Source organism: Scyliorhinus torazame, chromosome 10, assembly GCF_047496885.1.
Source record: "Scyliorhinus torazame isolate Kashiwa2021f chromosome 10, sScyTor2.1, whole genome shotgun sequence".
In the NCBI taxonomy this organism is placed as follows: domain Eukaryota; kingdom Metazoa; phylum Chordata; class Chondrichthyes; order Carcharhiniformes; family Scyliorhinidae; genus Scyliorhinus; species Scyliorhinus torazame.
The window spans coordinates 103,633,728-103,705,816 of record NC_092716.1 but is presented as its reverse complement, the minus strand read 5'-3'; the positions used below and the strand labels follow the sequence as shown (position 1 = coordinate 103,705,816).

General features: G+C 49.0%; 1 protein-coding gene across 2 annotated transcripts; it reads right to left on the bottom strand.

Moving 5' to 3' along the window:
• Positions 1–33,408: 33,408 nt before the first annotated feature.
• Positions 33,409–66,956, bottom strand: LOC140430823 (programmed cell death 1 ligand 1-like). Of its 2 annotated transcripts, none has more exons than XM_072518546.1 (5): positions 66,454–66,956; positions 65,896–66,204; positions 51,511–51,807; positions 47,438–47,554; positions 33,409–35,217 (listed from the first exon to the last, which is right to left on the bottom strand). In XM_072518546.1, exons 1-5 carry the CDS (start codon positions 66,506–66,508, stop codon positions 35,015–35,017), a joined length of 981 nt encoding a protein of 326 aa, XP_072374647.1. In that variant the 5' UTR covers positions 66,509–66,956; the 3' UTR covers positions 33,409–35,014. The 2 variants fall into 2 exon arrangements, with proteins under 2 accessions (XP_072374647.1, XP_072374646.1); XM_072518545.1 differs by having other exon boundaries at positions 65,896–66,207; positions 66,454–66,953.
• Positions 66,957–72,089: the final 5,133 nt, after the last annotated feature.

Below are 72,089 nucleotides of genomic sequence, written 5' to 3'. Positions count from 1 at the left end.
GAAGGTGACCTGACCCCACTCCTATCCATCCTTGTTAGCATTGGGACACCACCCCCCACCTTTCAGCCATACCCCCCTTTCAGATTGCCATGTGCCCACTTCAGGCGCTACCCTTTATAACCCCCTTAAACCCACCCACCCTTCATGTCCCCACCCTCCACACCCTACAACTTCAGGCCTCCCAGCTTCAGGCCCCCACTTTATGCAAGCCCTTCATGCCCCCCCTTCAAGCCCCATCCCTTGGTAGTGCTCCTTGGCACCCTGGCACTGCCCTGGCACCCAGGAAGTGCCAGCCTGGCACCACTGTAGTGCCAACATGGCACTGCCAGGTTGGAACTGACCAAGTGCCATGCTCAGTGGCAGCACGGTAGCATTGTTATTGTGGATAGCACAATTGCTTCACAGCTCCAGGGTTCCAGGTTCGATTCCGGCTTGGGTCACTGTCTGTGCGGAGTCTGCACACCCTCCCCGTGTGTGCGTGGGTTTCCTCCGGGTGCTCCGGTTTCCTCCCACAGTCCAAAGATGTGCAGGTTAGGTGGATTGGCCATGCTAAATTGCCCTTAGTGTCCAAAATTGCCCTTAGTGTTGGGTGGGGTTACTGGGTTATGGGGATAGGGTGGAGGTATTGACCTTGGGGTAGGGTGCTCTTTCCGAGAGCCGGTGCAGACTCGATAGGCCGAATGGCCTCCTTCTGCACTGTAACTTCTATGAAAAAAGGACACTGCCCTGCCCTGTACCCAATCACCTGGGGCCTCCAATGGCCTCCGTGCCTCCCAGTGTGGTCACCGCGTCTGATCCCCATTATTGGAGACCCGTACTGAGTCGTGCTAACCTCACGCTGCGCCGATAGGACTGGTGAATCCCAGGAGCCGGGAGACTCCAGCCTCGAACGGGCTGCGCCTCCTTAAATGAGTTTTGAGATTCACTTAAATATGCAAATCCGGTTCATGCCCAGCAAGAACCGATCGTGATGTTTCTGGCCCGACGCACCCGACGTGAAACCCGTTTAGCAGCTCTCCCACTTATCAGAGGGAATAGTGGGATCAATGCCGAGCGCAATAGAGCCAGGGAATCTGACCCAGACTGTCTAAAATTCAGTTTGCAGACTCAAGAATTGAATGATTCTTATTGTTGCTGCAGAAAATTGTCTTGAATATGGCTGAAAGTTCAATATTATTGCTATTTATTTGATTTTACACGTGTTTAAACTTTGATCTCAAAACAAGCATTATTTGTACCTGAAGGAATCTAGCTTCTACAGTACCTCAGCCTGAAATATATAAATTGATATGCTCCTTCTAATATATATGCCAAAGATTGAAATTAGGTCGCTAATCTTGAAGCACACAATGCTCTTCACTTTACCATAAGTCAACCTGGGATATAATCACCAAAATATTGTTGTATACCTTCTATGTTAGAAACATACTTCATTCAATTTCCATCTCTTCGTCTATGGTTCTGAGCAACAGGAAACAGCAACCTCATTTCCTGACCTACAATTGTTCAGTTACACAATCTCTTATGTCTTATTGATTTCAGTTGCATAACCCCTCATGCTACCATGTTCAGACAATGACCCAAGCCAGGATCAGGTGGTTTACTTTAGTTGCAGAACAATCATGTTTCAACCTGTGCAACACTGCAATACCTTTTCCACTCAGCCAAAATATTTAGGTGCAAATCAGAATTGGCCAAGATGCCACCCACGATGGAGATGCAATTTAGAAACATAGGAACAGGAGTGGGCCCTTCAGCCCCTTGAGCCTGTCTCGCCATTTAATGAGGTCATGGCTGATCTGTGGCCTAATCTGTCTTTGGCCCATATCCCTTAATATCTTTACTTAATCTATCTCAGATTTAAAATTACCAACTGTTCGAGCTTCAACTACTGTTTATGGGAGAGAGTTCCAAACCTCTACTGCCGTTTGAGTGAAGATGGGTTCCTAACATCTCTCATGAGCAGTCTGGCACTAATATTTAGATTCTCCAACAAGTGGAAATAGTTTATCTTTTATCTACCTTGGCCGGGATTCTACAATATGACGGCTAAGTGTTGACGCCGGCGTAAACACCGGAGTGTTTCATGCCGACGTCAACGGGCCTCCTGTCCCAGCAGTTCCATGGCCCACAGGGGGCCAGCACAGCTCCACGCAGCACGGTGTCAATACGGGCCCTGCACTGCCGGCCGCGGGTCCCCACATGCGGGCGTCGGCCACCTCCGCGCTGAAGAAGGTAGGCTTCCCCCGGACAGCGTGCGCCCGGCGATCGGTGGCCCCCAATCGTGGGCCTGGCCAGCAGCCCCCATGGGAGTCTGATCCCCCGTAACCCATCCCCCCAACCAGGACGGCCACCGCGGCTTCGGGTACGAGCTCCCACCGGTTGGAACCATGTTTGAAACACGCCGGCGGGAACTTGGCTGGTCGACCACGGAGAATCGCCACAGGGGCCTATTTCAACGACCCCCGACCGGCGCCGCCTCAATTGCGCCCGCGGCTGGCTGCAATTCTCCAGTCACCGGAGAATCGCGTCCCGGCGTCGGACATGCGTCGTGGGCCGTCTCGGCGTCAACTCCGATTCTCCGAGTCGGCGTCGGCTCGGAAAATCACGGCCCCTGTCTTTCCCTGTTAATATTTTTTTTTTATGTAGAGTACCTTTTCAATTGAGGGGCAATTTAGCATGGACAATTAACCTACCCTGCACATATTTTTGGGTTGTGTGGTGAGACCCACGCAGACACGGGGAGAATGTGCAAACTCCACACGGACAGTGACCCTGGGCCGACCGAACACGGGACCTCAGCGCCATGATGAAGCAGTGCTAACCGCTGCGTCACCGTGCCACTCTTGTTAATATCTTAAATACTTTGGTCAGATCACCGCTTAACCTTCTAAATCTGAGTCAAAACAGTCCCAATTTAAGTAATCTCTCCTCGTAACTTAACCCCTGTAGTCTAGGTAACATTTTTGTAAACCTACGTTGCACTCCCTCCAAGGCCAAAATATCCTTCTGTAGCCATCTGGGACGGCCACTTCCAACTTGATACAGAGAAACTCGCAAAGACTGGCGGGTAAAATGGACAAGCCAAGACTCAGGCAGGCTCAGAGTCTGAAATGCATATTCGAAAGCAAGAAGTCCAGATGGTATCGAAACTCCATCCAATTAGCATTTTAATGGGGCCGATTAGCATTTGATGGCCCATCGTCACCAAAACAAAGGACTCGTACTCAAGCAACCGGGACAGTCCCAGACATTTCGGCGCCAGTCCCAGTTCAAGGGAAACGCAAACAATGGGGTCAGTGACCTCTTGGGACACGCCCAGCCATCCAGATCCCCGCCCAATTACTGGTTAAGGAATCGAACGGAGTCATCAGGGATCACCCAATTAGTAAGGCCCAAATTGAAGGACCGCCCAAAAGAGCACGAAAACCCCCTGAGTATAAGAAGAAGAGTTCACCATATGTTCGCTCTCTCTTGGCCTTGGTACCCCGGTCACGGCCATCGGCAATTGCAGCAACACCAGGAGCGAGTCCAAGTTCAACGCCTACTACCAGACGGATGAGCCCAGCTGAGCAGCAGTTACTCCTTGGAACCCGAGAGATCCAGAATTGAACAGCTGCCACTGTTTTCTGACCTAAGCCGGGTGCCTGAAGTTAACTACAGGTTGTCTTAGTTGATAGGTGTAGTTAACTAGTAGTGTTTATGTTGCATGACTAATTGTGTGTAAATAAAGTACCCTTGACCTTGAACTAACTAACTGGCGCTTGGCTCTTTGATCGATAGCCAGTTGAAACTTGTGGTGGTATCATTTGATACCTGGCAACTCTGAGCATTCGGACATAGATAACATAGAAAGAAGGCAAATTCACTCATTGCCATAATTGGAACAGAGCCACAGAAAAGACAAAGTAGAAAAGAATCGGCAACAGTTATTGGCGACATCTGATGGGACTCGACCCAGAAGTAACCGTGTCACTCCGAGAGAACCCATAAAAGCATTTGAATTAGAATCCAAATTGGCAAAGTAAAAAAAAACACAAGCGAAACCTGTATCGATCAAACCCCCAGAATCCGGAAGTGTGTAATTTGCATGCGTACTAACAAAGGGATATAAGAGCCCGTGCCGCTCCAGCAGCCTTCATTCTGTACCTGAGCTGCTGGGGGAAACATCTAGCTTATTAAAGCCTTCAGTTGGACTACAACCTCGCTTTAGTGGTCATTGATGGTGCATCAATTTAATAAGCTAGATTTAAAAGGGTGGAGCTCCAAATCAAGCCGGAGTGTCTGCAACTCAGCCCCCACGCGGTGAACTCAGCGGCAATCTTCAAGCACTGGCTGGCGTGTTTTACAGGATATTTCGGGACGGCCGAAAGCACACCCACGGGAGAACAGAAACTGCAAGTCCTGCACTCGAGGGTGAGCCCGGAGATTTACACCCTCATCGAGGAAGCGGAAGACTTTGATGCGGCTATAGAGCTGCTAAAAGTACATTATATTCGCCCAGTAAACCAGGTCTATGCCCGACATCTGCTAGTGACGAGGCGACAAATCCCTGGGGAATCGCTGGAAGAATTCTACTGTGCACTCCTGGTGTTGGGGAGAAACTGCAGCTGCCCGCACGTTTCGTCGAGCGAACACACTGAACTCTTGGTCCGGGACGCTTTCGTGGCAGGTATGCTGTCCTCCCAAATCCGCCAGCGATTGCTGGAAAAAGACACTCTAGGTCTCAAGGAGGCACGGGCCCTTGCAGGCTCCCTGGATGTGGCCTCCAGAAACGCCCGCGCTTACATTCCCGACCGCGCGGCAGCCCCCTGGGCAGCATGGAACCCCTCCTCAGCCAACCCCGAGACATCCCCCATTCCCCCACAAGCTTGGCCTGCAAGGTGGCCTGACAACCCCGGGGGGCCCCGCTGCTGCTTTTGCGGGCAGGCCAAGCACCCCCGCCAGCGCTGCCCGGCCCGCGCATCCACCTGCAAGGGATGCGGTAAAAAGCGCCATTTTGTGGTGGTATGTCAGGCCCGTGCGGTTGCCGCGGTCTCCAGCGGCGAATGCAGACCGCCACCCCAAACCTCGCCACGGTCCCCATGCGGCCAGCGGGCGCCGCCATCTTCCTACTCCAGGGCCACGTGCGGCCCCCGGGCCACGTCCCCCGGGCCGCGTCCTGTCCCGTGGCGTCCTGTCCCGCGGACGCTATGTCAGATGAATGGGCGCCGCCATTTTTGTGCACCCCCAGCCATGTGCGACCAATGGGAGCCACCATCTTGGATGGACTCCCAGGACCCCAGCTCGACTGACCACACACTGCCCGAAGAGAATACTCAACTGCTGCGATTAGCCTCGGTGTCTCTGGATCAGTCCCGGCCTCGAACACTCTCAACTGCTACAACGACTGTATTTATCAATGGGCACGAGACATCCTGCCAAATCGACTCTGGGAGCACGGAGAGCTTCATACACCCCGATACGGTAAGGCGCTGTCCGCCCCGCTGTTAACGGGGTGTACCCGTTAACCAAAAAATCTGCCTGGCCTCCGGTTCCCACTCAGTGGAGATAAAGGAGTTTTGTGTAGCTAACCTCACAGTCCAGGGAAGGGAGTTTAGAAATTACCGGTTCTACGTCCTTCACCACCTCTGCGCGGCCACACTCCTAGGTTTAGACTTCCAGTGTGATCTCCAAAGTCTAACTTTCAAATTCGGCAGCCCTATACCCCCCCTCTCTGTCTGCGGCCTCGCGACCCTTAAGGTCGACCCGCCTTCCCTGTTTACGAACCTCACCCCGGATTGCAAACCCGTCGCCACCAGAAGCAGACGGTACAGTGGCCAGAACCGGATCTTTATTAGGTCAGAGGTCCAAAGGCTACTGAGGGAAGGAGTCATTGAAGCCAGCAACAGTCCCTGGAGAGCTCAAGTAGTGGTGGTAAAGACCGGGGAGAAACATAGGATGGTCATCGACTACAGTCAGACCATCAACAGGTTTATGCAGCTGGACGAGTACCCTCTCCCCCGCATATCTGACCTGGTAAACAGGATCGTGCATTACAAGGTCTTCTCCACGGTGGATCTCAAGTCCGCCTACCACCAGCTCCCCATCCGCACTAGTGACTGCAAATACACTGCCTTCGAGGCAGATGGGCAGCTCTATCACTTCTTAAGGGTTCCCTTTGGTGTCACCAACGGGGTCTCGGTCTTCCAGCGCGAGATGGACCGAATGGTTGACCGGTACGGTTTACGGGCAACATTCCCGTATCTCGATAATGTCACCATCTGCGCCCACGACCAGCAGGACCACAACACCTGCAGAAACAACACATCTGAAGATTCTGCCGTCAGACTCCTCAGATGTGTGAACACATGCGACTGTTTAACTGGCCCACTCAACCCTCGCACATTTCACGTGACCAATCTGGTTGGGGGGCTCCCCACCCCCTTTCCTTGCCGATCAATCGTACCCCTTCCTGTCCAGCCTCCGGCCCGCGTCACACGTCCCTCCAGGCCCACCCTCGATGTCCACCACCATCTATCCCTTCACAACTGTGCCACACCAACCACACCCATGTCAGCAACCCTCCCCTCCCCCACTCCACTCCCAAACAAAGAACCAATCCGATTACCCCCCCGATATTCAATTCTGTTAACTAGCCCGCCCAGCTAGCATAGTGGCACTCGTCCAAAGCATGTAATCTACCCATTTCCTTCTAATCCACCTCCCCCACAACCACCAACAAACAAAGAAGCACAAAACACACACTCGGAAAGCATAAATGTATCTCACTGTGGCATGAATTTGGTCCCTTGATCTCCTGATATCCAATTGTTCAACTGTAAGTAAATTCTTTTACCTCTTTTTTTTCCACGGGGGTCATTATTTGTGACCTGCTCGCACCAGTTCCACTGGAGTTAGGCATCTCCTCATCACCATGATTGTAACATGGGGATGAGTGGGTTTATCCATTCTGCCAGCTGCCTGTGCACTCAGCTGGACAGTTTTGCATTGCGGTCATGTGATTTCAGGCAGCACTCTGCTCCTAAAGGCAAGATGTTCCTCTGAAAGAGAAGCAGTATTGAATAATATTGCTGGAACTTAACAACAGGAAATGGAATACCAGAGCAGCGCTAGATTTCAAAGTCAATGGATGTAGTGCTGGAAGCATTAGTGGTGGGAGTGGACAGGACGAGAGCCATTATGGTTTCATTGCGGACCAGTAGGCCCTCAGGGACCACCTAACAAGGGAGTGAGAGCCAATGACTAAGAAGGTCAATTCCCAATGACTGGATTTGAGGACGTGACAACAGTGCCACAAGATCTCATGCGGATGATCAAGGCCAATGAATGCATCTTCAATTGACATTTCCTACCCACCACAGCACCAATCTTTCAAGCACCAGTGCCACCCCAGTACCCAAGACCTACCAACCTACCCATCCACATACACAGCCCGGGAAGGAAGAGAGAGAGAGCAACCACGCGGTCCTAATAGAGAGGCCCCATCTCTTCATCAGACACTTGAGAACACTAGCTCAGATATCAACACTGCACAAGACAAGTGTAGAGTTCGGATCACCTTGTGGTGAACCGTCTGACCATGAATGGGTTGCTGCCATGCCAGGGGAAAGAATAGTTCATTTGCCAGTTCAAGAGAGGACAAGGTCAGAGATGAGTTCTGCTGCAAAGGACTTAGGCAATGACTTTTTCAAAATTAATTTAAGGGTTGTGGGCGTCGTTGGTTAGGCCAGCATTTGTTGCCTATCCCTAGGTAGCCTTCAGAAGGTGGTGATGAGTTATCTTCTTGAACTGCTGCAGTCCCTGGGGTATAGGTACACCCACTGTGCTGTTAGGGAGGGAATTCCAGGATATTGCCCCAGCTAGCAGTGAAGGAGCGGCGATATAGTCAAGGTGGTGAGTGACTTGGAGGGAAACCTCCAGTCGGTGCGGTTCCCAGGTATCTGCTGCCCTTGCCCTTCTAGGTGGTAGTGGTCGTGGGTTTGGAAGGTGTTGTCTAAGAACCTTGATGAGTTACTGCAGTGCATCTTGTAGATGGTACACACGGCTGCCACTGTTTGTCGGTGGTGGAGGGTTTGAATGTTTGTGGAAGGGGAAGCAATCAAGTGGGCTGCTTTGTCCTGGATGGTGTCAAGCATCTTGCGTATTGTTGGAGCTGCACTCATCCAGGCAAGTGGAGAGCATTCCATTACACTCCTGACTTGTGCCTTGTAGATGGTGGACAGCCTTTGGGGGGTCAAGAGGTGAGTTACCCGCTGTAGGATTTCTAGCCTTTGACCTGCCCTGGTAGCCACAGTATTAATGTGGCTAGCAATCAGAGTACTTATGGGCAGCCACACAATGTTCCTAACCACATTGTCTGTCCTGCCAGACAGCTTCCAGTCACTGTCAAGGAGCATGGCAGATTCTGGCACCAACTTGACAGAGGGCATCATGTAAAACCTGTCCCCTACATAACCTCAGTTCCATTCTCCCTATCATGCTGCAGATCCAGTGGTACTGCCACATAATTGGTGCAGCCTTCATGTGGTGGGTTACCTACTCTTCCTCCATGTCTGTGAGGATGCAGCAACACACTATGGTATTCCAGAAACTCACCAAAATATCTCTAAAATAACTTCAGAGTACTACAGACACTTTGCAATAGCAGAAATTCCTCAAAATCATGTTACCTGCAACATGGCTACCTGGCCATTTAAGGCACGCTAGTGCAGGGCCCACCTTGCAGCTTAATGTTTACTGCTTAGAGAGTAATGTACGGCTTCACTTCCTGGACCTGCATGGGTTAAGTTAGCAGTTGTGCTGTATAACATCAGTATAGCATTCCTCTTGAAGGCGGACGTGGCCATGCTGCAGGAGACGCACTTAAAACTCGCTGACCAGACAATGTTAAGGAGGGCCAGGTGTTCCACTCGGGGCTAGACTCAAAGACCAGAGGGGTGGCAATTCTGGTTAGTAAACGGGTGGCGTTTGAGGCAGGGAGCATCGTGGCAGACAAGGGGGGTAGGTACATAATGGTGAGTGGCAAGCTACAGGGGGCCCGGGTGGTGTTGGTGAACGTGTATGCCCCGAACTGGGATGATGCGGAATTCATGAGGCGCATGTTGGGTAAAATCCCAGACTTGGAGTCAAGTAACTTGATTATGGGGGGAGACTTTAATACTGTCTTTGATCCGGCATTGGACCGGTCTAAGTCCAGGTCGGGAAAGAGACCGGTGGTGGCCAGGGCTCTGTGGGAGTTCATGGATCAGATGGGGGGCGTGGACCTGTGGAGATTCGCGCGGCCTAAGGCGAAGGAGTTCTCCTTTTTCTCCCACGTCCATAAAGTCTACTCGCGGATTGACTTTTTTGTGGTGAGCAGGTTGTTAATCCTGAGGGTGGAGGGGGTTGAGTATTCGGCCATTGAGGTCTTGGACCATGCTCCGCATTGGGTGGACCTGCGACTGGGGTCGGAGCGGGGGCAGCACCCTCTCTGGAGACTGGATGTGGGGCTGCTGGCGGATGAAGAGGTGTGTGGGCGGATAAGGAGGAGCATTCAGAACTATGTGCTAACGAATGACACAGGGGAGGTAACAGCAACAACGGGTTGGGAGGCTATGAAGGCGGTCATCAGAGGGGAGTTAATCTCTATTAGGTCCCACAGAGAGAAGAGGGAGAGGGCGGAGAAGGAGAGGCTGGTGGGAGAGATGCTTAGGGTGGACAGGAAGTACGCGGAGGCCCCTGAGGGGGGGCTGCTAAAGGAGCGCCGGAGATTACAGGCGGAGTTTGATTTGCTGACCACGGGGAAGGCGGAGGCTCAGTTGAGGAAAGTGAAAGGGGCAGTCTACGAGTATGGGGAGAAAGCAAGTAGGATGCTGGCCCACAACTTCGCAGGAGAGAGGCGGCCAGGGAGATCGGGGGGGGCGAGGGATAAGGAAGGTAATACGGTGTTGAGCCTAGAGAGGGTCAATGACGTCTTCAAGGAGTTTTATGGGAAGCTGTACGAGTCAGAACCCCCGAGGGGAGGAGAAGGGATGAAGCAATCTATGGATCGATTGAGGTGCCCAAGGGTGGACGAGGATCGGGTGGAGGGACTGGGGGCCCCGATTGAGTTGGAGGAGGTAGTTAAGGGACTGGCAAGTATGCAGTCGGGCAAGGCCCCGGGTCCGGGTGGCTTCCCTGTAGAATTTTATAAGAAGTTCACGGAGCTACTGAGCCCACTCCTACTAAGAACCTTTAACGAGGCAAAGGAACGAGGAACCCTCCCCCCGACGATGTCGCAGGCATTGATCGCGCTCATTTTGAAGAGGGAGAAGGATCCATTTCAGTGTGGGTCCTACAGGCCGATATCGCTCCTGAATGTAGATGCCAAAATGCTGGCAAAAATTCTGGCCACCAGAATAGAGGACTGTGTCCCGGGAGTGTTTCGAGGAGGACCAGACGGGTTTTGTCAAGGGCAGGCAACTGAACACAAACGTGAGGAGGCTCCTGAATATCATTATGATGCCCTCGGAGGGAGGGGACGCAGAAGTAGTGGCTGCAATGGATGCAGAGAAGGCCTTTGACAGGATGGAGTGGGAAGTGTTAGGTAGGTTTGGATTCGGGGAGGGATTCATAGGGTGGGTCAAGCTACTGTATCAGGCTCCCGTCGCGAGTGTGTCCACGAACTGGCTGAGGTTGGAGTATTTCAGGCTGCACCGAGGGACGAGGCAGGGGTGCCCCCTATCCCCGTTACTATTTGCCCTGGCAATTGAGCCATTGGCCATAGCGCTGAGGACTTCAAGGAACTGGAGGGGGCTGGTCCGGGGGTGGGTGGGGGGAGGAGCACCAGGTTTCCCTCTACGCGGATGACCTGCTGTTGTATATTTCGGACCCGCTAGAGGGGATGGGGGAGGTCATGCGGATCCTGGGGGACTTTGGGAGCTTCTCGGGGTACAAGTTGGACGTGGGGAAAAGTGAGCTGTTTGTAATCCACGCTAGGGGTCAGGAGGAGAGACTGGGGGAGCTCCCGCTCAATATAGTGGAGAGGAGCTTTCGTTATTTAGGTGTACAGGTGGCTAGGAACTGGGATGCCCGGCACAGGCTCAACTTATCTCGGCTTGTAGAGCAGATGGAGGGAGTCTTTAAAAGGTGGGACATGCTCCCGCTTTCCCTGGAGGGAAGAGTGCAGACTGTGAAGATGACGGTTCTTCCCAGATTCCTGTTCGTTTTTCAGTGCCTCCCCATTTTCATCCCCAAATCCTTTTTCAAGCGGGTGAACAGGATTATCACGGGATTTGTGTGGGCAAATAAATCCCCGCGAGTCAAAAGGCTATTCTTGGAGCGTAGCCGGGGTGGGGGGGGGGGGGAGGGTTGGCACTGCCGAACTTCTGTAGCTACTATTGGGCGGCTAATGTGGCCATGATTAGGAAATGGGTAATGGAGGAGGGGTCAGCGTGGGGGTGGCTAGTGGTGGCGTCATGCAAAGGCACCAGCCTAGGGGCACTAGTAACGGCACCGCTGCCGTTCTCGCTGGCATACTCCACAAGCCCGGTGGTGACTGTGGCACTGAGGCTCTGGGGTCAGTGGAGGAGGCTCAGGAAGGAAGAGGGGGCCTCAGTTTGGTCTCCGATACGGAACAACCACAGATTTGCTCCGGGCAAGATAGACGGGGGTTTTCAAGGCTGGTATAGGGCAGGCATTAGAAGGATGGGAGACCTGTTTATAAATGGGACCTTCCCTAGCTTGGAGGCACTGGAGGAGAAGTTCGGCCTGCCCTCGGGAAATGCTTTCAGATACCTCCAGGTGCGGGACTTTCTCAAAAAACAGGTGAGGACTTTTTCGCTGCTACCCCCTTGAAGGATGCAGGACAGGGTAGGGTCTGGCATCTCGGGAGGAGAGGGGAAGGTGTCGGACATATACCAGGAGCTGCAGGAGGCGGAGGAAGCCTCAGTGGAGGAGCTGAAGGGCAAGTGGGAGGAGGAGCTGGGCGAAGTGCTAGATGGGGGCCTGTGGGCTGATGCCCTGGGCAGGTGAATTCGTCCGCATCATGTGCCAAGCTCAGTTTAATTCAGTTTAAGGTGGTACATCGGGTTCACATGACGACGGCGAGAATGAGCTTTTTTGGGGTAGAGGACAGGTGCGCGAGATGTGCAGGGAGTCCAACGAACCACGTCCATGTTTTGGGCATGCCCAGCGCTTAAAGAATTCTGGCAGGACTTCGGGAGGACTATGTCCAGGATTTTGGACACGCGGGTGAAGTCGAGTCCAACAATAGCGATCTTTGGGGTGTCAGAGGATCCGGGAGTGCAGGAAGCGAAAGAGGCCGAAATGGTGGCCTTTGCCTCCCTGGTAGCTCGGAGACGGATCTTGTTAATGTGGAGGGACTCGAAACCCCCGAGTGTGGAGGCCTGGGTTAGCGATATGGTGGGGTTCCTCAGCCTGGAGCGAATAAGGTTTGCGCCTTGAGAGGGTCCTTGATGGGGTTCTCCCGGCGGTGGCAACATTTCCTTGACTTTCTAGGGGAGCAGTAAAGTGTCAGCAGCAGCAGCAGCAGCAGGGGGGGAGGGGGGGGGGTCTCGGGGGGGGGGGGGGGGGGGGCGGGGGGGTGCTCAGGTGGGGGGGAATTGTTGATATAATGTGTACCTTCGTTTTGTATAACGATAACAGCCACCTAGTTTTGTTAAATATTTTTTGTTTATTTTTCTGTTATGTAAAAATTCTGTTTGAAATCCGTAAGTGGGTAATGGAGGGAGAGGGGGCGGCGTGGAAAAGGCTAGAGATGGCGTCCTGTGTGGGCACGAGCCTCAGGGCGCTGGTGACGGCACCGCTGCTGCTCTCGCCGACAAGGTACACCACGAGTCCGGTGGTGGCGGCGACACTGAAGATCTGGGGGCAGTGGAGGCGACACAGGGGCGAGGAGGGAGCCTCGATTTGGGCCCCGATTCGGGAGAATCATCGGTTCGTCCCGGGAAGGATGGTTGGGGGGTTTCAGACCTGGCATCGGGCAGGGATTAGAAGAATGGGGGACCTGTTCATCGATGGGATGTTTGCGAGCCTAGGGGCGCTGGAGGAGACGTTTGGGCTACCCCCGGGAAACGCTTTCAGGTACATGCAAGTGAGGGCGTTTGCGAGGCGGCAGGTGAGGGAATTCCCGCTGCTTCCGGCACGTGGGATTCAGGACAGGGTGATTTTGGGTGTATGGGTTGGAGAAGGCAAGGTTTCGGCGATTTACCAGGAGCTGCAGGAAGAGGAGGAGGCCTCGGTGGAGGAGTTAAAGGGCAAGTGGGAGGAGGAGCTTGGGGAGGCGATAGATGAGAGTCTGTGGGCTGATGCCCTGAGTAGGGTTAATTCTTCCTCCTCTTGCGCCAGGTTCAGCCTAATACAGTTCAAAGTTACTCACAGAGCGCATATGACAGGGGCGAGGTTGAGTATGTTCTTTGGGGTGGAGGACAGATGTGGGAGGTGCTCGGGGAGCCCGGCAAATCATGTCCATATGTTCTGGTCGTGCCCGGTGCTGGGTGGGTTTTGGAGGGGTTTTGCGAGGACTATGTACAAGGTGGTGAACGCCCGGGTCAAGCCGAGCTGGGGATTGGCATTATTTCGGGTATCGGACGAGCCGGGAGTGCAGGAGGCGAAAGAGGCCGGTATTCTGGCCTTTGCGTCCCTGGTAGCCCGGCGGAGGATTTTGCTACTATGGAAAGATGCGAAGCCCCCCTAGTGTGGAAGCTTGGATCAATGACATGGCAGGGTTCATCAAGCTGGAGAGGATAAAGTTTGCCTTGCGAGGGTCTGTGCAAGGGTTCCTCAGGCGGTGGCAACCGTTCCTAGACTATCTCGCGGAGCGTTAGAAGGAGGTCAGCAACAGCAGCAGCCCAAGTGCGGGGGGGGGGGGGGAGTTCTTTTGGGGTGACGTTTGGGTGAAGGTGGGGTTTTTCCCCGATTTGTGTTTTTAAATGTTATATGGGGGGTTATTGTATATGGGGGAAATCCAATGTATAATTTCTGATTGTTGTGTTCTTGTTTCTTTCTTTTTATTGGGGGGGGGGGGGGGTTTCGTTGAAAATTTGTTGAAATATTTGAATAAATATATATTTTTTTTAATTTAAAAAAATTCTGGTTGAAGAAAGCTTTAATAAAAACAACTTTTAAAAAAAGAATAGCATTCCTCCACAGTCTTCGAATGCATTCTGAGATCAACAAATTGGATGTCCTTCTCAAGAGGGTGCATTGTTAAAAGCGCCTAGCAGGGCAGGTCACCTCAGCAAACTGACACTAGGTTCCCATGGTTTACTGGCTCTCACAACAGCAACTTCAGCCAATTGCTGAATGCACAGGTTAGTTCCCATGCATGCTTTCAAGTGTACATTTCATTAAGCTGATGGTCTACACCACTCAAAATGCTCAAGGAACGCCTTGGATACCTGAGATCGGGTAAACTTCAATTTAATCTGCAACAATTTGTGATTGGGGAAATCGAATATCGGATTGGTAATAGTAAATAGAAAATGGAACACTACCAAAATCAGCAGTCATTGGCAGGCAGATGAAGTATACCCATGTGACAAGAAGCCACTAGAAATGCAATGGGGGCAATCTTCATTTCCATTCAAAACAGGGACAATAATCTTTAAACCAAGACCTCATTGAGATGCCAGTGGAGAGCTGCAGGTGCCAAAGCGTAATCTTGTTGCAGTTCGGCAGTTACAAAATAGTAGGAAATTGGCCGACACTTGCATTAAGGATGTGGGGCTTGGGAAGATGGGGCGAAAGGCCAGGGAGCCTGTACACATTGCCTGTCAACGGATGGAATATTTTGGGTACAGAAAGTGCAAATCTACTCTTCTTGGGGTCACAAAAATAAAGATTAGAAATTGTTTACACTACTTTTTCAATAGATGGTTAAAGTCAGTATTTCGGAAAGATAGACTGAAAGGAAATGGAGGTGGCGTAGCTTTGCTGGTAAAGAAAGGGATCAGTGCTGTAATGAAAAAATGATATAAGCACTGGAGATCAAGATGTGAAATCAGTATGGATAGAAATACAAAATAGCAAAGGACAAAAGTCCTGAGTAGGAGTAATCTATTGGTCCCAAACAGTAGTTCCACAGTGGGGCACAATATAAACCAAGAAATATTGAGGACTTGTAAGAAAGATACCACAAAAATCATGGGTGATTTTAATATGCACATAATCTGGATTAATCAAATCGGCAGGGTAGCCTCGAGGGAGAGTTCATTAAATGTATTAGAGATTGTTTCTTGGAACAATATGTTCTGGAATCAACCAGGGAACAGCCTCCTCTGGATTTGGTATTGTGTAATGAGGAGGGATTAATTGATGGCCTCATAGTTAAAGATCCTCTAGGGAATAGTGACCATAATATGATAGAATTCAAAATTCAGGTTGGGGGTGAGAAAGTGGAGTCCCACACCATCGTTCTGGAATTAAACAAAGGTAATTACATAGGCATGAGGACAGATTTGGCCCAAGTAGAGTGGGCAGGAAGGATAAAAGGTAGGGCAGCTGATATGCAATGGTAATTCTTTAAGGAAATACTCAATTCCTCACAACTAAAATATATTCCAGAAAGGAAAACAGATGGGAAATGGGGGGGAAAAAAACATCCATGGCTAAGCAAGAAGGTTAAGGGCAATATAATGACAAAAACTAAGGTATACCATTTTGCAAAGACCAGTGACAGGCTGGAAGATTGGGAAACTTTCAACATAAACAAAGGGTTACTAAAAAGTAACAAAAAGAGCTAAGGTAAATTATGAAAGAAAGCTTGCGCAAAATATCCAAAAGGATAACAAAAGCTTCTGTAAGTACATAAAAGGGAAGAGAGTCACGAAAGTGATTGTTGGTCCCTTGGAAGATGAAACTAGAGAGTTAAAAGTGGGGAACGCAGAAATGGCGGAGATGCTAAATCAATATTTTGCCTCAGTTTTCACAGTGGAGGACACTAGTTCCATCCCTATAGGAACGGGTAATTCAGAGATAATAGAAAAGGTGGAACTTAGAACAATCAGCAACAATAGGGAAACAGTACTCAATAAACTATTGGGATTAAAGGCAGCTAAATGCCCAGTGCCTGATGGCCTACATTTTGGCTTTTAAAGGAAGTGGCAGTGGGTGGAGATAGTGGTTCCATTTGTTCTAATATCCCAAAATTCCCTGGATTTGAAAAGTGTTAATATAACACCCTTATTCAAAAAGGGAGGGAGGCAGGATGTAAGAAATTACAGACCAGTTTGTTTAACATCTGTTATTCGGAAATTGGTAGAATTCTTCCTTAAGGAAGTAATATCATTCGGAAAGTCAAAACGCATTCCATTAGAGTCAGCATGGTTTTATGAAGGGTAAATCAGGTTTGACAAATTTGGGAGAGTTCTTCAAAGATGTAACAAGCCAAGTAAATAATGGGGATCCTGTAGGTGTAGTAGTAGTATATCTGGACTTCCGGAAGGCGTTTGATAAGGCATCGCACAGAAGGTTATAACGCAAGCTTAGATCAAACAGGGTTAGGAATAATTTATTAGCCTGGATAGATGACTGGCTGCCGGACAGAAGACAGAGAGTCGGAATCAATGGGTCTTTTTCTCGATGGCAAGATGTAACTAGTGGGTGCCACAGCGTTCATTCCTTTGGCCCCAACTATTTACAATCTATATTAAGGACTTGGATACAGGTATAGAAGGTTCTACCAATAAATTTGCAGATTAAAGTAAAAAAGGTGGGAAAGTACGTTGCAGTGAGAAAATACAAATGGATATAGATAGGTTAGGCGAGTGGGTCAAAATGTACCAGATGGAGTTTAATATGGATGACTGTGAGGTCATCCATTTTGGTCGGAAAATTCGAAAAGCAACTTATTATCTAAATGGGGAGAGAATTCGGGGTGCTCCAGTACAGAGGGATTTGGGTGTCCTCGTGCATGAGTCACAGGAAACTAGCATGCAGCTACAGCAGGTAATAAAGAAAGTGAATGGAATGTTAGCATTTATAACTAAAGAAATAGAGTACAAAGGTAAGGAAGTGTTGCAACTGAATAAGGCATTGGTACAAACAACACCTGGAGTATTGTGCACAGTTTTGGTTCCCTTATTTGAGGAAAGATGGAGTGGCAATGGAGGCAGTTCAGAATAGGTTCACTAGATTGACTCCAGAGATGAGTGACAGAATACTCCATTCCTGGTGACACCTAGCAGGATTTGTGGACTTCTGCAACAGCAAAACTGGCGCCGCACCTGGGTCAATTCAGCGGCAGTCGAGGGGCTACCACCAGCATCACTTGGAACACATTTGATTCCAAAGAGAAACAGTGCGGGAGTCGCAATTGACATTCAGGAGGCTGACAAGCTGCAGCCGCATATATACACTTCACTCCCCACACACACCATCCCAGCAAACAAGATGGCAGAGGGGAGAATGGCATCCCATTTTACAGATGCTGAGCTTGAAGCCCTGCTGGACACCGTGAAGGAGAGGTGGGCGACACTGTACTCCGGCACGGGAAGAGGTTGCCTGCCTCCGCCATTCGCTGTGCCTGGGCGCAGATGGCAGAGGCTGTAAGCACAAGCAATATCATCTGGACTAGCCAGCAGTGCCCAAAGAAACTGCACGACCTCCTCAAGGTGGCCAGGTTGAGTAGGCAGCACTGTGCTCCTGGCACCAACCCCTGTCCCACACATCTGTAACTCTACCCCTCCCACCAGGAGGGCGGTCGAACGCCCACCCTGCACGACATGCCAGCACCCATATCGGTCGCCATAGCCAGGTGTCCTGGCTATTGAAACCACCAGCTACCGACCCCATGAGCTGCATGCGTAGGACTGTTCCCCCCTCCCACCCACCAGGAGCAGGAGACGACTGGAGGGGGACCGCCAGACCTGCAGCTCCTCACCGCGGCAGAGTATCGGGCACTGGACATGGTCAGTGTACCCGAGGGAAGGGCAGTCGCCGGGGTGGAGATTGGCCTCAGGCGAGGAAGTGAGACCCCACTGAGTGGCGGTTCCCTGTGACACGTCTGTCACCGCCCCCCACATTACCCTTACCCCACACAACCCTCACCCCCACACCACCTGCACACCCACATCATCCATACACCATCCCCCAAACGCACACCACCCTCACACCCACACCACTATCAAGCCCACACCACCCTCACACCACCCTCACACCCACCCCCACACCCACACCACCCTCACCCCCACACTACCCTCACACCCACCATCACACCCACACCACCCTCACCCCCACACCACCCTCACATCCACCCTCACACCCACACCACCCTCACCTGCACATCACCATCACACCACCCTCACACCCACACCACCCTCACCCGCACACCACCATCACACCACCCTCACACCCACACCACCCACACACCATCCCCCAAACGCACATCACCTTCACCCCCACACCACCATCACAACACCCACACACCACCTTCACACCGCCCTCACACCCACACCACCCACTCACCCCCGCTCCACACACCCTCACCACTCTACTGTCCCCCGGGCTGTCTTGTTTTGTGTCTTGCAGGACCTGCTGGTAATGGGGTGGGCCCTTCTGGTGTCCTCCGCTCCAGCCACACCCAGAACCAGAGCCCTAGATGCCGAGCAGTGACGAGGGCACCCACAAGGACGGGAGCCATGAACCTGAGACCCAGGATACCCCGAGGCTCAAGTGCGGGGGTGGCACAGATTTCCCGTCACAGCTGTCTCCAACATTCTCCACCAACCCAGAGACACTCACCTTGGTTGGGCACTTTGATAAAGAGGTCCCTGGGACACTATCTGATGCTCACCACACAATTGCTCTTGTACATCAGGTGATGGAAAGGAACTCCTGAGGGGAAGGATGGTTGGAGAGCAGGTCGACCCCAGGGACTAGATGCCTCCCAGGTGGGTTTTGGGCTTCTGGAAGGGACAGTCCCATTGATCATGGAAATGCAGTTGCAGAGCCAGGGAAGAGATGAGGGGTTGACGACTGGCGTCCAGCACCTGCAGGCACAGGTCAAGGAGTCCAACAACATGCAGGAGAAGAAGGTGGTGCCAGCATACGTGCCACCCAAGCTTAGAGCACACAGGTGGCATCTGCAGTGGAGGCCTTGGGGGTGAGGGTTTCAACAATGGATCAGCTTGTCCAAGACCTGGGGCAATCTGTGCAGGCAGTAGCCAAGGCCCAGGCCAAGGCTGCCCTCTCACAGGCAGCCATGTACCAGATCCACCTGGATATTGCAGCAGCACTCCTGAGTGTGGCCCTGTCACAGCGGGCCATGGCTGAGAACATTGGCTGCCTTGCTGAGCCAATAGCTGCCGCAGCGTACACATAGAGGGAGATGGTCCAGTTCAGAAGGAAGATGCCACAGTTACTGGCTGATGTCGCACAGACCCAGAAGGTGGTAACACAGTCACAGCGTGGTGTGGCGCAGTTCCACACTGAGGTATTCCACTCCCTGTGCTCCATGGCCGCAAGAATGTAGACCCAGGTCAAGATGGCAGCGGGTCTCCAGGACTGGCAATGCTATGTGGCGGGGGAGCCTCAGGGGGTAGCTCCCCTCACACCCCCATCCCACGGAGTAGCACAGGGACCATTGGACACCCCGAGGGAGGAGGAGGAGGTGACAGGGCCCGTGCCGTTAACTTCCACAGGGGAGGTGCTGGAACACCCAAGCACCTTGGATTTCACCCCCCCCCCTCCCTCCCCCTCCTGTCCCTGGTACATCTGGTGGGCAGGGGACAGGCCAGGGCAGCACCATACCACATGGGTCACCCGAGCAGCAGCTGGGCCCATCCATGCCCGGTCGCCCCAGAAGGCGCCCGCCAAAGGGGACCCAGGTCGCAGGAAGGGATACACAGTAGGCCGTCTCCGCTCGTGATGCCCCATCTGGAGATCCACCTGGCGTCGTGTTAGGGCCCATAAGGCCAGAAAATTAGACACCAGTTAAGTTGGTACAGGTGCCGGGCACAGTGTACTGATAGGGGCTAGGGCACCAACGTAGGGATATGTTTTCACATTAAACACTTGTACACAATGTTACAAACTGCTCGGTTCTCTGTCCGAAGGGTGTGAGGTGTGGATTGGTCTTGGCTGGCAGCAGTGTTGGGGATGGGTGAAGGGCAGACTTTGTGGGTGGGCTTGGCTCAGGGACCGTAGTGCAGCCAGCGTTCACCGCTCCGGTGTCCCATCCCACCTCCCTCCCCCACCCCACCATCCCTGCCTCCACCACCCCAAGGATTCGATGGGACCGTGTGATGGAATGGCCAGCTCGCATGCAGGGATCACCCAGATGGACGGTGCAAAGTGCTACCGTGGGCAGGAGTCAGACATTGTGAAACAATACGGAGCACCAGGGCTCCTGTTCTCTGGGGCAGGATCTGTGGCTTCTCTTCTTCCTCCTCGAGTATCTCCAGCTCGTACAGCCACAGTGCATCCCCCAGGGTTGCAGCGACTAAGAGGAGGCCATAATTTCTGGTTGTATTCCAAATCCGTTGACTGCAAGGGGTGAAAGGCCGACATGTTAGCATGATGCATGCCCCTGTGCCCAAACAGGTCCACCAAGCTACACAGTGGCCCCAGTTGGCACTGCGGACTCTGCCCCCACATGCTCCCCAACCCTCCTTCCACTCCTCACCCCCATTGGTGCCTGGCACCATGGGGGTTCTGGCCTTGGTGCCCGTACCTGCTGCCAGGAGTACCATTGACTGGTGCTGCCCCTGCCAGCAGTTCGCTCCGAGGCTTCTGTCCTGCGCAACCCTGAAGGTGCTTCTGTGGGTGTCTCCCTTGGATGGGCCACGTGACACCCAGCCAGTGGGTGGCTGCCGGTTTGGCGGGATGGTGTGGTGGAGGGTGTGGTTCATGGGGTGATGGGGTGAAAGATTGGGGCTGGGTTGCGGGGGTAGGAGCACCCGTATGGCCATTATCATTCTGCAGAACCAGGTGCCAAGGCAAGATGGCTGCCGTGCAGGCCGTGGCAATGGTGATCCCTGCCTAGACACCGCCCCAGTACTATGGGGGATTCACCCTGGCCCCACGGCCCTTCCCCCTGTTCCCCCAAGAGCCCTGACATGCTCTCCCCCACCCTCCCTCTCCTAGCCAACCCAGCCAGTGTCAGGAAAGGCAGCCCATGGTCACACCTCTCCGTGTCCTACCTCTCTCTCCCCTTATCAGCCAAGATGCCTGTTTCTTGATTTTTAAAAGCACAAGTGAACCTCACTGTCATGAATTCGCTCAGTGGAGGTGGAGAATCACAGAAGCCCTGGAGTTTACTGGATCAGGCTAGCTAATGATATGCCAAAGATGTTTATTGCACATGCAGAGTGGAACACATTGACGCTGCTGTCGAGGCGCCGGAGAATTGCGATTTGGCGTGAAACCGGTGCCTGCCACGATTTCAGGGTCAAAAACGATTCTCCGCCCAATCGTGTTTCCTGATTCCGGCATCAGCCGTCAGAGAATTCCGCCCGAGAGGTTACACAGCATGAACATCTCCACCACACAACCAAATGTCACCCATCTGGTGGGAGAGCGCTAGGCCCACTCAGTGAGGACACACAGTAGACTCCACTGGGAGACACTGCAGAGGCCACAGACCCTTTCAGGAACACTCATTGTGGCACCACTGTTACCACAGTTGGCAGGAATAGGTGGTGAGGACAGAGGCTACTCGCATCACAGGCTAGATGCCAGTCACCAGTGGGAGCAGGGAGGCAGTATGGACTACCTCATTTCAAAGGGGACAGGGGTGGCGCAGCAGAACAACTGTGCGGAGTCTGCACGTCCTCCCCGTGTGTGCGTGGGTTTCCTCTGGGTGCTCCGGTTTCCTCCCACAGTCCAAAGATGTGCAGGTTAGGTGGATTGGCCATGATAAATTGCCCTTAGTGTCCAAAATCGCCCTTAGTGTTGGGTGGGGTTACTGGGTTATGGGGATAGGGTGGAGGTGTTGACTTTGGGTAGGGTGCTCTTTCCAAGAGCCGGTGCAGACTCGATGGGCCAAATGGCCTCCTTCTGCACTGTAAATTCTATGATAATCTATGATAACTCAGGGTGACCATGTAACCTGGTGGCATCGGATGGTCAAGGGGATCCTCAGCTTTCTCACATTCTCTGTCTCTTTCCCTCCCCCTGCAGAGACATAGATTTCGGACTACAAACAGCAATGCTTGCTATCCACCTGGCCGCTGCTGCCATTGCATTTGCACCGTAGCGTGAGGGTCAGGATCAGCTGAGAGAGAACCATGCACAAGAGGTGCCTGCCCAGAACAGCGGGGGACAGCCAGTGAGGCTCAACTGCTGGCCGTCCATCAGTCCGGGGAAGAGGAACGAAGGAGACGCCGCATCAGGTCACATGTATAACGTCGGCACCTGTTCTTCGAGGAGCTGCCGGACTGTGTGTGCTGCTGCGACTCCAGCTGAGCAGGGAAAATGTGCGCCACCTGTGCCAGGTAATGGTGTACCTGGCACCACGGGGGTATGGAGGAGGACACACGCCATCAAGTACACACACCCCAGTAGCCATCAAGTGATGGTCGCACTAACCTTTACACCTCTGGCTCATTCTTGGGAATGAGCGGAGATCTGTGTAGGATATCGTAGTCATCAGTGCACAGCCACACTGTTACAGATGGTTTATGCGCCCGGGCATCTACATCACCTCGTCTACATCATCTACGTTAACCTTGACCAGGCCCGGCAGCAAGGCTTGCCGCCATCGCTGGCATGCCCCAAGTCAAGGGGGCGATCGATAGCATGCATGTCGTCCTTCAAGCACCGACTCAACGGGTTGTGCCCTTCATCAGTAAGAAGGGGTTCCATTCCATGAATGTGCAGTTGGTGTGCAACTATTAGTTTAACATCATGCACGCCTTTGCCCGATATCCAGGCAGCATACACAAAGCATATATCTCGTTGTTTCTCGACATGTTCGAGGTGTTCCCCCAGCTGAGGGGTTGGCGAGTGGACAACAAGGCTTACCCGCTGAGGTCATAGCTAATGATGCCTGTGCGGAGGGCCCAAACCAAGGCGGAGAACCATTACAACGATACTCACTCAGCAACCAGGAGCATCATTGAGCGTTGCATTGGTGTGCTCAAGATGCATTTCCCCTGCCTGCTCCACTCTGGTGGGGGGGCTCCAAGATAGCCCCCAGAGAGTCTCTGGCATCGTAGCGGCCTGCTGCGACCTTCATAACAATGCGCAGAGGGGTGACACATTGAAACAGGCGGAAGAAAGCCAGGCCTCATCTGACTAGGATAAGCATGATATCGAGGAAAACCTACGCATGGAGCTGGAGTTGGCTCAGCAGGCCACCCAGCATGTCTTCCAGGGCCACCACACAAGGGACAAGCTCATCACCTCCCAAATTACCATCTAGAAGGCCTGGCCATCGGCAACTGCACCACCCTGTCCCACCTCCCCCCCCCCCCCCCCCCCCCCCCCCCCCACACACACACACACATACACTCTGAGCCTCTCACCCTTTGCTTCTTCCTTTGTACTTCACTGTCTCTTCCCACTAGCCTGCCACTCCTTCCCACTACCACAGATCCACTTTCCCCTCCAAGGGTCATGCCAGGATGCTCTCACATCCTCAGCCATGACCCTTTGTGACTGGGCCAAGCTCTGAAGTGACACAGTAATATCCATCTGGGCCCAAAATATGTCTGCCTGTGACTGCACCATCCTGTCCTGCGCCTCAGACATGGACAGAACAAGCCTTGGATGTCCTGACACAAACATAGTTATGATGTCTTGGCCCAGGCCTTCCACAGCAGCCGCCATCCTTTAAGTGTTGGCCCGGGTGCCATGCACTGTTGACTACATCTCCTGTGCCTGAAGGCAAGTGGGCTCCTCCAGCTGGCCTTGCAGACACTGTAATGTCGCTGGCACCCCTCCTGGAGACTCTGGCTCTGAGCCTGCATCTACACGAGTGCTGGGATCATCTTTTCCAGAAGCCAAACATCTGTCTGGGTGACAGCTGTTCTCTGGATTTGGGCAGCCCTCCGTCTGTCAGGACCCCTTGTCTCCACCTTAAACGCTGCAGCATGTGTGTGGTGCATACCAGATGGTGACCCAGGAGCCTGATCGCTAACATTACCCATCGAGGTGACAGTCTCTGAGATGGTGGATAGTGCAGGTGACAGCTGTGCCGAGATGTCGGTCTCTTCCCCGAGTCATGCTCCGAGAAATCCAGAGGGTTTCGGCTGAGGAGGGGGGTTAGCAACCCCAGTTGGCCGAGCCTCGTCTGGAGGTGATCCTGCAAGACAAAAAACAAGGGTTGAGGTGTTGGGAAGGACAGGTCTATGGGAAATGATAGACACACTTTGCTATATGGACATCTGCTTTGCATTGCCTTCTCACTGGTTTGCCTCATGTAGAAGTCGATTCCAGACACATGTCCTCTCCTCGTCCTCCCCTGCGATTTGGAGTGCCCTTTCCTCAAACGGGTTTTGGACCCATAGGTGCGGCAAACCCGCTCTAGATTTCTCCCAATCCTAGCCATATTAATCATTGGGGACACAGAAAGGACATATTTAGATGCTGGGACGTGAGTTTAATGGGGGGTTTGCAGCTGTTGGAATGTGTGTGCAAGACTCTGAGCTAGAGAGGGTAATACAGATGGTGGGGATTCATAGAGGGTGGGCTGTAAGGGAAATACAGGCATATAGGGTGATATTGCAGACTGGGGGCAGGTGTGAGGAGTGAGGGACAGGAGTAATGCCAGACGTACAGAATTGGTTACTCACCCGAGCTGCTCGAAGATGGACGTTCACTTTTTTATGTCATTGCATACCAGTCCTCTTGGTCATGCCAGCAGCCTTTGCCACCTCATTCCAAGCCCGATTGAGAAGGGCAGGCTTGGGTCTCCACCCCATCCTGGCGAAGAGTTTCTCCTCTCATCGACAGAGGCCAATAGTCTATCAATGTCGACAGCCAGAGCGGGTGCGGCGATGACCAGCTGAGTCGCACGTTTCGGCAGCTCCCGGTGGAACGGACTTTTGGGCTCTTGATAGGAGCCCCAACGGCAATTTTAACGGCTAAAAACACCGTGCGGTAAACCAGAAGGGTGTTCCCCCTGGACACGGATGGAAAAAGGAGAGGAAAGTGGCCGGATTGCAGCGGATCCTTTGGAACAACGGCAAGGAAGGCAAGCAGAAACCAAGATGGCGTCGGAAGGTGGCAGTTTCATATGGGGCCCTGAACAACAAGAGTTCTTGAAACGCTGCGTGGAGGAGATAAAAAAGGAAATGAAGAAAGAGTTGTTGGCCCCGATATTACAGGCGATTGAAGGGCTGAAAGAGGAACAAAAGACCCAGGAGCAGGAGCTTCGGGTCGTGAAGGCGAAAGCAGAAGAGAATGAGAACGATATACAGGGCCTGGTGGTGAAGTCGGAGATACAGGAGGCACACCAGAAACGATCTGTGGAGAGGTTGGAGGCACTGGAAAACAACGCAAGGAGGAACAACTTGAGGATTCTTGGCCTTCCTGAAGGTGTGGAGGGGGCGGACGTCGGGGCATATGTGAGCACGATGCTGCACTCGTTAATGGGAGCGGAGGCCCCGACGGGTCCGTTGGAGGTGGAGGGAGCATACCGAGTTATGGTGCGAGGATCGAGAGCAGGAGAAACTCCCAGAGCCATAGTGGTGAGATTCCTCCGTTTTAAGGATAGAGAAATGGTCCTTAGATGGGCGAAGAAAACTCGGTGTAGTAAATGGGAGAACGCGGTGATCCGCGTTTATCAAGATTGGAGTGCGGAGGTGGCGAGAAGGAGGGCGAGCTTTAATCGGGCCAAAGCGGTACTTCACAAAAAGAAGATAAAATTTGGAATGCTGCAACCGGCAAGACTGTGGGTCACATATCAAGGGAGGCACCACTACTTTGAAACGGCGGATGAAGCGTGGACTTTTATTGTAGAAGAAAAATTGGAATGATTGGATTATGAAAATGAACGTTTGGACAAAGTGGTGGGGCGAATGGGGGGGGGGCGAAGAGGGGTTTTATGTTTTAATCCTGCGGTATGGTAACTTTTCTTTCTCCCACAGGTGGTGATGGGGGGAGGTGGGGAGGGAGAGGAGATGGGGCGTTGGCCATGGGAGGCGGGGCCAAGGGAGAGGCGCGGGCTTGGTTCCCGCGCTATGATAATTATGGCGGGAATAGAGAAGCAGGAAGGAGGGGGCGTCGCACGGTGCAAGCCGTGATCACGGGGGGAAGCCGAGGTCAGCCAGAGTTTGCTGACTTCTGGGAGCAACATGGGGGGAGTAATTACGCTAGCGGGGGGTCTAGCAGGGGGGGGGGGGGGAGGGGGGAATTACTGGGTTGCTGCTGCTGGGGAAAGGGGGGAGTGGGTACGGGAAAGGATGGGCGGGGGGGCACCGTCTGGGAGAGATACAGCTGCGTGGGAACTGGGTGAGAAGCTGGAAAAAGATGATGGCTAACCGGCAAGGGGGGGGGGGTGGGAAGCCCCCCAACTCGGCTGATCACGTGGAACGTGAGGGGGCTTAACGGGCCGATAAAGAGGGCACGAGTACTCGCACACCTTAAGAAACTTAAAGCAGATGTGGTTATGCTACAGGAAACGCACCTGAAACTGATAGACTAGGTTAGGTTGCGCAAAGGATGGGTGGGGCAGGTGTTCCATTCGGGGCTGGATGCGAAAAACAGGGGGGTGGCTATATTAGTGGGGAAGCGGGTAATGTTCGAGGCGAAGACTATAGTGGCGGATAACGGGGGCAGATACGTGATGGTGAGTGGCAAATTACAGGGAGAGATGGTGGTTTTGGTAAACGTGTATGCCCCGAACTGGGACGATGCCAACTTTATGAGGCGAATGCTAGGACGCATCCCAGACCTAGAGACCGGAAAGCTGATAATGGGGGGAGACTTTAACACGGTGTTGGAACCAAGGCTGGATAGGTCGAAGTCCAGGACTGGTAGGAGGCCGGCAGCAGCCAAGGTGCTTAAGGGTTTTATGGAGCAGATGGGAGGGGTGGACCCGTGGAGATTCAGTAGACCTAGGAGTAAGGAGTTCTCGTTTTTCTCCTATGTCCATAAAGTCTATTCACGCATAGACTTTTTTGTGTTGGGTAGGGCATTGATCCCGAGGGTGAGGGGAACGGAATATACGGCTATAGCCATTTCGGATCATGCCCCACACTGGGTAGACTTGGAGATAGGGGAGGAAACAAGAGGGCGCCCACCCTGGAGAATGGACATGGGACTAATGGCGGATGAGGGGGTGTGCCTAAGGGTGAGGGGATGCATTGAAAAGTACTTGGAACTCAATGACAATGGGGAGGTTCAGGTGGGAGTGGTCTGGGAGGCGTTGAAGGCGGTGGTTAGGGGGGAGCTGATATCAATAAGGACACATAAAGGGAAGCAGGAGAGTAAGGAACGGGAGCGGTTGCTGCAAGAACTTTTGAGGGTGGATAGACAATATGCGGAAGCACCGGAGGAGGGACTGTACAGGGAAAGGCAAAGGCTGCATGTGGAATTTGACTTGCTGACTACAGGCACTGCAGAGGCACAATGGAGGAAGGCGCAGGGTGTACAGTATGAATATGGAGAGAAGGCGAGCAGATTGCTGGCACACCAATTGAGGAAAAGGGGAGCAGCGAGGGAAATAGGGGGGGTGAGGGATGAGGAAGGAGAGACGGAGCGGGGAGTGGAGAGAGTGAACGAAGTGTTCAAGACATTTTATAAAAAATTGTATGAAGCTCAACCCCCGGATGGGAGGGAGAGAATGATGGATTTTTTGGATCGGCTGGAAATTCCCAAGGTGGAAGAGCAGGAAAGGGTGGGTCTGGGAGCACAGATCACGGTAGAAGAAGTGGTGAAAGGAATTAGGAACATGCAGACGGGAAAGGCCCCGGGACCGGACGGATTCCCAGTTGAATTTTACAGAAAATATTTGGACTTGCTCGCCCCGCTACTGATGAGGACCTTTAACGAGGCAAAGGAAAGGGGACAACTGCCCCCGACTATGTCAGAAGCAACGATATCGCTTCTCTTAAAGAAGGAAAAGGATCCGCTACAATGCGGGTCCTACAGACCAATTTCCCTCCTCAATGTGGATGCCAAGGTCCTGGCCAAGGTAATGGCAATGAGAATAGAGGAATGTGTCCCGGGGGTGGTTCATGAGGACCAAACTGGGTTTGTGAAGGGGAGACAGCTGAACACGAATATACGGAGGCTGTTAGGGGTAATGATGATGGCCCCACCAGAGGGTGAAACGGAGATAGTAGTGGCGATGGATGCCGAGAAAGCATTTGATAGAGTGGAATGGGATTATCTGTGGGAGGTGTTGAGGAGATTTGGGTTTGGAGAGGGGTATGTTAGATGGGTGCAGCTGTTGTATAGGGCCCCAGTGGCGAGTGTGGTCACGAATGGACGGGGATCGGCATATTTTCGGCTCCATAGAGGGACAAGGCAGGGATGTCCTCTGTCCCCATTACTGTTTGCACTGGCGATTGAGCCCCTGGCGATAGCGCTGAGAGGTTCCAAGAGATGGAGGGGAATACTTAGGGGAGGAGAAGAACACCGGGTATCTTTATATGCGGATGATCTGCTACTATATGTGGCGGATCCAGCGGAGGGGATGCCAGAAATAATGCGGATACTTGGGGAGTTTGGGGATTTTTCAGGGTATAAATTGAACATGGGGAAGAGTGAGCTGTTTGTGGTGCATCCAGGGGAGCAGAGTAGAGAAATAGAAGACCTACCGTTGAGGAAGGTAACAAGAGACTTTCGTTACCTGGGGATCCAGATAGCTAAGAATTGGGGCACATTGCACAGGCTAAATTTGACGCGGTTGGTGGAACAGATGGAGGAAGATTTCAAGAGATGGGATATGGTAGCATTGTCAATGGCAGGGAGGGTGCAGGCGGTTAAGATGGTGGTCCTCCCGAGATTCCTCTTTGTGTTTCAGTGCCTCCCGGTGGTGATCACGAAGGCTTTTTTCAAAAGGATAGAAAAGAGTATCATGGGTTTTGTTTGGGCCGGGAAGACTCTGAGAGTGAGGAAGGGATTCTTACAGCGTAGTAGGGATAGGGGGGGGCTGGCACTACCGAGTATTATTGGGCCGCTAATATTTCAATGGTGAGTAAGTGGATGGGAGAGGAGGAAGGAGCGGCGTGGAAGAGATTAGAGAGGGCGTCCTGTAGGGGGACCAGCCTGCAGGCTATGGTGACAGCCCCATTGCCGTTCTCACCAAGGAACTATACCACGAGTCCGGTGGTGGTAGCTACACTGAAGATTTGGGGACAGTGGAGACGACATAGGGGAAAGACCGGAGCATTGGGGGGGTCCCCGATAAGAAACAACCATAGGTTTGCCCCGGGGGGAATGGATGGGGGATATGGAATGTGGCAAAGAGCAGGTAAAACGCAATTGAAAGATCTATTTGTGGATGGGAAGTTCGCGAGTCTGGGAGCGCTGACTGAGAAATATGGGTTGCCCCAAGGGAATGCATTCAGGTACATGCAATTGAGGGCTTTTGCGAGGCAACAGGTGAGGGAATTCCCGCAGCTCCCGACACAAGAGGTGCAGGACAGAGTCATCTCGAAGAAATGGGTGGGGGACGGTAAGGTGTCGGATATATATAGGGAAATGAGGGATGAAGGGGAGACTATGGTGGACGAACTAAAAGGGAAATGGGAAGAAGAGCTAGGGGAGGAGATCGAGGAGGGGCGGTGGGCAGATGCCCTAAACAGGGTAAACTCGTCGTCCTCGTGCGCCAGGCTAAGCCTGATTCAGTTTAAGGTATTACACAGGGCACATATGACTGGAACACGGCTCAGTAAATTTTTTGGGGTGGAGGATAGGTGTGCGAGGTGCTCGAGAAGCCCAGCGAATCATACCCATATGTTTTGGTCATGCCCGGCACTACAGGGGTTTTGGATGGGGGTGACAAAGGTGCTTTCGAAAGTAGTAGGAGTCCGGGTCGAACCAAGCTGGGGGTTGGCTATATTTGGGGTTGCACAAGAGCCGGGAGTGCAGGAGGCGAGAGAGGCCGATGTTTTGGCCTTTGCGTCCCTAGTAGCCCGGCGCAGGATATTGCTAATGTGGAAAGAAGCCAAGCCCCCGGGGGTGGAGACCTGGATAAATGATATGGCGGGGTTCATAAAGTTAGAGCGGATTAAGTTCGTCCTAAGGGGGTCGGCTCAAGGGTTTACCAGGCGGTGGCAACCGTTCGTCGAATATCTTGCGGAAAGATAGATGGGGGAAAAAAGAAGGTAGCAGCAGCAGCCCAGGACTTGGGGGGAGGGGGGGGGGTGTGGGGGGGGGGGGGGGTGTGGCCTGAGACAAGGCAGTTGCCAATTAGGGCTAGTTTTTATTTTTGTTATTTAATATTTATTTATTTGTTGTTGTTTTCTTTTGTTCTTGTTTAAATAAAAAAGGTCATTATTATCTGTATTGTTATAATGTTGTGTAAAGGATGCACAATGTACTGTGTTGGTTGACCAAAAATTTTCAATAAAATATTATTTAAAAAAAAAAAAAAATGTTGACAGCCAGAAAGCGAGGTGCAGCTCTTCTACTCATCAGCTTCTTGCTGGAATGAAAGTGTGGTATAAGTGGAGCACTTAAAAGCTGCTCCAGCTTGTCAGGCTCTAAGGTTAATCCCAACCGCAGCAAATCTGACTCCAGCAGGGCCAGAAATTGCCTGGGCTGTGCATTGCCCACATGCTGTTCTCTTTAAATGCCCTGGATAGCTCATAGCCAGCACTCCCAGCGGCAGTGCCAATTTATAGCGATCCTCCACCACTGGGAGAACGTAGGGTGGGTTCTCCGTTGCCCGACGCCGATATCGTCATCAGCGATCGGGGCGGAGAATCCCTATTGATGTTGAAATTAGGGGCGGTGCCTGTTTTTGGATGCTCCACCCCCTCCAAAAGTGTCATCAGGGAGCACACCTTTGAGATGGCCTCAGGACGTCACCTGAAGGCCGTCCCCCGATGCTCCACCCCCAATGGGCCAAGTTCACGACGGCGCGGATCACTTGTGCTTTGAGTTTTCGTCGGTCCCGCGTGGCGGCTGTGGACTGTGTCCAGTGCCGCCGCAGTCAGGGGGCGCCGTGCTGCTGGCTGGGGGGGCTTCACCGGGGGCTGGGAGGGCTGGTGGGGGTGGTCCAGGGGTGGCGAGGGAGGGTCCAGGGGTGCACTATCTGGCAGATCGGGTCTGTACGCTGCTGGCATCATGTTGTATGGGGTGACCACTGTAGATGGCCCTAACGTCTGTTATCATGAAATGCTTCAGGCTGCTCGTCATGAGACGGACCACTGCCAGCCTCCCAGACGGTCTCGATCCACTGCAGTTTGCCTATTACTGCAACCGGTCCACAGCAGACGCTATCTCACTGGCTCTGCAATCAACACTCGAACACCTCGACCACAAGGACACCTATGTAAGCCTGCTGTTCATAGACCACAGCTCCGCCTTCAACACCATTATCCCAACAAGACTAATAACCAAACTCTGCAATCTTGGACTTGACCCCTCCCTGTGCAGTTGGATCCTTGACTTCCTCACCAACAGACCACAATCTGTCAGGATAGGCAACAGCACCTCCTCTACAATAGTTGTCAACACCGGGCCCTCACAAGGATGTGTGCTCAGTCCTCTACTGTACTCCCTATACACAAATGACTGTGTGGCAAGATTTAACTCCAACTCAATCTATAAGTTAGCGGATGTTACGACTGTGATGGGCCGTATCTCAAACAATGACGAATCAGGCTACAGGAGGGAGATAAATCAGGTGGTTGCATGCTGTACCGAAAACAACCTCTCTCTAAATGTTGGAAAGACCAAGAAACTGATCATCGACTTCAGGAACTGCAGCACGACACACACTCCCGTTGCATCAATGGCTGCAAAGTGGAGATGGTCGATAGCTTTAAGTTCCTGGGGTTCACTATCGCCAACAGTCTGTCCTGGCCCACTCACGTTGATGCAACAGTCAAGAAAGCTCAACAACGTCTCTACTTCCTACGGAAGCTAAAGAAATGTGGCATGTCTGCATCGACTCTCACAAACTTCTACAGATGTGCTATAGAGAGCATACTATCCGGCTGCATCACAGCTTGGTATGGCAACTGCTCGGTCCAAGATCGCAAGAAACTGCAGTGTGGTGAACTCAGCCCAACGCATCACATAAGCTTGCCACCCCCACAGTGATTCTGTATACACCTCTCGCTGCCTCAGGAAGGCAGACAGCATTATTAGAGACCCCTCCCACCCAGGCATTGCCTACTTCCAGACCCTTCCATCAGGCAGAAGGTACAGAAGCCTGAAGACCCGCACATCCAGACATAGGAACTGCTTCTTTCCCACAGCTACAAGACTCCTGAATGACTCCCGCTTGGACAGATCTGCTCCCTGTAAGAACACTATTCACGACGCCCTATGCTGATCTTGTTCATGAATTTGCTTTGTTTGCTTTGTTTGGCCCTTTGTTCCGCACTGTAACCAATCACTGTTTTGTCGATGTACCATTTGTCAATATTCTCTGTTGATTATTCTTGTGTCTGCTATGTCTGTACTGTCTACGTTCTTCAGCTTTAGAAAAATACTTTTCACTGTACTTCGATACATGAGACAAAAATCAAATCAAATCAAATCATCGCCGTGTGCGTGCGCGGCCACGGACCAGCCATTCTCCGGCCATTTTGGCGCGGGAGCCATAAGTTTTACCCAGCGCCGCTGCTAGTCCCTCACAGGTACCAGAATCGGTGAAGGTTTGACGCCGATTTTGGTATCGTAAAACTGTTACTATGGCGGCGTCGGCATTTAGCCGCAAAATCGGAGAATCCTGCCCGTAGTCTCCCAAACTAAGGGCCCTGCAAAGTTAAGGGATTTCCCCTTATTTTAACTGTTTATCCCTTCAGGAATACCTTTTAACTGTACCCCAAGGGCAAAGTGTGAAATACTGAACCTAGGTGAGTTTCCTCTTTGCCTCTTTATTTTCTTCTGTGAGCATACACCCATCACTGCCCACACCCATTGTGTTTGTATGCTGATCAGAAACTCCCACCCCCAATTCTCTTGGTCAAAGCATACCTTATTTTATTTCAAAAGAGTTGATCATCCTACCATGCAAGCATGTGTGTAAACTGGGACTTTGAACATGGGGACTGCTGGTAACCCCAGTCCTAGCCACTGCTGCTAATGGCATTGTTGAGACTACAGAGCTGCTGGCCAAATGAGGGATGGAAGTCCCATCTCCCGGGTTTGAATCCCGGCCCTGGGTCACTGTCCGTGTGGAGTTTGCACATTGTCCCCATCTCTGTGAGGTTTCACCCCCACAACCCAACGTTATGGCGGTTAGGTGGATTGGCCACGCTAAATTGCCCCTTAATTGGAGAAAAAAATAATTGGGTACACTAAATTTATTTTTCAAAAATATTCCAAAATACGTAGTAGCACAAGCCACTGAGGGACTATTTAATGCAACCAATAAACTGATGTGACCTCTTTAACTGTACTTCACATTTGCACATTTTTTAACCAAAGGAGTTTGTTGTATATATTTTTTTTAGATCAATTATCATGACAGTAACAGTCAAAAGTATATATTTAGAACACAATCCTTTACAACAAATGGTATATGATGCAGGACAAATAACTTATTATCGACAATCACTGGAATATGAAATTAACAAAAACAGACTCATAGAACATGTACAATACAGAAGGAGGCCATTCGGCCGATCTTGTCTGTGTCAATCATTAAAGAGCTCCCCAGCCTAATCCCACCTTCTTGCACTTGTCCTGTATCCCTGCAGGTCACAACACTTCAAGTAGACATTCAGATATTTCTTAATGTGTTGTGAGTTTCTGCCTCTACCACTCCTTTATGCAGTGATTCCAACAGCCTTACCATCCTCTCGGTGAAAAAATGTTTCCTCATCTCCCTCCCATCCTTCTACCAATGACTTTAAATCCATGGTCCCTGGTTTTTGATCCCTCTGCTAAAAATTAAGTAGGTTGTCCCTAATTACTCCAATTAGGCCTCTTATTATTTTAAATGTTACTTGGTTGTCCCGCAGCTTCTACCACTTTTAAATTAGTACACCTTTATTGCTTGATTTTACATAACAAGATAAGCACTTGCATAATGTAAGTTTAGAATATGATTAAACATATTGACAGAGATTATAAAGGAAAGTGGATATAAAGTGGAACCCTGCAAACTAGAAATAAATGATACAGAATTCTGGACAGTGGATACAAATGAGAACAGGAATTCTGTGCAAATAGTATGAATCAGAATTGGAATTCAGTCCACTGACTGTAAAAAGGAAATGAAAATTCGACATAGTGTATGTGACTAGGGCACTGCAATGTTATGAAATGTACAGTACCTGAAACAGCAGTTAAATAAAGAGCCAATAAAATGTAATGTATTAGATGGAAATGGGCATTAAAATTCTGCATAGTGGGGTAGATAAAAAATTAGAAGAGATGTAAAGCAGTGTGTTGATTCCCTATCACCTATTTTATACTAACTCGCACACAAATTGTAGATTGCCCCAATCAGATGCCAATATGGCCTTGTATTCCATAGAAAGGGTACAAATGGAGAATGAAATGTTATACCCTGGTTGTCAATGGGTGGATTCAAATTCCATATACGGGATGCGAAAGAGGCAATTTATTCTACAAACAGTAAGTGAATAGACACAAAAGTTTCTCTGGGTGAGTGTAGCTGGAGTACTGGAATTGAGTTATATTTGCTACTATCACACTTTCCCACATGTGGGAATCCTTCAGAAATTAATTTACTCACAACGATCTTTTGTGAAATATGAACACCCTTCCGAGGACCCTGTCATAAGTACCAAAAGTGATCAGATATAAACATTCTCAATTCAGAAATATTAATTCACAGATCAGAAATAATGTTTTAGTGAGTTCACAAATATGGCTAAATGCAGTCATTTTATGATGTTCGAATTCTCTTGTTCACTCATTTATGAAGTTTGCAATGAAGGTTATTCTTGAAAGAGATTGTTACAAAATACTTTTCAGATTTATTTTTCCATCATCAGGCAAACACGGGGTCCTTATCTCTCTTATGATGTTTCTTGCGCTGTGATGAGGTTTTGTTAGCTTTTTCTACTTTGCTCGTGTTCCTCTGTGGTGTCTGAGTATTGACTTTCTTTACTTCTTGTTCTTTGCATTTAGGATTTTGCACTATTGGCTCAAAGCAGCGAATACATTGCCTCATTTGAATATTGCGTTCACGAGCTGTAAGAAAAACAGCATGAAATATAAGAGTTGGAAAATGCTGGAACGCCCTTTGAGTCAGCAACTTTGTGACCTGAAGTGGCATTGAACAGGAAGTTTCTATTTGTCAAATTATTGAATTAATCTATTGCTTAAAATAAGTCACCATATTCATCATAAAGCTATATACATTGGGGAATCAACCACTCCACTGAAGCAAAATAGACACAGAATATGAAATTGAAATAGCATTAGAGATGCCATAAAATTACAATAGTCTGATAAAGTATATTGTAGACCAGAAAATCTAGCCAATGTGTACCTTAGCCTACAAACCAGATATCAATACTTTCGGCTCTAAAAGGGAGGAACGTTTTCATTTTACATTCAGACTCAGCTGATAAGTGGCAAGTAACCTTGATGCAAGACCATCTCTAACAAGAGAGATTATAACTATTTCCCTTTGACATTGAACAACATTAACATTGGGGCGGCACAGTAGCACAGTGATTAGCATTGTTACTTCAAAGCGCCAAGGACCCGGGTTTGATTCCCGACTTGGGTCACTGTCTGTGTGGAGTCTGCACGTTCTCCCCGTGTCTGCGTGTGTTTCCTCCAGGTGCTCCATTTTCCACCTACAAGTCCCAAAAGACGTGCTTGTTAGGTGAACTGGACATTCTGAATTCTCCCTCTGTGTACCCAAAAAGGCGCTGGAATGTGGCGACTAGGGGATTTTCACAGTACCTTTATTGCAGTGTTAATGTAAGCCTGCTTGTGAGACTAATAAAAGATTAAAGAATAGAATTCCAACCAATATCCTGGGGGTTACTGGTGACTAGAAACTGAACTAGACCAGCGCTATAAATGCTGTGACTGCAAGAGTAACTCACCTCCTGACTCCCCAAAGCCTGCTCAGCATTTACAAGGCACGAGTCAAGAGTGTGACGGAATACTCCCCACTTGCTTGGATGAGTGTGGCTCCATCTTCATCCAAGAAGCTCGACACCATCCAGGACAAAGCAGCCCGCTTAATCAGTTCCCATCCACTACCTTGAACATTCACTCCCTCTCACACTAACACACACCGACAATATTGTGTACCTAAAATGCACTGCAGAAACTCAACAGCACCTTTCAAACCTGCAGCTTCTACAAACAATAAGGACAAAAGCAGCAGAGGCATGGCCACCACCTCTCCTCCAAGCTACACACCTTCCTGACTTGGAACTAAAATATGTTAAGAATATGACAGACTTGATTTATCCAACAACCTCCATAACTCCAGAACGTAGTCTTGAAATTGCAATAGAGTCGTAAGAAAAAGTTAATGTATAAATCACGGTAGTGTGCAGCACGGTAGCACAAGTGGATAGCACTATGGCGTCACAGCGCCAGGGTCCCAGGTTCGATTCCCTGCTGGGTCACTGTCTGTGCGGAGTCTGCACGTTCTCCCCATGTCTGCATGGGTTTCCTCTGGTTGCTCCAGTTTCCTCCCACAGTCCAAAGACGCGCACCTTAGGTGGATTGGCCATGATAAATTGCCCTTAGTGACCAAAAAGATTAGATTGGGTTATGGGGTTAGGGTTGAAGTGAAGGCCTAAGTGGGTTGGTGCAGACTCGATGGCCCGAATGGCCTCCTTCTGCACTGTATGTTCTATGTTCTATCACACTTATCAGCATTAAATCAGCACTTCCTAATTAAATTGAAACTTCTGAGCTATTGGCCAAAGACACATAGAGCATTTGTAATGTGACCAGATGCTGGTTGAAAATTAATTTACAGCTGCAGTGACAGACAAACTTGGGAACTAGTTTTCATGTTTGCTCGCAAGGCAATTTTTGTTTCATAATTTGAAAGAATGTGAAATATAATTCATAACTATATTCTAAGAGTGGACAGACTTCTTTACAAATTGAGGAAACTAAGTTACAGACCAGGGCTCAGTGTTGGATAAAACCAAGTTTGAAGAGTGCAGAAGGGAAAAAGTCTAATTCTGGAAGTAGTAATCAACCAATGACAAACTTGTTTTTCAATTTCCTGTCGACTTGTAGAGGAAGTGGAAACTCCTGGAGATAGGGAGTTCTGCAATTAGTGGTTGAGTTATGAGTCTTAATTTCAATAAAGTGAGGTTACAGGCAGGATGTGCAGTGAGTATGATGACTTATTTGGAACTTAGTGAAAATAAGAGTGGAAAATTCAATACATAAATGACCACTGTGCTATCTTTAAAATAAAGAGAGATGAGACAAGGTAGAGAGAATTTCTCAGTCTTAAAGAACATATCAGTCTTCTTGGAGGCAACATTTAGTGGTAAAATATGAGTGGCTAAAGTAATTAAATAAATGATAAGAGGTTAAACTTGTTGGTTTATTCGCAAGTAAAAATGTCTCTCTCTAAAGAGTTGAAAATTATTTATTTATTTTCTTGAACTGAATGCTCTGTCGTAAACTCATTTGTATAATTGTTTACAGGAAACGGTGTAGAGTCAAACAGGTCTAGCAAGGACAGTAATGGTGGGAGAGGAAAGTTGTCCGTAATTTAATGAGATGTAAATAACACAGTAGCACAACAGGCAACAAAAATTCAGAAAGTCTTGAGATAGTTCAAAAGCCATTTCAGGCACTTTGCATTCTTTGCCAAGTGTGTAGGAAGATAGGGGGCGGGATTCTCTGATCCTGAGGCTAAGTGTTGACGCCTTCGTAAACGCCGTCGCGTATCTGGACGGCGTCAGATGAGCGCCGCGGGTCTGCGCATGCGCAGTGGGACCGGCGCCAATGCATGCATGTGCAGTGGCTCCCTTCTCCACGCCGGCCCCGACGCGACATAGCGTAGGGCTACAGGGGCCGGCGCGGAACAAAAGAGGCCCCCAGCCCGAGAGGCCGGCCCGCCGATCGGTGGGCCCCGATCGTGCGCCAGGCCACAGCGGAGCCCCCCCCAGGGTCGGACACCCCTCTTCTCCCCACCAGGCCACCCCCGGTGCATGTACACCGAGGTCCCGCCAGGTAAGAGCAGGTGTGAACGGAGGTTCTCCACTCGCCAGAGAATTGGCGGACCGGCGTCGGGGCAGCTTGGCGCGATTTGCGCCGGTCCCGCCGATTCTCCAGCCCAGCCCCAGGCTGAGAGAATCCCGCCCAGGATTTAAAAGCAGACTGCAAAATAAAGGAAAAGGGAACCCTAGGTCTAATCATGAGTCTGCAGAAAAATAATGGAGTAATTGATATGGAGGCCACAAAGGACATGGGGATCGCCAATTGATCTCGTTGTGGGATTGGTGGAATATGAATTTCCCTATTACATGGGCGGTAGCTCATCCAACAGGAATTGTGTGGTGGGAGCTTAAAACCCACTTCATCAACCAGAAATCTCGGTAGGTCCCCGGGTTGGACACGTATTATAAGGCGCGCAAGAGTCCTTTTTCGTTTCTTCAATAAAGGGGCTTGGTGTTGGAAGACTGGTCTTGGTGAAGTTATTACATTGGTGATGCGGAGTAAAAACAATTTTTTATGAGCAACCTTCAAGTCGAAAACTAGCAGCTTCTCCGGTAAGACACAAAATACCTCTATTTGGTAAACTCAAACCCCGTGACATTAATGGAGAAGACTGGACCTAATACACAGTTCATGCATTAGTTCCTCCAGGCTAATAACATTGTGGGAGATGAGAAACAGAAAGTGATTTTGCTGGCAGCATGCAGGGCCCTGACATTCAGCATGATACAAAACCTGACCTACCCCAATTCCCCTGGCATGAAAATGTTTGACGAGCTCATAGATCTAGTGTGAAATCACTCTGACCCAAAGCCCTCTATCAGCCTCCAGAGATAATGCTTTAACACGGTGACCAGAACTCTCTTTATTGGCGGAATCCAATCTGGATTTAAAAAGAGCCAATGAGAGAGCTCTGTCAGTTGAAAATGCAGAAAAGGAGGCTCAGCAGATACAAGGGTCATCGGACAGCAATATCCTCTGGTTGGGGGGAGGGCCTCGTGTAAAAGTGATCATCCCTCAACTGAAGGTGCCTGTGTAAATCATCCATCACCAAATCAGACTCAGCTCATGCTCACCCCCCCCCCCCCCCACCCACCCCGCCCCGGGGAGTCAAGGAAATGTTATCGCAATCCTAAGGATGCTAGAGAACCTGCTAGGTTCGGTTGGAGCAGCAATTGGATGCACTTAGGAGCATGCAGGTGGCGGAAAGCGTCATAGATCGCAGTTATGTAAGTGTGGTCACACCCAAGGTGCAGGCAGAGAAATGGGTGACCACCAGAAAGGGCAGGCAGTCAGTGCAGGAATCCCCTGTGGTTGTCCCCCTCTCGAACAGATATACCCCTTTGGATACTGTCGGGGGGGATAGCCTATCAGGGGAAAACAGCAGCAACCAGAGCAGTGGCACCACGGCTGGCTCTGATGTCCAGAAGGGAGGGTCAAAGCGCAGAAGAGTAATAGTTATAGGGGACTCTATAGTCAGGGGCACAGATAGGCGCTTCTGTGGACGTGAAAGAGACTCCAGGATGGTATGTTGCCTCCCTGGTGCCAGGGTCCAGGATGTCTCCGAACGGGTAGAGGGGATCCTGAAGGGGGAGGGCAAACAGGCAGAGGTCGTTGTACATATTGGTACTAACGACATAGGCAGGAAGGGGCATGAGGTCCTGCAGCAGGAGTTCAGGGAGCTAGGCAGAAAGTTAAAAGACAGGACCTCGAGGGTTGTAATCTCGGGATTACTCCCTGTGCCACGTGCCAGTGAGGCTAGAAATAGGAAGATAGAGCAGACAAACACGTGGCTAAACAGCTGGTGTAGGAGGGAGGGTTTCTGTTATCTGGACCACTGGGAGCTCTTCCGGGGCAGGTGTGACCTGTATAAGATGGACGGGTTGCATCTAAACCGGAGAGGCATAAATATCCTGGCCGCGAGATTTGCTAGTGTCACACGGGAGGGTTTAAACTAGTATGGCAGGGGGGTGGGCACGGGAGCAATAGGTCAGAAGGTGAGAGCGTTGAGGGAGAACTAGGGAATAGGGACAGTGTGGCTCTGAGGCAGAGCAGACGGGGAGAAGTTGCTGAACACAGCGGGGCTGGTGGCCTGAAGTGCATATGTTTTAATGCAAGGAGCATTACGGGTAAGGCAGATGAACTTAGAGCTTGGATTACTACTTGGAACTATGATGTTGTTGCCATTACAGAGACCTGGTTGAGGGAAGGGCAGGATTGGCAGCTAAACGTTCCAGGATTTAGATGTTTCAGGCGGGATAGAGGGGGATGTAAAAGGGGAGGCGGAGTTGCGCTACTTGTTCAGGAGAGTATCACAGCTATACAGCGAGAGGACACCTCAGAGGGCAGTGAGGCTATATGGGTAGAGATCAGGAACAAGAAGGGTGCAGTCACAATGTTGGGGGTATACTACAGGCCTCCCAACAGCCAGCGGGAGATAGAGGAGCAGACAGGTAGACAGATTTTGGAAAAGAGTAAAAACAACAGGGTTGTGGTGATGGGAGACTTCAACTTCCCCAATATTGACTGGGACTCACTTAGTGCCAGGGGCTTAGACGGGGCGGAGTTTGTAAGGAGCATCCAGGAGGGCTTCTTAAAACAATATGTAAACAGTCCAACTAGGGAAGGGGCGGTACTGGACCTGGTATTGGGGAATGAGCCCGGCCAGGTGGTAGATGTTTCAGTAGGGGAGCATTTCGGTAACAGTGACCACAATTCAGTAAGTTTTAAAGTACTGGTGGACAAGGATAAGAGTGGTCCAAGGATGAATGTGCTAAATTGGGGGAAGGCTAATTATAACAATATTAGGCGGGACCTGAAGAACATAGATTGGGGGCGGATGTTTGAGGGCAAATCAACATCTGACATGTGGGAGGCTTTCAAGTGTCAGTTGAAAGGAATACAGGACAGGCATGTTCCTGTGAGGAAGAAAGATAAATACGGCAATTTTCGGGAACCTTGGATGACGAATGATATTGTAGGCCTCGTCAAAAAGAAAAAGGAGGCATTTGTCAGGGCTAAAAGGCTGGGAACAGACGAAGCCTGTGTGGCATATAAGGAAAGTAGGAAGGAACTTAAGCAAGGAGTCAGGAGGGCTAGAAGGGGTCATGAAAAGTCATTGGCAAATAGGGTTAAGGAAAATCCCAAGGCTTTTTACACTTACATAAAAAGCAAGAGGGTAGCCAGGGAAAGGGTTGGCCCACTGAAGGATAGGCAAGGGAATCTATGTGTGGAGCCAGAGGAAATGGGTGAGGTACTAAATGAATACTTTGCATCAGTATTCACCAAAGAGAAGGAATTGGTAGATGTTGAGTCTGGAGAAGGGGGTGTAGATAGCCTGGGTCACATTGTGATCCAAAAAGACGAGGTGTTGGGTGTCTTAAAAAATATTAAGGTAGATAAGTCCCCAGGGCCGGATGGGATCTACCCCAGAATACTGAAGGAGGCTGGAGAGGAAATTGCTGAGGCCTTGACAGAAATCTTTGGATCCTCGCTGTCTTCAGGGGATGTCCCGGAGGACTGGAGAATAGCCAATGTTGTTCCTCTGTTTAAGAAGGGTGGCAGGGATAATCCCGGGAACTACAGGCCGGTGAGCCTTACTTCAGTGGTAGGGAAATTACTGGAGAGAATTCTTCGAGACAGGATCTACTCCCATTTGGAAGCAAATGGACGTATTAGTGAGAGGCAGCACGGTTTTGTGAAGGGGAGGTCGTGTCTCACTAACTTGATAGAGTTTTTCGAGGAGGTCACTAAGATGATTGATGCAGGTAGGGCAGTAGATGTTGTCTATATGGACTTCAGTAAGGCCTTTGACAAGGTCCCTCATGGTAGACTAGTACAAAAGGTGAAGTCACACGGGATCAGGGGTGAACTGGCAAGGTGGATACAGAACTGGCTAGGCCATAGAAGGCAGAGGGTAGCAATGGAGGGATGCTTTTCTAATTGGAGGGCTGTGACCAGTGGTGTTCCACAGGGATCAGTGCTGGGACCTTTGCTCTTTGTAGTATATATAAATGATTTGGAGGAAAATGTAACTGGTCTGATTAGTAAGTTTGCAGACGACACAAAGGTTGGTGGAATTGCGGATAGCGATGAGGACTGTCTGAGGATACAGCAGGATTTAGATTGTCTGGAGACTTGGGCGGAGAGATGGCAGATGGAGTTTAACCTGGACAAATGTGAGGTAATGCATTTTGGAAGGGCTAATGCAGGTAGGGAATATACGGTGAATGGTAGAACCCTCAAGAGTATTGAAAGTCAAAGAGATCTAGGAGTACAGGTCCACAGATCACTGAAAGGGGCTACACAGGTGGAGAAGGTAGTCAAGAAGGCATACGGCATGCTTGCCTTCATTGGCCGGGGCATTGAGTATAAGAATTGGCAAGTCATGTTGCAGCTGTATAGAACCTTAGTTAGGCCACACTTGGAGTATAGTGTTCAATTCTGGTCGCCACACTACCAGAAGGATGTGGAGGCTTTAGAGAGGGTGCAGAAGAGATTTACCAGAATGTTGCCTGGTATGGAGGGCATAAGCTATGAGGAGCGATTGAATAAACTCGGTTTGTTCTCACTGGAACGAAGGAGGTTGAGGGGCGACCTGATAGAGGTATACAAAATTATGAGGGGCATAGACAGAGTGGATAGTCAGAGGCTTTTCCCCAGGGTAGAGGGGTCAATTACTAGGGGGCATAGGTTTAAGGTGAGAGGGGCAAAGTTTAGAGTAGATGTACGAGGCAAGTTTTTTACGCAGAGGGTAGTGGGTGCCTGGAACTCACTACCGGAGGAGGTAGTGGAGGCAGGGACGATAGGGACATTTAAGGGGCATCTTGACAAATATATGAATAGGATGGGAATAGAAGGATACGGACCCAGGAAGTGTAGAAGATTGTAGTTTAGTCGGGCAGTATGGTCGGCACGGGCTTGGAGGGCCGAAGGGCCTGTTCCTGTGCTGTACATTTCTTTGTTCTTTGTTTTTGTTCTTTGTTAGAAGATTGCAGATATCAGATGATGGACTATTGTAAGGACTGTAAAAAGACACAGCCAAGACAAAGCTATAGAAGTAGGCAATACACTTGCGACTCAGGAAAGAAGACAAGGCCAGCACAGGCCCATATCATGCAGATACACCCACTCCCAAAAGCAGAGACAATAAACCTAAACTGTATCGTTGCAACCAAAGTCGTCCCAATAATGGTGGAACTGTTGGTAAATGGTCATCCATTAAAAATTGACGTGGAACATGAACCGCTGTCCCTGACATTGGAAAGCAAACATTTGATTGCCTCCAAACTGCAATCCAAGTTTAGAAGACACTAGGGCCAGACTAGCCAGCTACACGGGATTACGGGTGCTACAATGACCTCAGTAACCTACAGGATGAAATTACCCTGGCTTCCACTCATTATTGTGCCGGGACAGGGACCAAGTCTTATGGGGAGATATTGGCTCCAGTGGATCAGGCTGAACTAGCTAGACATTTTCAGGCTTGATGTGGAGGACTGCACAAAGTTATCAGCAAATAACCTGAAGTCTTCTAGGAGGTCTTTGAAAACATAAAAGGAGCCAGAGCCAAAATTTTTGTCAACGCCGATGGTATACCTAAATATTTCAGAGCAAGACTGGTTCCATACTCCCTGTTGGAGAAGGCAGAGACCAAGCTTGAGAGCCTGGAAAAGCTAGGTATAATAAGACCCTTGTAATGCGCAAAGTGGGCAGCACCTGTCGTTCCCATCCTTAAACAGGACAAATTGCTCCATCCCTGTGGGAATTATAAACTTATGGTCAATGGTCAACCTGCTTTTGAAACTGGATGAGTACCCTTTGCCGTGAATAGATGATAACCAGGTGGCCAGACAGTCACTAAGCTAGATACGAGCCACACCTGTCTTCATCTTGAATTAGACAAGCCTTCCCACAAACATGTTAAAATCAACATGGATAAGGGCTTCTCTGAGTATACCCACTTGCCTGTCGGGGTCTCATCGGCATTCCAATGGATCATGGAGAACATACTCCAAAGGTTCCCTAAAATGGTGGTGTACTTAGATGACATTCTGGTCATGGCAACTTCAGAACAAGAGCACCTGGCAAACTTAGAAGAGGTCTTGCAGTGATTTTCGAAAGCTGGGACACATCTTAAAAGAATAAAATTGTATTCCAAGCAAGCAAAGTGATCTATTTGGGTTATTGGGTGTATAAAAAAGGGGCTATACCCAGTGGAAGACAAGGCGATAGCCATCGGGAAGCACCAACTCCAAGAAATACAATGTAATTGAAATCCTTCCTGGGGTGAGTAAATTATTACTGGAGGTTTATCCCGAATTTGGCCTCCTTGCTGTCTGCTGTCTCCACGCTACTGCGAAAGTACCAGAAATTATCTTGGTGGGCACCACAGGAGGAGGCCTTAGAGAAAGTAAAAGGGCAACTAATGTGTCCAATTTATTGGCCCATTTCAACCCCAAAAAGGAACTCATCCTGACATGTTATGCTTCCCCTTATGAGGTTGGGAGGTACTTTCACACTGCTGGACAGAAAGGCCCATTGCTGTGCATCCAGGACTCTCTTGTATGCCAAGTGGAGGTATTCTCAAATTGAGAAGGAGGGCATTGCTGTCATGTTTGGTGTAAAAAGATTTCACCGACATTTGTATTGCAGACGGTTTTGTAATTGTGACAGCCACAAGCCCTTATTGGGGCATTTTAAAGAGGATAAAGCAATCCCCCCGCCTCTCCATTGGCTCCGCCCAGATACAACGTTGGCCATGTTACTTGCAGCTTACGAATATCTATTAGAGCACAGCCCAGGAAAGTTAATAACGAACATTTATACCTTACTTCGCCTCCCACTGCCTGGCTCCCTTGTCAGCATTGGAAGAAGTCTTGGTGGCCTCACATTTTTAGAGACTTTACCAGGAAAACAAATCCACACTCGAGTGCAAAAGGATCCAACACTCTCAAAATTGAAGCACATGATCCTGAACGGCGGAATCCAGGGACAACCCCCTGAAGAAATGAAATCTTATCTGAACAAGAAATATGAACTCAGTGTTGAGGATGGTATCATTCTGTGGGGTCTCAGGTAGTTGTCCCCTGCCCAGAGCGGTGTCCAATTCTATTGGAACTACATAATGGCCACCCTGGGATATCTAAAATGAAAATGCTTACCAAGAGCTATGTCTGGTGGCCCAGTCTCGATTCAGACATCACAGACTTGGTGAAGCACTGCGATTTATGCCAGGATAATCAGAACCTCCCTCCTTCAGGCTCCCTGTATCCATGGGAGTGGGAGGCAGGCCATGGGCTCGCATGCGCATGGACTTTGCCGGGCCTTTTATGGGTTCCATATTTTTGATCCTGGTAGATGCACACTCCACATAGGCTTCATGGCTTTCCACTCTACGAGCGAAAAACTACAACAGAGTTTGTGCACACATGGCATACAGGAAGCCCTGGTTTCCAACAATGATAATACCTTCACCAGCGGTGAGTTCCAAAGCTTCACACAATCTAATGGTTTCAGAAACATTAGAACAGTGCCTTCACACCCATCATCAAATGGGCTGGCAGAATGGGCGGTGCAAACCTTTATAAGCAGCATGAAAATACAACCGGCAGTGTCAATAAAGACCAAATTGGTACGATTTGTATTCAATTGTCGGACCACTCCTCATACAACAACAGGAATCTCCCTAGTGGAACGATTAATGGGATGACGGCTTTGCACGAAACTAAGCCAACTATTCTCAAACCTAGTGGGGAGGATGGAGTCCCAACAAGAGAACCAGAAAATAAATTATGGTTCTGCGTAAACAGAAAGAATATTCAAGACAGATGATCTGGTCTATGTGAAGAACTTCCAAGATGACTCCAGCTGGATCCCTGAAGTCATAATGGAGAAAAAGGAACCAGTATGTCCTACAAAGTAAAGGACCATGGTAAGATCATGAGGGAACACCGGGAACATCTCAGAAGTAGGTACAAGCCTCACTACCAGCCACAGAGGTGGCTGCCGCTAGTGTAGGGCAACACCCAGAAGGGAATCCTGCACCCATCTCCTCTAATAGCATGGACTCGGATTCCAAGATGGAAGCAGAGGAAGCTGGCTTCCGACTGAAGCAGGCACCAAAGAGGTACCCTTGTCAGCAACTATTCGACGCTCCCTCTGGAAGCGAAGATCTCCAATTCGGTTCACACCTCCAGATCCAGTTCAGGAACGGACTTCAGACGGATTGTGAAAAGGCAGAAGAGACCTCCTTACCGTGGGAGTACTAAGGGAGAAATGGACTTGAGGGGGGAGGGATGTTATGATCGCCACAAAGGATCGTCAAAAGATCTGCCTGTGGAATATGAATTTCCCTTTTAAGCGGGCGGTAGCTCGACCAATAGGAATTGTATGGTGGGACCTTAAAATCCACTTGCTGCAACTGTCGAACTTTGGCAAGACCACATCTGGAACACTGTGTGCAGCTTTAATCTCCATATTAGGAAGAATGTACTTGCATTGAAGGCGCTAGTGAGTGGTCACTAAATTGGCCCCTGAAGATGAATGATTGTTCAATGATAAAGGGTTGGGTAAATTAGGCCTATCTTTTCTGGAGTTTAGAAGAATGAGAGGTAACTAATTGAAACATAGAAAAAACTGAAGGAGATCAAGGGATATGAGGAGCAGGCAGGAAAGCAGAGTTGAAGCCCAAGGTCAACTATGATCATACTGAATGATGGTGCAGACTCAAGGGCAGTAAGATCTACTCCTGTTCCTATTCCATGTTATCTTAATTGCAGGCCTGCAGGTTACCAGTTTCTCCCACCCTCACTCTTGCTTTGAATATTGAAACACATTTGGGAAGCATTGACAGATTTACACGCCAGCTAGGAGTACCATTTTCAAAGTGCACCCACACCCAATCTTGCTCCTCATGGGCGGTTGAAAATCAAACCCCTGAATTGTACCATATTTCTGTAGGCGAGTAGGAGGAACTTCATCCTGGTTTTAAATATGTTATACCTAATCGGGAAGTCCTTAGGCACTAAAAGGGAAGTGTTCCAATCTACAAAATTAACATCCTTCAACTTTCTGAGCTCAAATTGCATAAAATATCATCGAAGAATTGAAGTAGTATTTTTAATCCTACGGTTTAGTTATTGCAGATGAATAAGATTAGTTCACACATCCTTTCAATTTGTTATCATTTCTGTATTTATTTGTTATTCATTTTCTGTATTTCTGTATTAATGGAATAAGATGACTCCCTTACCTTTAGGTTTTTTGCAACAGAATTTACAACAAAGCACTAGTGCAATAATCAGAAGCAGTAAAGCTATTGCTCCACAGAGGTAGATCCACCAAGCAAAAAAGCCACTGGAATCATTGCCTGCAAGATACATACAGAATAAAACCTAGTCATTCAGTATAGGTGATAATATTAATGTAATCTTCCTGCACAAATACAAACACCCAATATTCCAATTGCTGCTCCTAGGTCATAAACAGTTTGAATAACGATTGTTGACCCCATAAAATTACATCTCACAAGCCTTCTCACGAGTGTGAGAGTCGTAATCTGCTCCTGCTGGACATGGGTCAAAACTGTCCATGATTCAGTTCAGATTAGCAATAATAGGTTAGATCAATTAAACAATCCAAAAGTTTGGCTAAAAGAAGTGAAAAAGATGGCATGGTTATAGTTGATTTTGCTCTTCTAAACATGGAGTTAAACATGTTTTATTCTGCATCTTACTCGGGTAGAGTTGAAGCCCAAGATCGATCTTGATAATTTTGAATGGCAGCTCAGGCTCTACAAGCTGTATGGTCTATTCTTGCTCCTATTTTATGTGTCTTTGTGTTTTCAATTGGACTTGAAAATATTTGACAAAGAAAAGGGACTTGGTTCTCCGTTCCTGAGACCAAGTTTTGATGCCGGGGCAGGATTCATCGACTTTCACAACAGTAAAACTGGCGCTGAACCTGTGATTCATTGATTGTGGAGGGGCTAGTACCATTGCCACGTGGAACACAATTGATTCCAAAGAAAAACGATACGGATTCGCTGGGTCCGTGATTGACACTCGAGAGGCTGACATATACACATTACAATGCCCACACACACTCATCCCAGCCAATAAAGTGAGACTGGTTGTGCTGGAGCATGCCCATCCCGCTGATGGGTCGGCTGGGGCCAGAGGGTACATAGGGGAGTGCCCTGGGGGGACACCCATAGGACCTGTGGCCCTAAGGCCTCCTGCGACCCCCCCCCCACCGGCCCAGGCAGAATCCCCCCTGCCATCGGCACAACTGTTCGCAAACTATGGCAATGTTGGACACTTTCCGTATCCTCTTTCTCTCCCTCATCATCCACCGGTTTCATGATTTTTGAAAGCATATGTGAAACATGCGGGAATTCGGCCCATCGGAGGCGGAGACTCATGAAGGCCCCAGAGAATTCAGGGTTGGGCCCGCTAATGACATGTAAATCATGTTTACTGTACGTGCGTTCTGAAATACATTGACGCCACTGTAGAGGCAATGGAGAATTGCAATTTGGCGTAAAATTGGCACATGCCGTGGTTTCGGCATCGTAACCGATTCTCCGCCCAATTCCGGGGTCCACCGATGGAAAATACCGCCCAATGTTCTTCCCCATAAACTTATTTAGTTCAGATCAGAATAAAATTCCCCCAAACATAAATTAAAAATATAATGGTCCACATTGTTCCTCCGCTTTGCCGGCAGCGCATGCGGATTTCCCAAATTTATGTACAGAGAGGTCCCCAAAACAGCAATGGAATTATTTGCTGATTCATCAGTTTTGGTTGAGATAAATGATGGCGAGGACACTGGAAAATCTACACTGTTCTTCTTTCAAACGTGTCAAGGAATATTTCACAACCACCTGAGAGGATAGATTAAGTTGCTTGGCTCCTATGGGTTAAATAATGGCTGACAGACAGTGTCTAAATATACATATGGATGACGTACTGTGGTGTGGCAGATGTCTGTGGCCTCAGAAAAAGAACAGGAAAAACAGGAGGCTAACACCAATGAGAATTCATTCAATTTTTTAAATATTAGGCTATCTTTTCTAAGATCCCTTTGTCCTGAAACAATCTGTGCAGAACAAAGAGGGAAGCCACTATCAGCAAGGTATCACTGCTCATGTCACTGTGATGTGTGGAAGGCAGAGTTCTCCATTCACACGGAAACTCATGAAGGACCATCATCCATTGACCTCTCCAACAAGTGACTTTCTGGTGACTTGGAAACAATTGATGGGATAGTGAAACAACCATGTTTCGGCCACCCAATCCCGGCAGTGCCAACTGGGCATGGAAGACTTCTATTGGGCCAGCAGACTCCCGCAGCATGCCCGCTCCCGTCCAGGGAAACTCTGCAGCGAACCTAGCCACAGAAGAGTGGCAGACAGTCAGAATGGACAATGCCCTTGACTGTCAGCTGCCTGGACCTATGTTTCGGACTTACTCTCACTAGATAACTTAAACCTTTATAATTACCATTAACAAATTACCATGTTATTTCTGGCTTGTGGGCCTCAATACTCAGGATCTAATAATTGTATTTCAATCATTCAGAAGGCACAGTAAGAAGTCTTACAACACCAGGTTAAAGTCCAACAGGTTTGTTTAAAATCACTAGCTTTTGGAGCACTGCTCCTTCCTCGGGTGAATGGAAAGGAGCAGTGCTCCGAAAGCTAGTGATTTTAAACAAACCTGTTGGACTTTAACCTGGTGTTGTAAGACTTCTTACTGTGCTCACCCCAGTCCAACGCCGGCATCTCCACATCATTCAAAAGGCAGGCTGTGACAATGAGTAATGGTGGCATTGTGGAGACGTAACCCATAAGCATGGTCTAATGATCCAGAGATATAACACCACCACACATTCTGGAAAAAGTAAATTCATATCATTAAAAATCAATGATGATGACCAAGTAACTTTTGAATTGTCGTAAAAACCCATCTGGTTCCCTAATGTCCTATACAAGAGGAAATCTGCCATCCTTACCCAGGCTAATCCATACGTGACCCAGTGAAATGTAGCTGACTATTAACTGTCTCTGGTATAGATTGGAAAGCCTGCTACATTCAAGAATGTGACTCGCCATCACCGACTCATGGACAATTAAAGATGGACAATAAATATTCTTGTGATGCCCACGTCGTGTAAATGAATTTTAAAAATTGTGTCGGGTTGACAGTGTTCAGTTACCCACTGCTGACTGTAAATCACTGTGCATTATCAGGTCTGTGTGACTGTCTTTTTTGCATTTTTGTTCCTTCAGTCTTTTCACTACCCTTGTTAAATCCTGCCCTGTGTTCGGTTAACCAGTGACAGCAGCTGTTTATATGCTACAAGTGGACTCAATACTAATCCTCCAAGGAGAATAAAAGAATACACCAGCCAAAATTCTTAACTCATTTCCAGTGATACATGCACATAGGTTTGTGTGGGTGTGTGCACGCATCTGCTTCTTTTAGTTAACCAAATAACACTCAATCCCGGCGGTGTCAACTAGGTATGGAAAACCTTGATGGTGACGGAGGTCTCCCACGGAATGCACGCTCCCTTTCCAGGGACACCCTGCAGCGAACCTAGCCACAGAAGAGTGGCAGGCAGTCAGAACAGACGACCCCCCCCTCAACTGTCAGCTGCCTGGACCTATTAAAGCCAGTGTGGCTAGGCCCAGGAGCAGGTCCATGAGGAGGAGCCCCCCCCCCCCCCCCCCCCCCCCGCATCCCCCATCACCCTCAACACTGGGTCCCCGAAGATCAGGAGTGTGTGCAGAAGTGCAACCAAAAAGAAAGTAACACATTTTTCAGAAAACTGAAAAAGGGGATGCAGCTGAGGATAACTTACAAATGCATGGTCTACAGACTCTACAAGGTCGCGAAAACAACATGCATCTTGGAGAACGTGTACCAATGCAATGGTTATATGAGACTGCTGCAAACAACACCCTCCACCCCATGCATGTGCGCGTGTGTGTGTCCTGATTACACATGAAGAACATGCAATTGAGTGAGGTATAAGTCAACAAGACTCACCGCACCCTGGAAAAGAAAAGAGAGAACAAGAGAAACCATTGAGTAAAAGTAAGATTCAAAAGTTGTGTGAAATCACATCACTGAGCTCAAGAGCTGCAGCTGATTCACTTTGCCATCATTAACCAGCTCCATTGATTCCACAATTTCTCAAAAATTACCACCCTGCACTCACTGCCTTTCTGGCATTATTACAGTGAAAATATTTCCCATCAATTGCAGTGAAACCACAATATACAATGATTCAGAAATAACCTGGTGTTGTTCCTACCTGCAAATTCAACAATGTAATTGACTCGAGTTGGAATCTTAAGAGTCGAGTGAGATACCTCACAGATATAAACAGTCCCAGCTGGACCAGGCTGTGGCTCTTCCAAATAACTGGAAACTTCATATAGTCCCTTGGTATTTTTCGTGCTGTATGTCTTTACTCCAGCAGTAAGGCGTCTACCATCTTTACGCCAAACAAGATTGTAAGCATCAGGATAGAACTCAGAAGTTTGACACCGGTACATTAGAGAGCCATTTGCAGAGGGCACTGACAAAATCTTCAGAGGATCTGGAGGAACTATAGAAAAAATAAAAAACAAAGGCATTTCTTAATTTCCAAGTTGGTATAATTTCCTGATATATTGCTCCGAGCGCCATTTCACAATATTGCAGTTGCACTTTACCTATGAATATCTTTTTGTGTCATGACCATTTTAAGATTCTATTCTGTTGTTTTAAATTCAAATTAGCTGAGATCAATAAAAACTTTAAGCTATTTCTGACTTTTTTCCAAAATATTGGACAGAATTCCTGGTCCCCAAGCTGCGTGTTTCTCGGACCCGTGCCTTTTCTGGCGGCAGCATTCTATCTTCCCGCCGCTTGTCAATGGGATTTCCCATTGAAGCCACCCCATCCCAAAACCTGCTGCTGGGAGAGCATTGCCAGTGGGAAACGTAACTGGAGAATTCGACCATTCTTTCAACAAGAATGGTAATCACTAATTTCAAACTTTGATGTATGCTGCCACAGATAACATCCCAATAGAAGGCCCAGCACTGAATCTACAGCACAGAAACAGGTCATTCAGCCAAGCTAATCTATGCTGGTGTTTATACACCTCAAGACCTTCTTCCCAGTCTGCCTTATATCTCTCTATTCTCTTCTTCATGTTGCATCAACCCTTCCTTAAAAGGTAACGATGCTATCTTCTTCAAGTAATGGTAGATTTTGCATTTACAAGGTCATAAAGGAGGAAATTGCTGGACTTTGTGTCCAGGGGCATGCAAGCAGGATTAAAATACAAACAGGTAAATTAATTTTGATTTAAACACCTTCACAAAATTGGTGACAAATGGCCTTAAAGCAGGTCAAAAGATGGAATTTTAATTTCCACTGTCTAAGTGTAACTGCATTTGGCTATTCTGCACTTGATCTGGGTGGTGCATCACTCCTAGAATGAGGTATGGAGGGCTAACACTGGGTGCCTAATGGGAAGATTTGTATTCTGCAGAATATTTTGCTACATATTTTAGGAGCTAACCCTAAAATATTTGCATCTAATTGTGTCCAAGGTAAGATGAAATACACACATCACTATCAAAGTTGAACTTCCGTTTACTTAACCACTTTCACAATGATCCAAATCACTTTGCAGCCAACAAGCGACACAGGAACGTAGTTGACCACAGCAAGTTTCCATAAACAAATAGATCAATTTTTTAATGATTTTGGTTGAGGGATATTTGTTGGCCAGGGCACTGGCCTTCTCTTTAAAAAGTATGCCGAGATCTTATATTTTCTTTTTTTTAAAAATATTTTTATTCAAATTTTTCCAACAATTTTTAATAACAAACAAACCTCCCCCCCCCCCCCATAACAAAAGGAAGTAAGAACACAAACCCCACATTCAAAAATAATAAACTACATATACATTGGGTTTCTCCCACATATATTAACCCCTCCATATAACATTCAACAGTACCCTTGGGGACCCCCCCCCCCCAAATACCCCCCCGAAAGAGACATCCCCCCCTCCCCCCCGGGTTGCTGCTGCTGCTGACCTCCTCCTAACGCTCTGCGAGATAGTCTAGGAACGGTTGCCACCGCCTGAAGAACCCCTGTACAGACCCTCGTAAGGCAAACTTTATCCTCTCAATGAACTCTGCCATGTCATTTATCCAGGCTTCCACGCTGGGGGGCTTCCCGTCCTTCCATAATAACAAGATCCTCCGCCGGGCTACCAGGGATGCAAAGGCCAGGGTACTGGCCTCTTTCGCCTTCTGCACTCCCGGCTCTTCCATTACCCCAAATAATGCCAACCCCCAACTCGGCTTGACCTGGACTTTCACCATCTTGGACATAGTCCTCGCAAGGCCCCTCCAAAACCACTCCACAAAGGCTCGATTGCCAACGCAAACAACAAGGGGGACAGGGGGCACCCCTGCCTCGTCCCTCGGTACAGCCGAAAGTACTCCGACCTCCGCCGATTCGTAACCACACTCGCCACCGGGGCTCTATATAGGAGCCTGACCCACCTGATAAACCCCTCCCCGAACCCAAAACTCCGCAACACTTCCCACAAATACTCCCACTCCACCTGGTCGAAGGCCTTTTCCACGTCCATAGCTGCCACCACCTCCGCCTCTCCCTCCACCGATGGCATCCTAATCACGATGAGGAGCCTCCACACATTGGTGTTTAGCTGCCTGCCCTTTACAAATCCCATCTGGTCCTCATGACCAGAACATGTGGACCTGATTTGCCGAACTCCCCGAGCACCTCCCACATCTGTCCTCCACCCCAAAGAACCTACTCATCCTCGCCCCGGTCATATGCGCTCTGTGAACAACCTTGAATTGTATTAGGCTGAGCCTGGCGCAAGAGGAGGAAGAATTAACCCTACTCAGGGCATCAGCCCACAGACCCTCATCTATCTCCTCCCCAAGCTCCTCCTCCCACTTGCCCTTTAGCTCCTCTACCGCGCGGCCTCCTCCTCTTCTTTCAGCTCCTGGTAGATCGCCGAGACCCTGCCCTCTCCAACCCATACACCCGAAATCACCCTGTCCTGAATCCTCTGTACCGGGAGCAACGGGAATTCCCTCACCTGCCACCTCACAAACGCCTTCACTTGCATGTACCTGAACGCATTTCCCGGGGGTAACCCAAACTTCTCCTCCAGCGCCCCTAGGCTCGCAAACGTCCCATCTATGAACAGGTCCCCCATTCTTCTGATCCCTGCCCTGTGCCAGCTCCGAAACCCCCCATCCATCTTTCCCGGGACGAACCGATGGTTCTCCCTAATCGGGGACCAAACCGAGGCTCCCATCTCGCCCCTATGCCGTCTCCACTGCCCCCAGATCTTCAACGTTGCCGCCACCACCGGACTCGTGGTGTACCTTGTCAGCGAGAGCGGCAGCAGTGCCGTCACCAGCGCCCTCAGGCTCGTGCCCCTGCAGGACGCCATCTCCAGCCTCTTCCACGCTGCCCCCTCTCCCTCTATTACCCACTTACGGATCATCGCCACGTTGACTGCCCAGTAGTAGCCACACAAATTCGGCAGCGAATCACCCCAGGGACACAGTCCTCAATTCTCGTGGCCAGCACTTTTGCCAGCAACTTAGCAGTGGGTCCTTCTCCCTCTTCAGAATCAACGAGATCAGCGCCCCGGACATTGTCGGGGGCAGGGTTCCCTCCCTCCCTTGCCTCATTGAGAGTCCTTACTAACAGCGGGCCTAGCAGGTCCACATACTTCCTATAAAACTCAATCGGGAACCCATCAGGCCCCGGGGCCTTCCCCGCCTGCATGTTCCCCAATCCTTTAATCAGCTCCTCCAACCCAATTGGCGCCCCTAAACCAGCCACCTCCTGTTCCTCCACCTTCAGGAACCTCAGTTGATCCAAAAATTGTCGCATCCCCTCTTCCCCCGCTGGGGGCTCAGATCTATACAGCTCCTCATAGAAGTCCTTAAATACCTCATTCACTCTCGCCGCACTCCGCACCGTATTTCCACTGCTATCCTTAACTACACTTATCTCCCTCGCTGCCACCCTCTTATGAAGCTGGTGTGCCAGCATCCGGCTCGCCTTCTCCACATACTCGTACGTCGCCCCCTGTGCTTTCCTCCACTGTGCCTCTGCTTTCCCTGTGGTCAACAGATCAAACTCCGTCTGGAGGCTTCGCCGCTCCCTAAGTAGCTCTTCCTTGGGGGCCTCTGCATATCTCCTGTCCACTCTTAAGATCTCCCCCACCAGCCTCTCCCACTCCCTGCCCTCTCTCTTCTCCCTGTGGGCCCTAATGGGGATTAATTCTCCCCTGACCACCGCCTTCAACGTCTCCCAGACTACCCCCACCTGCACCTCTCTGTTGTCATTGGCCTCCAAGTCTCTCTCAATGTACCCCGCACCCTTCTGCACACCTCCTCATCCGCCAGTAATCCCACATCAAGACGCCACAGCGGGCGCTGGTCCCTCTCCTCTCCTAACTCCAGCTCCAACCAGTGCGGGGCGTGGTCCGAGATGGCTATGGCCGAATACTCCGTTCCTTCCACTTTCGGGATTAGCGCCCTACTCAAAACAAAAAAATCTATCCGGGAGTAAGCTCTATGAACATGGGAAAAGAATGAGAATTCCCTGGCCAGGGGCCTGGCAAACCTCCATGGATCCACTCCCCCCATCTGATCCATAAACCCTCTAAGCACCTTGGCCGCAGCCGGCCTCTTCCCTGTCCTGGATCTGGAGCGGTCTAATGCTGGATCCAGCACCGTGTTGAAATCCCCCCCCCCCCATTATCAAGCTTCCTGCCTCCAGGTCCGGAATCCAACCCAGCATGCGCTTCATAAATCCGGCATCATCCCAGTTCGGGGCATATACGTTTACCAATACCACCCACGTCCCCTGCAACCTACCGCTCACCATCACGTATTGACCTCCATTGTCCACTACAATATTCTTGTCCTCAAACGACACCCGCTTCCCCACCAGTATTGCAACCCCTCTGTTCTTCGCATCCAGCCCCGAGTGGAATACCTGTCCTACCCATCCCTATCTCAACCTAACATGGTCTGCCACCTTCAAATGTGTCTCCTGAAGCATGACCACGTCTGCCTTCAGTCCTTTTAAGTGCGCGAACACCCGGGCCCTCTTGATCGGCCCATTCAGGCCCCTCACATTCCACATTATCAGCCGGATTGGGGAGCTTCTCACCCCCCCCCCCCCCCCCCCTGCCGACTAGCCATCTCCTTTTCTAGGCCAGTCACGTGCCCGCGCCTCCCGCACCCTCCAGTCCCACAGACGGCGGACCCCCGCCCCGACCACCTTTCCTATTTCCAGTTCCCCATTGGCCAATGCAGCAGCAACCCTATACCCCCCCTCTCCCCCCCTCCCCCCGCTAGATCCGTATCTAGCTCTTTTGCTCCCCCATAACACTCCCGTAAGTCAGCTGACTCCTGCTGACCCTGGCCTCTCCCGCCTTCCCATCGACCCCACAGTGTGGGAATCCCCCCTCCCCCTCAATCAGTGTACGCTCCTCCAACCCCCACCGCCTTCCTTCCCTAGCGTGGGAAAAAGCCTGCGCTGTCCTGAGCCGGCCCCGCCCCCTCTGGCGCAGCTCTTTTTGTGGCCTTATCTCAATTCCCCCTTCCCCGGGCCTCCCCTCCCTCCACCACCGGCGCCCACACTCTCCCACAGCCTCCTCATCAAATCCCTTGACCCATCCCCATCCAGCACCCAACCAACTGAACATTCCCACATGCAGTTAAAACCATATATATATATACAGCAGACATCCCCCCCACAACCCCAGTCTCTCAATTTGAGTCCAACTTTTCTGTCTGTGTGAAGCTCCAAGCCTCCTCGGGCGTTTCGAAATAGTGGTGCCGATCTTGGAATGTGACCCACAATCGCGCTGGCTGCAGCATACCGAACTTCACCCCCTTCCGATGGAGCACCGCCTTGGCCCGGTTGAAGCCAGCTCTCTTCTTGGCCACCTCCGCACTCCAGTCCTGATAAATTCGGATCTCCGTGTTCTCCCACCTGCTGCTCCGTTCTTTCTTGGCCCATCGCAAAACACACTCTCTGTCCATAAAGTGGTGAAACCTCACCACTACAGCCCTTGGCGGCTCGTTGGCCTTGGGTCTCCTCGCCAGGACCCGGTGAGCCCCATCTAGCTCCAGGGGGCTCGAGAAGGCTCCCGCACCCATCAGCGAATTGAGCATCGTGCTCACATATGTCCCGGTATCGGACCCCTCAACGCCTTCAGGGAGACCCAGAATCCGAAGATTCTTCCTCCTCGACCTGTTCTCCAGGTCTTCAAATCTTTCCACCCACCTCTTGTGCAGTGCCTCGTGCGCCTCCATTTTCACCGCCAGGCCCAAGATCTCATCCTCGTTCTCCGAGGCTTTTTGCCGCACCTCCCGGATCGCCGCCCCTGGGCCTTCTGGGTCGCCACTAGTTTCTCAATCGGTGCCTTCATTGTGCCAGCATTTCGGTTTTCAGCTCCTGAAAGCAGCGTCTAAGAAACCCCTGCTGCTCCTGCGACCACAGCGCCCATGCTGCTTGGTCTCCACCCGCCGCCATCTTGCTTTTTCTCCCTCTCACTTTTTGCTGCTCCAAGATCACTTTTTTCACTGCTCCACTCCTGGTCCAATCCATATAATGTCGGGGGGACCCTGCTGTCACCTTCCCACACTGGAAGCCGTCGAACAATTTCCATTGGGGCCCCTCTAGTGAGTCCAAAAGTCCGTTCCCAGCGGGAGCTGCCAAACGTGCGACCTACCTAGGCATAGCCGCAACCGGAAGTCGATCTTATATTTTCACCTAAGTGGATAGTCGTGAACTTGGTTTAATGTTTCATCTGGTTTCAAAACCAAGAGTGCTGCTACTGAACAAAGTGTGTTAAATAACATCCCAATCTGCAATTAAAGCAAATCTATGCAATTATAATAAATTAGTCTAGAACCAAGATTTAAAGATTGTTGATTGAAAGTGAAAGGTTGAAGACAAAGGACAGAAAATACAAAAGAATTCCTAGGTTTGAACAAATAGCTATGACAAAGATGTAGTTGCAAAGTGACCAATGTTGGCAACTAAATATTCAAGGTACTTCATTTTTAGACAAGATAGACAAAATATAAAAGGAAGAGGGGTGGCCCTGACAATAAAGGACTGGGTGAAGTGAGTGGAGCAATTAGGCCAGAAAAATTAAGAAGTAGAATCTGTTTAGAAGGAGCTAAGAACATGACATGTTCAGAATGTGGCCAAAAATGTTAATTCTTCCAATAATCCTGGTGGCAGGGGGTAAGAGCAGGAAAGTGCCCTGGTATGTTTTTGTTGCAGAAGGCCAACAGCAAATACACTGCCAAGCATAATCATGGAACAATCCAATGGAAACTCATGGTCACCATGGGAGGGATACCTGAAGGGGGAGGGGGAGTGAAAATATAGCAAGGGGCAGAAAACATTGGTGTGAGTTGTTTGTAGGTTGCTTAGGTTTAGTTGTGGTGTAAGGCAGAGTATAAATCAGAATATTAGAGGTGTATAGAATAAAGATAATGCAGGAGTTGGGAGAACTTTAATCTTTATATAGACTGGCCAAACCAAATTTATAGTAATAGTGTGGAAGGGGGAAAATTTATTGAATGTGTAGAAGGGCGGCACAGTGGTTAGCACTGTCGCTTCACAGGTTCCAGGATCCCAGATTCGGTTCCCAGCTTGGGCCACTATCTGTGAAGAGTCTGCACGTTCTCCTTGTGTCTGCATGGGTTTCCTCCCACAGTCCAAAACGTGCAACTTAGGTGGATTGGCCATGCTAAATTGCCCTTAGTGTCCAAAGAGGCTGTGTGGGGTTGCTGGGTTATGGGTACAGGACGAGGTGTGGGCTTAAGTAGAGTCCTCTTTCCAAGGGCTGGTGCAGACTCGATGGGCCGAATGGCCTCCTTCTGCGTTGTAAATTCTATGTCTAAGAAAATAGTTTTATAAATAGGAACCAACTGGGGAATGGGTTGTCGTGGATCTGGTATTGTGCAATGAGAACGAGTTAATTAATAATCTTGTAGCAAAGGGGCCTTTGGGAAGAGTGGCCATCGATTTTGTTAAGTCTGAAACTAGGGTCTTAAATTTTAAAATAAAATATGCGGCCCAAGATAAATTGGGCAATTACATTAAACGTTATGACTGTGGGAAAGCAATGGCTAGCATTTCAAGAATTAAGACATTGTTTTCAACATTCATTTAAGGTACAAAAAATGTATAGAAAAGGTGGTCTAACTCTGGTTAACAACAGGAGTTAATGATAATAAAAGTTCAAAGAAGAAGCTTACAATGTTACAAATAAGCAGGAAGCCTGCAAATTGGTTCAGTATTAGAATTCAGAAAAGGAGGACCAAGAAATTAATAAGGAAATAAAAAGGAGACTGGATACCCATTAAAAGGAATTGGCAATATATTAATAATAATCTTTATTGTCACAAGTAGGCATACATTAACACTGCAATAAAGCTACTGTGAAAAGCCCCTAATCGCCACATTCCGGCGCCTGTTCGGGTACATAGAGGTAGAATTCAGAATGTCCAAATTACCTAACAGCACGTCTTTCGGGACTTGTGGGAGGAAACTGGAGCACCCGGAGGAAACACACGCAGACACAGGGAGAATGTGCAGACTCCGCATAGACAGTGACCCAAGCCGGAATTGCACGCTGTGAAGCAACAATGCTAACCAGTGTGCTACCATGCCGCATTGCCTTGCAAATGAAAAGAGATTAGTGAAAGCAAATGTGGGCCCATAAGAGGGACACGAAAATGAAATTATAATGGGGAATAAGGAAATGGCATATATGAAACAGATATTTTGTATCAGTCTTTATGGTAAAAAGACACAAAAAAATCTGTAAATAATGGACAACCAAATATCTAGCAAAAATTACTTGAAAATCAATACAAGTAGAAAAATAGGGAAAATTAGTGAGATGAAGAGGTGTCTGTGGACCCCACAAACAGCATCCTTGGGGTTTAAAGCGATAATGAATACATCCAGAATTCATTATATTTGAAAACATTTCCCAAGCATTGGAAGGCATCAAACATAAACCCTGCTATTTAATAAATGAGGATTTTTTTTTTAAAACTCAGGACTATGGGTCAATTATTCTAACATCAGTGGCAGGCAGAATGGAGAATCTGTTAATGGAAGCATGGTAACGGGTCATTTAGAAAATCATAATATGATTAAGCAGAGTCAACATGGATTTATGAAAGGAAACTTGTGTGTAAGAAATCCGTTAAGAGCACCACGAGGGTCAATACTTGGACCTCAGCTATTTACAATCTATATTGGTGACTTAGATAAGGGGATAGAGTTTAATAGAACCAAGTTATAATATAATTTATGATATAAAGTTAGATGGGAAAGTAAGCCAAGACGAGAATGCAAGAAGACTGCAGGAAACGTGGACACGTTGGGTGAATGGACAAGAATTTGACAGATGGAAAGCAATATAGTGGAGATGAAATTGCCCACTGTGGTAGGAAAAGTAGAAAAGCAGATTTTTTTTTAATATAGAGAGGTTGGGAAAATGTTTCCATTTGGAGGACCTGGATGTACTGGAAAGACAGACCGTTAACAAGCAATTAGAAAGGCGAATGACATATGAGATTTTGTGGCCAAGGGATTGAAGTATAAAAGTAAAGTAAGCACTACAGGGTACTGGTGAGGCCGCACCTGGAAGATTGTGTATAGTTTTGGTCTCCTTACTTAAAAAAAGAAATACTTGCCCGAGAGAGGGAACAACAAGGAGGTGTCTGTGGACCCCACAAACTGCATCCCAGGAATTTAAAGCGATAATGGATAAGGGTTCAGAATGGGATGATGGAATTGTCATATGAAGAGAGGTTGAGTAAGCTCATCCTACATTTCCTAGAGTTTAGAAAAGTGTGAGTTGATCTAATTGAAACATATAAAACATTTTTAAAGAAGGGGCTTGACAGGGTAGAAAATGTTCTTGCTGTCAGGGGAACCTAGAACACGGAGCAACAGTATCAGAATAAAGGTTGAGAATAATAATAATCTTTATTAGTGTCACAAGTAGGCTTACATTCATGCAGGGCTGAAATGTGGAGATACTTTTTCACTCAAATGGTTGTGAATCTTTGGAATTCCTTAGCCCGGTGAGAGGTGGTTGCTCAGTTGCTGATTATAGTAAGATAGAAATCAATAGATTTTGGGGTGCCAAGGGACTGAAGGGTTATCGGGACAGGGAATGAAGGGATATGGAAAGGGAATTAAGAGATATTGGGGTAGGAAATTCAGGGATATTGAACAAGGAATAAAGGGATATGGGATAGTTTGTGAAGGCGAGTTGACGTAAAAGGTCAGTCAGATCTAGGTGAATTGTGGAGCAGGCTGGAATGATCAAATGGCCTTGTCCAGCCCCGGTTTTTCACATTTTAATCTTATGTTCGAAACATTGACTAAATGGTGGGCAGCACGGTGGCGCAGTGGGTTAGCACTGTGGCCTCATGGCGCTGAGGTCCCAGATTCGATTCTGGGTCACTGTCCATTTGGAGTTTGCACTTTTTCCCTGTGTTTGTGTGGGTTTCGCCCCCACAACCCAAAAATGTGCAAGCTAGGTGGATTGGCCATGCAAAATTGCCCCTTAATAGGAAAAAATGAATTGGGTACTCTACATTTATTTTTTAAAAAGAAAAAAAAACACTGGCTAAATGGGCCTAATATCCTATTTTGTCGGTATACCAATAGAAATTCTATGCTGTAAATAATTTATGTTCAGCAACATGCAGCATTGATTAAACAATAGCTTGGAGTTTGTGGTCTAAATGGTTGGGTTGAAGCTGAGACTATCAATTCTCTGCCTTTCCATCTATTTTGAACCTTGCGACAAAACAGGAATGCTGAAGAAAATGACTGTATAAAAGTCATTACGCTCTTTGCATTTGCGACGGCCAGTGGGCGGAAGGATTGTGCAACTTTAGGCCAGTAGCTGTTTTTAAACTACACTCAAGTGAGAAATGATGGGTGTTCGCAAAGATCATATAATAATCTTTATTAGTGTCACAAGTAGGCTTACATTTACACTGCAATGAAGTTACTGTGAAAATTCCCTAGTCGCCACATTCCAGCGCCTGTTCGGATACACAAAGGGAGAATTCGGAAAGTCCAATTCACCTAACAGCAAGTCTTTCCGGACTTGTGGGAGGAAACCAGACTCCACACAGACAGTGACCCATGCCTGGAAATAAACCTGGGACCCTGGAGCTGTGAAGCAACAGTGCTAATCACTGTGCTACCGTGCCGCCCACATTAAAGGGCACAGTGTGTGTCACAAATTACATCCCAATGCTGATCCCTAATTCAAACGGCGATTAAAGATTCTTCTCAGAATCAGACCTTCCATTTTCTTCCCCAAATATGAGTTGTTTCGAGCGGGCCAAGGTTTGCAACGTGAATGCATAGTGAATGGTTGGGTTTGAACCCACTGAATTGACAACTTGGGAAGACCATGTCGTTGGCACAAAGATGTTCCGATTTGATTATTATTACCTATTGATTTTCAAGGACAGAAACGTTTGTTCTGTAGATGTGCGAATAATCTAGAGTGTTTCTTACCCATGGGCAATTAGAGATGGACAATACCCAGACCAAAAGAAGACATGTTGGATTGGATGGGGTCAGGTGCGGCGCACCAACCCTTGCAACCCTTTCTCCTTGGGGAGACTCCTGTTGAAGATCACTGTGAAATAATAGCCGTACCGTCAACACGCCTTCAGATAGTTCTTTCGCGCCTTTTAGGGAGGAGTTTTTTTCATGTATAATCCTGGAAATTCGGTGTTAGGGCTGTGATTCTTTATATGTGGCCCGTGAGTTTCAAACAAAATGATCAGTTAACACAGGGGAATGGACAGCCAGTAAATTGCAATTTAATTAATAATTCGCAACAATAGTTAAGGGTGACTGGGAGTGATTGTGGCAATAGTGCTAAACGGGTGATATCAATATTAAAACTTGGGAGAGGTGTGACATGGACTTGGCGATTCGCTATAATCTCTCTTATTCCAAAGATGTACCTCTGACTACAGTGTCATTTAATTTCCCACTAATGTGTAAAATGGACCATGTTGGGTCCGCCGAATTTTATAACCTGATCGGAACATTTTTTAAAACACACAAAGGCAGAAGATCTCCAGAATCCGACACTAACTCGAGTCGGCGGAATATCACAATCCGGTTGTAATCCGCTATACATCTAGAATCTTTCTGACCCGACTGGGATTGCACTGTGTCTTTGGGGAAATCTACTCGTTGGACAGCTGGAGCGAACTCGTTCAAACAAAGCAACTATATCGCTTCAGATACCAAATGAGTTAGGCTCACGGCTGTCTAACGTCAACCTGACGAGATGAATCGTACGGGAGATTCTTTAAAGCCAATAATTCGTCACTCGAAAGTTTCCATGTTAATCAGACCTTTTTTCAACCCAGTTACGCTGACAATGCCTCCAAATTATCAGCAAGAACATTGGAAATATCGGTCATCTTCTTCCGAAGTAGAGTCATATTCAATTCGCAACGTTAATCCTGCTTCTCTCACCACAGCCACGGCCAGGCCGGCTGAAGATTTCTAACATCTCCAGATTTCATTTTTATTCTACAAAAGATTCCGACCCGCAACCTTGGACAAGGTTTACACTTCCATGTTGCCAAGGCTGCAATTTTCATTTCTAAAAGTCCCAGAATATCTTTTTAAAGGGGGGGGGGGAGTAACAAAAAAATGAAAGGTTTTAAACGCGCTGTAACTAGCGGATTTTGATCTAAAAGATAAACGATTCAAAGCTGGAGGGTTAGTTAATGGTTTCACTGGACGGAGGTGAGAGTGATTTCACTGGGCATAAGGCGATGGTGATTTCACTGGACATGAGGTGATGGTGATTTCACTGCACATGAGGTGATAGTGATTTCACTGGACATGAGGGATAGTGATACAGGAGGTGATAGTGATTTTACTGGACATGAGGTGATGGTGATTTCACTGGACTTGTGCTGGTTTAGCTCAGTAGGCTAGGCAGCTGGTTTGTAATGTAGAACAAAGCCTGCAGTGCGGGTTCCCGTACCGGGCCACCTGAACAGACGCTGGAATGTGGCGACTAGGGGCTTTTCACAGTAACTTAATTGCAGTGTTAATGTAAGCCCACTTGTGACAATAAAAAATATTATTATTAATGATTTCACTGGACATGAGGTGATAATGATTTCACTGGACATGAGGTGAGAGTGATTTTACTGGACATGAGGTGATAGTGATACAGGAGGTGATAATGATTTCACTGACATGAGGTGATGGTTATTTCACTGGACTGGAGGTGATAGAAAATAGCAAACGCTTTACATTTCGCATAGACATCTTGCAATTATTAGAGGAGATTGTGAAATGTATATTTTAAAATGAATGTTGGGGACGTCCAGAACTAGGGGTCACAGCCTAAGAATAAGGGGTAAGCCATTCAGGACTGAGATGAGGAAGAACCCCTTCTCTCAGAGAGTTGTGAACTTGTGGAATTCTCTACCACAGAAAGCTGTCGGGGCCAGCTAGGTGGATATATTCAAGAGGGAGGTGGGCGTGGGTCTTACAGCTAAAGGGATCAAGGCGTATGGAGAGAAAGTGGGAATGGGATACTGAATTTGCCATGGTCAGCCATGATCATATTGAATGGTGGTGCAGGCCCGAAGGGCCGAATGGCCTACTCCTGCACCTATTTTCTATGTTTCTGTTTCTGTGTTATTTTCTGCAGTAAATGGTTACGAAATAGCAATTAAAGCGGAGCTCGGAGCCGCTTTGCGCAATACTGGTTCTTTGCCTTTTTGTTCTGGACTTTCAGCAACAAACGCGCCGAGCTCCCGTGTCCAGTGCGCGATGTCTCAAATTCTGCCAGCTTCCTACCGCAGTCGCAATGCTCGGCTGTGCACTGGGAATATACCAGAATTGAAGCAATGGCCAGCTGTGCACTGGGAATGTACCAGAATGGAAGAAATGGCCAGCTGTGCACTGGGAATATACCAGAATAGAATCAACGGCCAGCTGTGTACTGGGAATGTACCAGAATAGAATCAACGGCCAGCTGTGCACTGGGAATATACCAGAATAGAATCAACGGCCAGCTGTGCACTGGGAATATACCAGAATGGAAGCAATGGCCAGCTGTGTACTGGGAATGTACCAGAATGGAAGCAATGACCAGCTGTGCACTGGGAATATACCAGCATGGAAGCAAAGACCAGCTGTGCACTGGGAATATACCAGAATAGAAGCAACGGCCAGCTGTGCACTGGGAATATACCAGAATGGAAGCAATGACCAGCTGTGCACTGGGAATATACCAGAATGGAAGCAACGGCCAGCTGTGCACTGGGAATATACCAGAATGGAAGCAATGACCAGCTGTGCACTGGGAATATACCAGAATAGAAGCAACGGCCAGCTGTGCACTGGGAATATACCAGAATGAAAGGTCACAAGTGAGAAATTAACGGCAATTAGCTATATCCAGCCCAGCCCTTTTCTGACACTATCCCTCTGTCCGAGATCCCTAAGTAGCCCCGATTGATATAACTTGTAAATTACACTTGTGTTTCCCCGGTCGCTGTGAAAGGTCACTCACCGCTCACATCCAGCTGTTCCCCGGTTCCATTCCCATTTATTTCGCCCTGCACTCTGCAATAATAAACTCCGGCGTCTTCAAAGCGCACCTTGTGAATCCGCAGAATGGCGCTCGCTTTGCTCTCAATGTGGAAGCTTCTCCTGGGATCTTCCTGCGTGTTTAGGAATTCCCGTTCGCCACCTTTCCACCACTGCACTACGATATTACTTTTATCCCTGAACAGAGGAAACGTGCAGTAAAAATTCACCGTCCCTCCTGCGACTGCATTGTTCACATCAAGCATTTGTCCCACTCTGCCAGCTCTGTCCGCTACTATGACAAACAAAAACAAAACAAATTATTTATTTCTGGGAGGAAGAGGGCGAGTGGAATATTTTGGGAAACAACCGCCAACAAGAGTATTTTATCACTCAATTCAAACTATTGCCTTTTTTAATGCTAGAGCGAGCAGAGGAACTACACAAAGAACAATAGAAACCTATCCAAGCTCTAAATTGCGATGTAACGTACATGATTTTTGTCATCTTAATTTGTGTTGTTAAACTGAAGACACAGTACCTGTGAAAGAAAGGGCCAGGATGAGGATGGGCCGAAGTGAGGTTCTTCCAGACATACTGATATTTGGAGCTGAATCCCGGCTGGACACCAGGCCCTCGGCTGGTTTGGGCGGGGCGTGGGTGGAGGAGGGTAACTTTTGTTTTCCAGTTGACTCGATGTTCAGTCGTTCAATGTCAGACTTGCAATCTTGCGATTTCTATACTGAGTGAACTTGGTAGGTGGGGTCCACAGACCATGCTGAGAGCTTTAAGCAGAAATTGCGCGAGTTCAGCTCTCACCAAGTTTGAAAGTATTTTATCTCAAGCTGAAATCAAAGGTCACGCCATGCGAGAAGGGTGTTTGGGGTGTTAGCTTCAGGCCGGTGTTCTGTTCTCTCCGGACATCACACATAACACAGACTTGGCTGCGACATTCACTGCTCCACACAAAACGCGCGCAAGAGGCCCCTCCACCTATCTCGCTTTCAGAGTTACTCTGGTATTTTAGCTGTGAAAGTCTCAGGCAAGCGACCACTCCCAAGTGATGATGGTAGACAAAGTTAGATTTATTTCCTTATATGTTTACACCTCCTACTCCCAGAAGGGTCTCCCACACCTGGGCCTGAGTATTTATAGCGGGGCTGGTTTAGCTCAGTGGGCTGAACAACTGGTTTGTAATGCAGAACGATACCAGCAGCGGGTTCAATTCCTATATCCGCCCCCCCCCCCCGAACAGGCGCCGGAATGTGGCAAAGTAGGCTTTTCACAGTAACGTCATTGAAGCATACTTGTGACAATAAGTTATTATTATTGTTGTGTCTCAGCAGTCCCTGGTTTCAAGGGGTTGATCGTATTCAGGTGAGGCCCTGAGGTTGCAGATCCCTCAGCCTCCTGAAGAATGTCATCCCCCCAAGTCCCATTTCCACGGTAGGAGGGAGGAAATCCTTTGCTCTCTTTGCCCGGGGCTGTCTAGTATCCGCTGTTCTGGATCTGGAGGGTTATAACGGACCGGGGACATCGTTTTTGGCTTGAACGTCTGAGTGGTTCTGCCGTACTTCATCCGGTAGCCATCACCAGACCAGTATCAATATTTTTGTTTGAATATTTTTATTGGCATTTTCAATTATACACAGTAAAACTTTACGTTCAATATTTATAGCACGGATGTACATACAGTTGTTCTTGGTGTTTCCTCCCCACCCCCCGCCCACTTTCCCCCTCCCTGCCCCCTCCTTGGCATCCCCCTCTTTCATTCTGGGTGTTCTGTCCCCTAGCTCTGATTCCCCCCCCCCTTCCCTTTATTTTTCCTGTTGTCGGTCTTGCGGGCTGGGGGGCCTTTCCGCCCCTCCCTCCCCCCACGCTTCTCCCTTATTTCCCCTGTGTTTCCTCCTCTCTTCCTCCCACTTCCGATTAGAGTTGTGTATCTCTGCTTTCTCCCATTTTTCGCTTTTTCCCTAGTCGCTGTTGGCTTCGAACAGGTCTTGGAACAGGCTGATGAATGGACCCCATGCTTTGTGGAAGCGCTCGTCTGACTCTCGGATGGTGTATTTGATCTTCTCCAGGTGGGGAAATTCCACCAGGTCTGCCAGCCAGTCTGCAGCTGTGGGTGGTGTTGCCGACCGGCATCCGGCAGGATTCTCCAGTGTGCGATTAGAGAAGCGAAAGCTAGGGCGTCGGCCCTCTTCCCCATGTGTAGCTTTGGCTGCTCCGATACCCTGAAGATTGCCACTCTCGGGCATGGTTAACTCTCCCCCCCCCCCACAACCTTGGTCATCACCTCGGAGAAGACTGTCCAGAACTGTACAAGTCTGGGGCAGGCCCAGAACATGTGGGTATGGTTGGCCGGGCCTCCCTGGCACCGTTCACATTTATCTTCCACCTCCTGGAAGAACCTGTTCATTTGGGTTCTGGTTACGTGTGCTCTGTGCACCACTTTGAACTACATGAGACTGAGCCTTGCGCAGGAGGAGGTGGAGTTGGCCCTGCTCAGTGTTTCGCTCCAGACTCCCCAACCTAATTTTGTCCCCAGTTCATCTTCCCATTTCCGTCTGGCTTCATCCAGTGGCAGTCTCTCCCTGTCCAGTAGATTTTCCTGCAGTTTTCCCCTTCCTTACTGTCCGTGTTTATCAGGTCCTCTAATACTGTGGTTCCTGGGGTCCTGGGGTATCCTACTGTCTCCTTGCAGAGAAAGTGCTTTACCTGAAGGTGTCTAAGTTCCTGTCCTGTCGGTAGTTCCATGTCCCTTGTCAGTTCGCTCAGTGTCGCTAGTCTGTCTCCCATGTAAAAGCCCCTAACTGTTAGCATTCCCCCACCTTGTCTCCATTTTTTGAAAGTGGTGTTGAGCATGGCTGGTGGAAATTTGTGGTTTCCGCAGATGGGGGCGATGGGGGACATCCCGGTCAGACTGAAATGTTGCCTCATCTGGCTCCATGTCCTTAGTGTAACTACCACCACTGGGCAGCATGTGTGTTTTGTCAGGGGGGTGGGGCGAGTGGAATGGGAGCACTGCCGTGGCGAGCACCTAGAGGGTCGTTCCTTTGCAGAAAGACTCCTCCATCCGCTCCATTCCGTGGTGGGTTCGCGTATCCATCTCCTCTCTCTCTTTGCCTTTTCTGCCCAGTGGTAATTTTGTAAATTAGGTAGTGCCACGCCGACCATGACTTTTCTCCTCTCCAGTGTTGATTTGGGGATTCTTGGATTCTTCACCCCCCCCCCCCCCCCCCCCCCCCAACATAAATGCCATGATCATTTTGTCTATGTTGTGGAAGAAGGCCTTGGAGATGAAGATAGGTGTGGATCTGACTAGGAATAGGAACCTCGGTAGTTTGTTCATTTTGATTGTCTGCACCCTCCCCACCAGGGAAAGCGGGAGTGCGTCCCATCTCAGCAGGTCTTTTTTGACTTCCTCTGCCAGGCTGGTCAGATTCCACTTATGGATCTGTGTCCAATCCCGAGATCCTTTCTCCGATGGTCATGGATCCTTTCTCCGATGCCCGGCGAAATGAGGCTCAACTGTGTGCGCAGTCGACGTCCCACCAAAAGCTCTGCGGGCGTTACCCCAGTGGTTGTGTTCGGAGTGGTCAATAGTAAAAAAGGAAATGGGCGAGCCGGGTTTCTGGGGAACCCAAAGTCTGTTTCCGCATCCCAAGTTTAAACGTCTGCACTGCTCAATCTGCCAATCCGTTGGATAACAGGTGGTAAAGTGCGGTTCATACATGATGGACCTCTTTTTTTTTAGAAAACCGGTGAACTCCAAACTTGTAAAAGTGGTGCCATTGTCTGCGACCAGTACCTTGAGAAACCCGAGAACACTAAAGGATTACCGGAGCTGCTCGATGGTGGCTCATGATGTCGTCAAAGTCATTCAGTGAACATCCATCTATTTTAAATGCACATCCAAAATGATTAAGTACATCGCCCCTTTAAAAGGCCCTGTAAAATCCACATGGAGGCAGCACCATGATCGGCCCGGCCACTCCCATGGGTGCATTGAAGCTGCTGGAGGGAATGTTTGGTGTTTCTGGCACCGTGTACATTGCTTTTCTAATTTCTCAATATCTACGCTTATTGATATATCAGTTGTTAATTTTACAAGCTCAATGTCCAAAAGCAGCAACTCCAATCCGATTCTGAATGGCCCTTGCATCAGCTGGAGCCAGGGCTTGCATTGCTACACCAGGAGGTACGTCAGCATCAGGCTCCATATTACCTTCCTCCAGCTCATCCATTTCTGGCGACAGGACATCTTCCGGAGGGCATTCCTTTGATGTACTTTTCTTTGTATCACAGAATCATAGATTTTACAGTGCAGGAGGCCATTCAGCCCATCAAATCTGCACCAGAGCTTGGAAAGAGTACCCTACTTAAGCCACGCCTTCACCCTATCCCCATAACCAAGTAACCCCACCAAAACCTTTGGACTCTAAGGGGCAATTTAGCATGGCCAATCCACCTAACCTGCACATCTTTGTACTGCGGGAGGAAACCGGAGCACCCAGAGGAACCCCACGCAGACACGCGGAGAAACCCACACAGACAGTCACCCAAGGCCAGAATTGAACCCAGGTCCCTGGAACTGTGAGGCAGCAGTGCTAACCACTGTGCCAACATGCCACCCTATGCGCTGTCCATGCTGAATGGCAAGATTCTACAATGCACAACACACAACAATCTTTGAGACTATCTCTGGTGCATACTGTAATGTGCTCCCTGAACTGACATGTCCAGACATCGAGAACGTGAGTTCAAAACACCAATTGTCCTCTCCACTACCTGACATGTTGCTACATGCGCATGTTGTATCGTTTCTGTACTTCATTGTTGGTCCTCCAGAATGGTGTCATAAGCCATGTTCTCAACGGGCACCCCTTATCGCCCAGTAACCATCCTTTAATTCCTGGTGATGTTGTCATGGACTGGTATAACATTGAGCTTTCAAGGACAAATGAGAGGCCACGTTGGATTTGGTTTTGGGTAATGAACCAGGCCAGGTGTTGGATTTGGAGGTAGGAGAGCACTTTGGGGACAGTGACCACAATTCGGTGACGTTTACGTTAATGATGGAAAGGGATAAGTATACACCGCAGGGCAAGAGTTATAGCTGGGGGAAGGGCAATTATGATGCCATTAGACGTGACTTGGGGGGGATAAGGTGGAGAAGTAGGCTGCAAGTGTTGGGCACACTGGATAAGTGGGGCTTGTTCAAGGATCAGCTACTGCGTGTTCTTGATAAGTATGTACCGGTCAGACAGGGAGGAAGGCGTCGAGCGAGGGAACCGTGGTTTACCAAGGAAGTGGAATCTCTTGTTAAGAGGAAGAAGGAGGCCTATGTGAAGATGAAGTGTGAAGTTTCGGTTGGGGCGATGGATAGTTACAAGGTAGCGAGGAGGGATCTAAAGAGAGAGCTAAGACGAGCAAGGAGGGGACATGAGAAGTATTTGGCAGGAAGGATCAAGGAAAACCCAAAAGCTTTCTATAGGTATGTCAGGAATAAGCGAATGAATAGGGAAAGAGTAGGACCAGTCAAGGACAGGGATGGGAAATTGTGTGTGGAGTCTGAAGAGATAGGCGAGATACTAAATGAATATTTTTCGTCAGTATTCACTCAGGAAAAAGATAATGTTGTGGAAGAGAATGCTGAGCCCCAGGCTAATAGAATAGATGGCATTGAGGTACGTAGGGAAGAGGTGTTGGCAATTCTGGACAGGCTGAAAATAGATAAGTCCCCGGGACCTGATGGGATTTATCCTAGGATTCTCTGGGAGGCCAGGGAAGAGATTGCTGGACCTTTGGCTTTGATTTTTATGTCATCATTGACTACAGGAATAGTGCCAGAGGACTGGAGGACAGCAAATGTGGTCCCTTTGTTCAAAAAGGGGAGCAGAGACAACCCCGGCAACTATAGACCGGTGAGCCTCACGTCTGTAGTGGGTAAAGTCTTGGAGGGGATTATAAGAGACAAGATTTATAATCATCTAGATAGGAATAATATGATCAGGGATAGTCAGCATGGCTTTGTGAAGGGTAGGTCATGCCTCACAAACCTTATTGAGTTCTTTGAGACGGTGACTGAACAGGTAGACGAGGGTAGAGCAGTTGATGTGGTGTATATGGATTTCAGCAAAGCATTTGATAAGGTTCCCCACGGTAGGCTATTGC

Excerpts from the sequence above, each read along its gene's own strand:
- LOC140430823 (XM_072518545.1), bottom strand. The coding sequence starts at position 66,508 with ATGTCTGGAAGAACCTCACTTCGGCCCATCCTCATCCTGGCCCTTTCT. Across the intron at positions 51,808-65,895 it reads GGAACAGCTGGATGTGAGCG|TTCCTCCAGATCCTCTGAAG; the intron begins GTGAGTGACCTT and ends TTTTTTCTATAG. Across the intron at positions 35,218-47,437 it reads CTGTTGCAAAAAACCTAAAG|CTCGTGAACGCAATATTCAA; the intron begins GTAAGGGAGTCA and ends TTTTTCTTACAG.